We start from the raw sequence: 72089 nt of genomic DNA on the forward strand, positions 1-72089 counted from the left end.
TAGAAGAAATGCAGCACACAGAACTGTGTGTTCTGTGATAATTACGTGATAGTTACGTGGCCGATGTGACTCCTGTGAGAAGAACGTTTTTCCATTTTGGTAGCAGTTTAAGCCGGTCTTTGGAACTCTTTTTGAAAAACATAATTTTATTTGCAAATAGCTGTCTGAACTACAGTCTGCATGCTCTGTAACTTACCGTTGTATTCTGTGGTCTCTCTGGCATCACCAGCTCCTCCCTTTTTCTCCTCCCCTAAAATTTAGGAGCAGAAGAGTGTTAGAAAGTTTTTCAGTCTAGCCTCAAGCAGCTGCAGAAGCTCTGAAGGAACTGCCTGTAAATATCAAGATACAATCTATTTCCATCAATGCAACAAGTCAATATGCCTTCTCACTCAGATCCTGAAAAGGAATTATTTACTAACCAAGTCTATCTCTATAAAAGCTTCAGAACAGGATCAGGAGTGACACATTTTCACTCTCTAAAAATTAATAATCTTAGTTTGCAAAGGGAATACAGACTGTACTTAAAATACTGAATTTCTTCAGACGTTAGACTGGGTAAGACAAAACTGTTCATGTAAAGATTTGTATATATATACAGGTATAATCTATTCATATTTCTACAATTATTTTATTTTAATAACTTGTTTCTGTCTGAATAAACTATTGATCATAGTTCTTCGATGCTATATAATTATGTAATTTTACTGGTTGCATGATAGTATACTAATTAAGAAGCATTTATACAGAAATTATGCATTCATTTGGAAAAAAGGAGGTTTGAGGAACTCGTGTTGGTTTTATGTTTGTTAAAACTTAAGTCTGTAATGGCATGTTTAAAAAGTTTCATGGTTTTCTTACTGAACTGTCATACAATCATAGCAAAAAACTATACATCTAGCATATGCTGCATATGTTTTTGATAAGCAATATAATATGATGGTAATGATGGACAATTTCAGCAGCAAAGAGAGGAATAACAATTCATATAACTTAGAAAAATAAAAGAATATGTAGTATATCTTTTGGGGGACAATTATCTGAAGGAACAGATGTGCTTCTGATGTGCATTTGAGAGTTATACAGTGGAAAAAGATTCAAGCACATTGTTTATTATTTAATGAATTTTGTGTCTCATCAGCAACATCTTTAGACATGAGGGCAGCTGAAGATACTTACAAATGTGTTACTGACTGATGACCTCTTTTTCTCTTTGTGGTGCCTGTATAATCCTGCAGTCTTTCACCTGATAAAAATGAAAGAAGTAGATAATATCTGCAAGTCCAGCTATTACTTGAAATCTGCAGTCCACCTGTACTTCATGGTAGCTTCTGTTACATTTCCTCTTCCAAAAACATGAAGTTTATATTCACATGCAAAACTGTCCTTCCTTTATAGCAGTTCTTTTTGTTTTGTTTTCTGTAGTTTAAAATAACAACGACAAAAAAATATAAAAGGAGTTAGATTTTTATTTAAGGCTGAGTGAAAAAGTTAGATTACATTTTTTAGCTTCATAGCAGTATAGAATGTAAAAAGGACTTCAAGGGCTTCATGCAGTGCATAAGACACCCTCTTAATGCAGGATGAGTTTTATCAAGTATAAGCAGATTTATAATCAATACAGGCAATGGCAAGATTTTTCTTTTATTTCTCATAGAAGCATATGTGTTTCGTGGCTGGTCTGTGTGTGCCATGACACACACAGTGCTGCACATGTTTGGTTTTTTTTTTTTTTTTCAGAATCTATCGCATACAGAAATATTCACAGCACTGCTGAGCAGTTACGAGGTGATAGGTCTCCTTGTATTTGCAAGTGTCTTTGTTGCTATAAAGTGGAACAAGACATGTAAGAAAAGGATGAAGAAGCTTCTGGGTGTATGATTTTCAATATGAAATATAAAGAAGGATGGGATGCCCACAAGACGACTGAAAAACATGCCCTCAGAAAGCTGTCACTGAGAGCAGACAAAAACTTCATAGGGTCTTGTCTGCTACAAGAACAGATACACTTTGAAGTTTCAGAGATTGTGTGAGCATTTAGGGACCTCTCAGACACCGTGGGTAGCTTTGATCTTGCTAGCTTCTTCACCAGATAGATGTTTAGCTTCACTTGTGTTCAAAATAAGGAAAGGTTTCATGAACAAAAATATGCAGGGACACTATATCTCCTATGATCAGGTGAGAAGGTTTTTTGTTCTTAATTCTTCAAGAACTCCTTGTTTTCAAATAACAAAAATTACAATTTGACAGGCTTTTTTTTTTGTTCTTTACTTTATCAATGAGTTGTAGGGTTAAGGTACTGAAAATTTATAATCTATTTAAAGTGCATTTTTTATACATCCATCCTATGTTAAATACTGAAGAATAAACAAACAACGCACATATTGCTTTCTAGAACTGCATTGCTGATACTCTGATTGCACTACGTGGAGGCCAAAAAAGTAAAAGTGGTGAAGTTATGTTGGAGAATGAGCAGATTGTTTCCACTATCAATGACATATTTGGGGGAGGTATGCTTATATTTCAGAAAGATATGTTTTTCTTTACTACTGTGTCAGTTATTGCAGTCTTCAGTTTCTTCCCCTATTCTTCCTGCTCTCACTATTAGAAAGCATGAGAAAGCATAGTGGGATTACTTTAATGCTTTAGTACGTTCCAGTATCCAGTTTCTAGTAGAGAAAAAATATCAACTTTGGGTCGGGGGGCAATCCCGTACACAAATACAGGCTGGGTGGAGGGTGGATTGAAAACAGTCCTGAGGAGGACTTCGAGGTGTTGGTTGATGAGAAGCTCAACATGAGCCAGTGATGAGTTCTCACAGCCCAGAATGCCAACTGTATCCTGGGCTGCATCAAACAAAGCGTGGCCAGCAGGTTGAGGGAGGTGATTCTGCCCCTCTACTCCTCTCTTGTGAGACACCACCAGGAATATTGCATCCAGCCCCGGAGCCCCCAACATAAGATAGACATGGATCTGTTGGAATGGGTCCAGAGGAGGGCCACAAAGATGATCTGAGGGCTGGAGCACCTCTTCTATGAAGACAGGCTGACAGAGCTGGGGTTGTTCAGCTTGGAGAAGAGAAGGCTCCAGGGAGACCTTACAGTGGCCTTCCAGTACCTAAAGGGGGCCTACAAGAAAGATGGGGAGGGACTCTTTATCAGGGAGTGTAGCAATAGGACAAGAGGTAATGCTTTTAAATTGAAAGAGGGTAGATTTAGATTAGCTATTAGGAAGAATTTTTCACTCTAAGGGTGGTGAGGCACTGGAACAGGTTGCCCAGAAATGTTGAGCAACCTGGTCTAGTGGGAGGTGTCCCTGCCCATGGCAGGGGGGGTGGAACCCGATAATCTTCAAGGTCTCTTCCAACTCTAACCATTCTATGAATCTATGAAAAAGGACAAGAAGTTGTGATAATATATCCTAACGAGAACTATCCTTTTACAGCTAGCAATAATGAAATACATATTTTTTTTAAATACTTCCTTACCTTTAAAAATAAGTCAAAACTCATTTTAAGTGTTTAGGTGGAAAAGGCAGACAAAACAGTGAATGGGTTGAGGGAATAGCAATTTTGGGACTATGGAGAGATCGTAGAACAGAAAAAACTTTCAAGTCAAGAATATTCATCCTTCTAAGGACATTGATTCTTTTACTGTCCACATTTAAAAGTCTGCTTAATCAGAAGCTTTCTTTTCCAAAACCCAAATATCTTCTAGTTTTATATTTTTGTTAAGCCTGTGTACTTGCTGAAGCCTCTCCAAAGCTGAAAGTTGTTAGCTTTTCAACATATGGAATGCATCTTTTCTCTTGTTAATAAAGCAATATTTACCTTTAGCAGATTCAGAGGAATATACAATATTAAGTATGAAATTCTCCCTTCTTTGTCTACATTTGGCTGTGCAAATGCGGTATAATAGCCACAGCTGCAAAAATTAACATGTTTAATCTGCAGGCTGGAACAAGCGTGTAGTTCTGAATATTTGGGTCTGATTATACAGCTCAGAAAAGATGTTTAGATTTGGGCTAAACAGAGCTTTCACATATTAAGCCTGCTGACACAAACCAAGGTGACAGTAACACAGATTCTATTCCTGGAGTCTGTACACATTTTCCTGCAAAACAGTGCTTACTAATTCAAAAAGCTTACTAGTTCAAATTTCAATTTTATTGTGCAAACAGGGAAAGCAAAAGGCACACTGGGAAACAGGGTATATCTGGAACCACAGAGAGCTGGATGGTCCTGAGCTAGAAGAAATAACACCACAGAACAAAAGAGAATATGTTTCATAATAAATGGATCCGTATTCCTTTTTAATTACCCCATATTATTTTAGCTCTTGTTTTAGATCTCACAGAATCACAGAATCACAGAATTATCAGAGTTGGAAGGGACCTCTAGAGATCATCTAGTCCAACTCTCCTGCTAAAGCAGGATTGCCTAGAGCACATTACTCAGGACTGCATCCAGGCGGGTCTTGAAAATCTCCAGGGAAGGGGACTCCACAACCTCCCTGGGCAGCCTGTGCCAGTGCTCTGTCACCCTCACCGTAAAGAAGTTTTTCCGTGTATTTGAACAGAACTTCCTATGTTCTAACTTGTGCTCATTGCCCCTCGTCCTGTCACTTGGAACCAATGAAAAGAGCCTGGCTCCATCCTTCTTCAACCCACCCTTTAGATACTTGTATGCCATAATAAGGTCTCCCCTCAGCCTTCTCTTCTCCAGGCTAAAGAGTCCCAGCTCTCTCAGCCTTTCCTCATAAGGGAGGTGCTCCAAGCCCTTAATCATCTTAGTTGCCCTTCGCTGGACTCGCTCCAGCAGTTCCCTGTCCCTCTTGAACTGGGGAGCCCAAAACTGGACACAGTATTCCAGTTGTGGCCTCACCAGTGCCGAGTAGAGGGGGAGAATGACCTCCCTCGACCTACTGGCCACACTCTTCCCTATGCAGCCCAGGATTCCATTGGCCTTTTTGGTGACAAGGGCACATTGCTGGGCCATGGATAATTTACTGTCTACGCAGCAGGTACAAATCTCAGCAGGTACAAATTTTATGAAAGTATGCATTAGGATCCAAAACAAGTTCTCTCAAAGTCTGTTTGGTCAGTATTCACTCTGGAACCATTTACACACAGAACGTGGGCAAAAAGCCCTGTATAGTACACAATGCATGAAATGCACTAACCTCCTTACAGTCCTACTAATGACATATGATTGGAGCTCCCACTCACAGCAATAAGAAGTTCAGCTGAAGTTTAGAACACAGCACATGCAATCTGAAAATCACACATAATTGGAAAGCTTTTGAAAGGCTGACAGAGGGGTCGATTGGGTCCCTGCATCCCTATTACCCTGTTGTATCTCAAAACTCCTCCGTTCACTATCCAATAACTGTCATATTCAATCAAAATTAAATATATTCTAGGATACATTAATTCACTATTTGGTTGACATGGGGAAAGGGAAAGATTCAAGCACCACTTAGGAGGTCTGGATCCTTCTTACATTGATATCAGTGGCATAATTTTCATCTATACTAATGACAGTGTATTTGCTCATGCTAATGGTTGTTTCTGTGAGATTTTCTCTTAATTTGCAGCTCAAGAAAGTTCAGGAAGGGCAGAAAGGACTGTGAATTTCCATTAATTTAACCATTAAAGATTTAACCCTAACCCTGCACTGTTCTGCATGTGATTTTAACCTATCTACATTTAAAAGAGAACTATTTTTAATGGAAATTGTGAATTTAAAGACTTATAATCTGTTGTGCATTTCAGCTTTTGAAAGACTTTTGAAAGTAGAAGGCAATTAAATTATGGCAATCCACACAAAATTCCTGGCAAAATTTGCCATGAAAATGGACTGCGGTGTTACCGTGTTTTATTATTAGCAACTGCTCAGTTAAAGATTGTGAGCAGTTTGACTGTTTGGTAAGTTAGCAATATTATGTGTCATGGTATTGATAGCTTAGGATGTAAAGAAACAGTGAAATAAAAATATTGAGCCCATTTTAGTGTTAATTAATGGAAACTGCAGAATCTATTGTAATGGCAGTATAATTCATGCCTGAACATCTGATACGAGCTTTGTTTTAATCTTTTCTTGACTTTTCAATATATTTCTCATTACTAATTCATGAAATTACAATGATTACAAAATGTAAAGGAGACATTATAGTAGCTTTTAGTATTATACAGAAAGATAAAATTAAGAAATTTAGTTACTATAGTCTTACCATCATATTTTTTAAAATATAAGCTGCCAGTTTTTCATATAATATGAATGTTTATTTTCAAACTAAAGAACTCATGCAATTGCAGTCCTTTAAGATCAAGTATAATTTTACATCACAAGGAATATTAAAAATAGCATCTTCTTTCATTTATGTTCTCATAAATCAAACACAATTACTTTCAATAGGTCCCTGTGTAATATAGAATACATTTTAAAAATAAACCTCCATCTTAACATATATCCTATGTCACTGTTTCTGTGTTCTCCAGTACATTATTTATTATAGCCATTAAAATAATATTTTAAAGCAAAAATAAAAAAAGATTGAATCTTTTCTTTAAGAACTAATTCCATAACTTTTTTCAATAGAAATAGTTTGTTGTCTTTCACTGAAAGATGATGTTTAATGCCATTTTAATTAATCATCAAAATCATAAATACGCTTATATCTGGTGTGGCATATAAAGTGATTACACAAGAGTTCTTCTCTCTTTTTGCATCATAATGAATTCAGCCAAATTATTTGCATGTAAAACATCTAAACAGATTTTGCATGTAAGTAATTTCTTAATTTTTCTTTTAGCGTTTTTAAAATGCCACCAACTGCTTAACTATGTTGTTAATCATTAGAATTTCAAGTGCAATTTTAATGCAAGGGCAATATAGGAACCCATATCAAATACCCACTGTACGACATATACTTTTCAGATAAGTAGAACACTGTATCCCTTATTAAGAGCATGCTTTCAATCTAAAAATCTACCTACAACTTAAATATAAAAGTTACTTATTTTAGTTATATCAATAAATTCAAATCTGGAGTATTAAAATTACCACATAAAGTAATTTAAAAGGAGAAATTTCTCCTCTTCCTCTTCCTTTTCCTCTTCCACATTGCACAGCTAATATAAATGTCTATCAAATTTTAGATATTTTTATTTTTCTGTATGTGTTGATCCTTGTTTACACTCACGAAACTGATTTCTGTCTCATGAGAACAAAGACAGGCACTATGGCAATTAAATATTTTTTACAGCACAGTTGTAATGACACATCTAAGATAAAATATGCTTAACTGTATAGGTTTTGATACAGGTAAAACTCTATTGCTCTTGTGTTTAATCTAATTTTCTTTCCCAAACCCCAGAAAATTATACAGCAGAAAATTGGTAAATGGTCTGAAAACTTGCCTATATAAGAATGTTTTATGCATAGATGAGATAAGATCTCTTTAATTTGAGAACTTCACTTGGAACTAAGATTTAAAGATGCAGAGAAACAGTCCTTCTGAAGCATGCACCTTATTTATCTTACAATGGAAAAAAGTTTTAAAAAACTCCAGAGGAAGAGTTAGTCCACCTAAATGGGCTTTTGTGTCTGTGTGGATCCTACATGCGGTTAGAAAAATCTGATTCCTTTTTTTTGTATTTATTCTGTAAGTAGATATAAAGAGAATAATTAGCATGAGTAAGGGAGTTAGACTATGGTCCAGCATTCCAGCTGGACCAGAATAAAGAATCCAATCGATTCCAACACCCACCTGAAATTCCAGACACAAACTGGAATTGCAAAGTGCAACATAGGTTTAGTCTTGTTTCTGTATAGTTTAAATGAAACTGTACGTTCTAAAATTGTACACTCAGTGCCAAAGGTAGAAAACATCATAGTACAGACTTTTTATGCAAGGAAACATTCAGATTTCTTGTGGTGCTTTATCATTTTTCATATACTCTGAATTTTAGACAGGGAAAGATTATGTTTCTTGAGGCAGCTTCTGTGCTACAATTCTGCACTAGTTGTGCCAGGTGTTTTCTAGCTGCAGTGCATATGTCGTATGTATGAACATGTTTATATCTCTTTCAGCAGCATTAATCCTCACTTCTGCAATCCAGATGAAAACATTGGGTGGAGGCAGCTAACCAGGTTTGAAGACAGGTCTTCAATGCCTCACACAGAACTTTTTCATTTATGAAGTGCTTGGGCATTCATTGTATGTGACTTTCACTGTTCTTCACTCATAAGTGATTAGCCAAAGTTATTCAGATCTTGACTATGTTAAAAGAATGAAATTAGCAAAAGTTTACTTTCTACTTCTTAGAAACAAACTTCTATTAAGATAAAAAGCAAGTGCCTCATCACCTAGATTTACCTATCATTCACAGCTCCTGTTTTAAAGAAAATCCTCTGGATTTTCTTGGAAGTCACGTTGAAGGAAAAAATTATTCAGGGTGTAATATACATATGTTCTAAAAGTGAAAGTACTTTCAAGAGTGTAAAACTCTACTTTTTTTCCTGACCTAGCAGACTGGTATTAGATGCTATCACAGGGTTAGAAAATTGGACAGGCAAACACCCCACCTTATTGTGTTTATTTTTAGAACATTATGGATGAACACAGTCTGTTCAACCCTGGAAGATTTGTCTGTGACAACTGTTCAATAAACAAGGACGTAACTGAAAAAATGATGATTTTTGGACCTGGCAAAAGCAGATGCTTGGGATACAGCTTTGCTCATGACAAAATCTTCATCTTAACAATGTTGCTACATCAACTGATTATCACCAGTTCACAAGGTCAGAATTTATGTCTCCCCAAATTTTGGAATAGCAATGAAACCTACACAGTTTAAAATGTCAGTCTCACTGAGAACATAAATTTCAGTATATTTTGGGCCATTTTTTCATACAGACACACGTATCTTTTCAAATCTCTGACTCTGTGAGAAAAGAGAGGCTTTTAACCTTTTTATCAAATGACCTTTTTTTTTTCCTAAGCAAAACTGCTATAGTTGCACTTCTAGTTTGGTTTTATAATTTAAGGACAATTTGTTAAATGTAATGCCATAGAGAATGCTGTATTTTGTCCTAACATTTTTCCAGTTTACTTTTACACATGCATAGGAGCTCACTTTCTGCAGCATAAATTGTAGCTCATAAACAGGAAATTAAAAATAATTTGAATTCTAAACTTTGTTTTTAAATGATAGCACAAATTATTGTCAAGCCTTCCTTTTAGAACTTGCCTGTGGCCTGTCCATGGCCTTTGGTAAAAGAACAGCATGTAAACATAAGAAAAATGGGGAACAAAATACATATCCTTCATACGATGCTGTGGATGTGGTCAAATGGTTACATATTACTGTTAAGTACCAACAGATAGAGAAAATAAAGAGCTTCATTTGATGAAGCTGTGTGAAGGAGAGGCAATCAAAGATACTTAAAAGGACAGAGAACTAGTAAACGTTAGCAAAGAATACAATTCTTAGAAAAGAAGCCACTTTTTTTCTGAAGAAACATAATCATTCCTATGGCTAAGTAAATACATTCATGCTCATATTTGTGCATTGTTTCATTTATCAAGCAGAAACACCTGCTGAAGCGTGAATCATTTTCTTTGTGTACTGAGAGATGAACCGAATAATACCGTCCGAGTAATACTGTCTAAAAAAATATTACAATATAAATTCAAAATCTATAAAACGACTTTAGTTTAAATTCATTATTAGCAGATATGTATGACATTTCAGAGTAACCCCTGTAAAAAATGAATAAGAATAGTGTACTTTGCACTCACTATCCTTAATAAGATGTTTTACAAAGGCTAAGTATGGCTTTCAGAATTTTCATCTTAATTGATATTGCATCTTCTAGTTTACAAGACAGCAATGATGTACCCAATAACGTGGTAATCTTTGCCTTTCTTTGTCCCCAAACTATTTGTCAGCATAAAAAGACTTCATCATGTTGTCTGACCAATAACAAACATGCTTGTAAGGGTTTCTTTTCCCCTTCTTCTGAGAATAGTTCCCCATGATCATAACTCATAAGCAGCAGTATTTAGGGAAAGACAACAGTCGTCCCGTCTCAGCACTAGTTAAAAGGAACTGTATTCGTCCCCCTAGCCTCCTACAAATGCTGGGTGTGATCAGTGAACCAAATCCACCACAAACTCTGCAATAAAAAGGGCTTGTCACAGCAAGAGGCCCCTAATTTCTCTGGCATTGCAAGCACATTATAAAACCAGGGTATGCTGTCTCTTGGAGCACCCAAGCAAGCAGTTTCACAAAGAATGCTCTGTTTATCATGTGGGGGACTTGTTTGCCTTGCAGCGCATGCCGTTAATGTCCTCACATGCTTACGGGACCAGAGAACGTGTTTAATTGCCTCTAGCCAACTTCAATTTATCGAGTTAAGTGTTGTGGGTTTCAATGAGTTAAAGATGATTCATAGCGCCAAAGCTGCAGAAGTGGTGTTTGCCAGAGGGGTACTGAAATGGAGGAACAAAGGAGTAAAATGGCTGGTGGAAATGAAATGGAGTCAACAGTGAGAACTCGGTAAGTCAGGAGAAGGCAAAGAGCAGAGACACTGAAATAATGAGATTGAGACAGAGGAGGTAATGATGGGAGCAGAGGACTCCAACGAGCTCAGTTTGCACTCATTGCACAGGTGAAGGCTGGGAGGACACACCTCTGGTACTGCCCTTGAACGTACCAAAAAAATTACCACAAGTGCAAGCATGTAGTAACGTCTTGGGAAGCAGTAATCCTTCCGGCACTGAAGCCACAGAGACCTTTTAGATTGCCCCATCATCTAGACGCTCTGTTTGCTTGGGGATGGAGGTCGTACTCCAGTCTCAGCCCCTGGCCGCACTGTCTACACCTCTGTCATACTCTGCCACCAGCGGAGAGGGACCTGGCACAGGCAAACCTCAGCTCTGCCCCAAAAGCAGTGGGATTGCAGCCGGCTGCCCTGTTTGCTAAACCTGAGCCGGACGCCGGGGCTGCTGCTGAAATAGACGGAGTCTGCATCATCCAGACCATCACTGCTCGCAGGCACAAAGTGAGGCAAAAATTCCCACTCACTTCAGGATTATATTGGTAACAAAGAAAATAAAATGCATGCAGCATTTGGAGAAAATAACCTGTCTGATAATAATTTTCAGTTATGCTCCTGCATCTACAGCTACTAAGAGTAGGTAAAGAAAGAGTAGCGCATGCATATCATGTTATACAACACTGCTGATGACCATAGCTTGGGAAATGATTCCTTTTACTGTGACTTGGATTTGATGGGAGGCAATAGATTTGGCTGTGCTGAATGAAACAAGTGGGCTATGATGCCCCACTTAATAGCAATTTGGGCTTTCAATATTTATTTCATATCATAACTGAGTCACAATTTAATAATTTATCTCTTTTTCTACCCTCAAAGTACATAGTTACTAATGTATTCAGCTTAGATTGTCCCACAAGGAGCAGGAAAGGTGTAGTATAGAAAGGAAAAAGTTTTAATGTGAGCAGAAATAAAGAAGATTAAGACTAGGCTGTGTGAAGAATATATTAGTAAGAACAACTAGCACTGTTACTATTCTTTCTTATGATGTGGAATTTATGTTATATGATTAAATGAAAGAAAACACAACTAAATAAATTCGAAATATTTGTTGTAACATGATTAATTAATTCAGAAAAAAAACCCTATCAAATTAACAAGTTCAATAAAAGAAGAGAAAAAAAAGAGTTGAAACATCAATTACCAAAATAGTGCTGTACATTACTGATAGAAGGATACAAATATATAAAATATATTAAGGGACATATTTCAGAAAACTAGCCAATGAAGTAAAAATCATCATTACTAGACACAAATGAAAAAAAAAATGACATTTAAAATAAGTGGAGAAATGAAAAAAAGAGAAAGAGAGCAAAGTCAAATGTAGAAAAAGAGAAAAAAAGTAGGTAGTGCAAAGTGGAGAAATATTTTCTGCCATACTCTGAATGTAAAGTTCTACAAGGGGTGCCAGTCCCCTGAGAGACTAAATCTATAGCAGACTTCAAACCTAATTATTCCTGTTAACAGTAAAATACTCTGCAGTCTATCCAAGAAGAGAAATTTAAAACTTCAGTTGTAATTTGACAGGATGAAAAAAACTTATTTATTAAAAATAGGCAACTTCATTAAGTCAATCAACTTTTTACAAGAACAAGAAAACATCATATTTGTGGGATGTGTCAACATGTGGGATGTGTCAAGCCTTAGCTGAGGAATTGCAAAGCAAGGACAACTTTCTCCTAAATTACTAGACAAATTGAACAGAATAAAACGTGGGCCCAGGCCATTCGTTAAAAACATGCATTGTCTAAAATTATGGTCATTAAAATATTTAAGTAGATAAATAAGAAAACCAAGCTCATAACCACACAAATTAGATTATGTGGTAATTTTCTATGCTCTTAAAGAAGAATTTAAGCACCAACAACAAGAAGAAAAACATCTCTCTGCAACTGACATTATCTGATTTCTGTTCATTAACATGGAACCCAAATAAATAAACAGAGAGAGAGCAGCTATCAACAAAGTCTGTGCTACCAAAAGATACTGCTGTATAGCTAACTGACTGCATTTGATAGGAAAAGATCACTGTTACCAGTGGTCTTGAATTCCACCGGGAATGTAAGAGAAAATGCACTCCAGAGTCCATCTGTAGTTTCCTTAGACAGTGACCAGCACTTCTGAGGGCACATTTGTTTCATAGGGACCAGGGAGCAGAGAGCTCTTCCCGTGCAGCCAGGCACGCCTCCAGCCTTACTCTAGGCTGTCAACATCAGCAGAACCATGGAATCACAGAACAGCCCAGGTTGAAAGATCACCTGGTCCAACCTTTCATGACATTATCTAGCACTCTGTCTCATCACATCTTGAAAACCTCCAGCCATGGGGAGGTTGTTCCAGTGAGTAATTGTTCTTATTGAAAAAAAATATCTTTCTTATGTTGAGAAGAAACAGTGCAACTTGTACCTGTTGCCCTCCATGTGGCTCCTTTCGAAGAGACCCTCCGTCCTTTTGTAGCTTCCCTTTACGTTCTGGAATACTGTGATTAGAGCAAGCCCCCTTGCTCTTCTCCAGCAAGAGGACACCTAATTCCTTCAGTCTTTCCTCCTAGGGCAGTTTCTCCAGACCTTTGATCATCTTCGTGGCCCTCCTTTGACCATCACCGGTCGCTCTTGAACTGTGGGGCCCAGAACCGGACATGGTACTCCAGGTGCAGCCTGGCAAGTGCTGAGTGAGACGATCGTGTCTCTGTCTCTGCTAATAACACCCCTGTGGATGCAGATCAGGATGCAATTTGCCTTGATTGCTGCAGCAGCTCTCTGCTGACTCCCATTCAGCCTGTTGTCCACCAGGAACCCCAAGTCCCTTTCAGCAATGCTGCTCCCCAGCCACACAGATCCTAGCCTGTATTGGGCTCTTCGGTTATGTCATCCCAAGGTGCAGGACTTACACTTTATTAAACTTCATACAGTTCTTGCTAGCCCACTCTTCCACCCTGTCAAGATCTCTCTGTAAGATGGCTCTCCCTTCTGACGTGTTCAGCTTGCCACCCAGTTTAGTCTCATCAGCAAACTTGGTGATGCTTTCAGCCCCATCATCCAGACCATTTATGAAGGTGTTGAACACCGTGGGGCTCAGTATTGATTCCTGAGGGACTCTGCTTGTGACAGGCTGCCAACCTGAGTAAAAATGCTAGTTCTTTTAAACAGAAATCTCTTCAGAATTGTTCCTCTCATTCAATCACTGCCTCAAAAAATATGGACTCAAGGTCATGAATTAAAATTGCCCCAATTCTTCCTTTCCTTTGTCACTTGTATTACTCTTGTCATATTCTGTATAGGTGAGGTATACAGAATATGACTTGCGTGAGGAGAACACTGAAGACCATACCCTAAGTTTAACAAATCCACCTTCTCTGGCTTCATTTTCACATTAATGATATTAATTACACATCATCCTGCATTTCCTTTGTTCTTAGAGTGTGTTAGAGGGATTACATTAGCTGAGTGCTACTGTTAGTTTGCTTTCTGATTCTTTCACATAGTCATGGCCTTCAAGCAACAACAACAACAAAAAAGTAAAATGTAACATATTTTATTGCCAAGTATATTAGACACCGAAAGTAAACTTCCATTTAGAGGCTGCCTTCTCTGGGAAGAAGGAAGCTACTGTTATTTGTTTGTATGACATTTATTTTTGTTTCTATGTGATGAACAAGGTGGCATTACCCCTAGTCTGTCTCACTGCAGAAAAGGTGCAAGACTTTCACATGAACTGCAAGCCAAAAGCTGGAGAAGATGAGAGGAAGCCAGGACTGAAGTGGAGGTCGCATTTCTTTTCTTGTACCAAGGTAAGGCCAAGTAGAGCCAGACCTGAGGAAAACCTCTTTCATTAAAATCATCCAAGTGAAGGCATGTGTTTCCACTAATGGTGGTGACAGTTTCAGTTGAGGTGATTTGTAGCTTAGGTACAGTGAGATACATTTCTCTGGGAGATGAACATTTCTGCTGTCAGGCAAAGGCATGTTTTCTGTGGAAGACAAGAAGGGACAAAAACTCTATCAGATATTTGCCTTCAACATTTTAAAAATCATAAAGGAAAGCCTTCACTACCTGGAAAACCTCTGTCTGAATTTTAGCAGGCAAAAATTGTTGGCTTTTTCAGAACGATGCAATTTCACAACACTTATATTACTACTCATGTCACAGATAATCTTTTTTTCCTCCTCTCCTTTTGCAAAAGGTGTGAGCACAGTGAAAAGCAGATTTTATCTAGCGTAAGATAAAAAAAATTTCTCTCTAAATTAAAACTTTCATCCCCCATATATTCTGTCAATCCAGCTGACTTTGCATCATGCTGCCACTGTCTTGCATTGCTACCGTGAAGCCCCTCCATATTTTTTTATTATTTTGATATCTTTTCCATCAGACTATATGTGGAATAACATTAAAACACATAAGAAAAGATGAAACTCCAAAACTATACGTCTGAAACAAACAATAGTCAGAGAGCTGTAAAACTATAACTGGATTAGAAGTAGAATCTTAATGTTTCCTCTAAAGCAAATTATTCTTTTATGTTGATTTTAATGAATGCTTTTTACACCTGCTCAAATGAGACTAGTAGAAATGAATTTATCTGATGGGATTGAGATTTCCCTGTTAGCTAAAAGTTAATTTAGTGGCGGATCTCACATGAGGGAGAAAGCACCCGAGACTGAAAATGTGATAGCTGCAGATATATGAAAAACATGAAAGAATTGAGCACTGCACATGGGAGCACTGCTTTTGTCCTATATATAGCCTGCCTTATGCTGAAGAGATTCACATCCGCAAAGCATCTCTGTGTTGTAATGATACAGAGTACCTCAAATTTCTGCTGGAACAATGATATCAAAAAAAGATATATAAAGTAATATCGGGGTTTTATCACTGTCTAAGAGAATGAGGAAGCCATTACCAAGGCGGACGAGCTAATCATCCCAGGAAGTGATGCATTTCAGGTCGGGTGTCCTGGAGAGCTAAGGAGCAGCCCCTGAACACACTCCAGATCAGAAACATTGTGCCTCTCAGGTTAGAACAGGGCAGAGAGACGCTGATAAGATATGAACTTAATGTTTCATTTCTTTCAGCTTTTTTTCCTAGTAAGAGAGCTAAATTACAAATGCTATGGTAATGAAGCTCATGGGTTCTTTGTACATAACTAGTTAATAAATAATGTAACCAAAAAGTGAATTTGACTATTACCTGTAAATGTTAATTACAGACTTTCAATTTCGTAACTAAGCTGATGTGAAATGCAAATATGTTTGGGAACTGATGCTTTTCTGTTTCAGAACTTTTTTCTCCATACAACTACTGACATCATCCAAAACATCAACAATAAGTAGCATTTTTTTTGCTAATAATCTTCCCTTCTGAAAAAGACAGATATTTTGGGGTTTTTTTGACATATTCTTCTGCTTACTCCTTGCAGAGTCAGCAATGATCAGTACAGTCTTGTCTCCAGATCTCCCACTTATATCTTATCTTTTGGTTACACCTCTTCCTGCCTCCTCACTGGCAAATAAGAGACGCACACACTGGAAATACACAAGTTTTGACTTCATGACTTTCAAACTAGAAATGTTCAAAGGCATGAAAACCCCAGTCAGGTCCATTTTATTCTGTGAAAATTCAAAAGGTAATAAACTCCTAACATCTGTTTGTGTTTCTGCAAATCTGCCCTGAATTAGAAAGTCTGGGTTCCTGAACAAGGAAAGAACACTTTTCTCAGGAAATCTGCTGAAGTGAACCTGGAAAAATTGTGTGTGGCTGCTTCTCATTTTAATGAGTAGTTTGTAGCTTCATATCACAAAATCTTCATGAAACAAACAATTAAACAAATGTTCAGGCAGATTAAATTGCCTATGCCTTTACATTTCAGGTGTGATGAAATGGCAGAACCGTTTTGTTTCTGTTAGTGAAAAGCATTGGAGAAAATGATTGACAGAGAGACACTTAGTTTTGATTTGTGACATAACGGTGAATACAGCTGTTGTTACTCAGGATTCGATGGCTTTATTGTCTAGTTATGAAACACAAATGAGATCAATCCCTAGACCACTGATCTTAGAGTTTTTCTGAAGGGTATTGTCATTGCTTTTGCAGAACCATACCGAGATTGATTCCTTTCTTACAAAATTTAGCACAACTCAGGGCATATCTTTAAGAAAATATCAATTGCACTTGCAAGAATTTTTAGCAGGAACGTCTAAGGTATTTGCAGCCATAGATCCCATATATTTCAGATTGCAGTCAAGTCTGTTACTTACGATACTTACGATATCATGCAAAATATTTTTGGATTAAAATCTACTCCTTTTTTTTTGTTTAATTTTGAAACCATTTCAGAGACTTTTCTAATCCTCTAAGTATAAACAATACAAAAAAAAGAACCAATAGAAAAGCTCCAGGCTTATTAAATTCTAATAAAATAAGTGTCAGTAAGGACATCTTTTGAACTGGTGGCTTTTAATAAAGTAATTATAAGATTTTAATTGGTATTTGTGGGAAACTTCTGAGTATTTCAGAATAGGGAGTTGTAAAATATCACAGGCCTGCATCTTTTTTCTTATATGCCACTGTTTGCAGTTCAACCCCATTGTCTTCCCTGGTAGATATTAGGCAATCCACATATCTAAATTCTGAGAATTTTATCTTACATTTTACTGCTGATTTTTTTCAGGTGGGGTGTGGTTTTTTTTTTTTTTGTTTCTTTCTACAGGATCACTTTTTATTGCAGCAGCTGTAGTGCATCTTTACCAGACACACAAATACAGTTTCAATAAGAAATTGATATTATAATTTTTTACTCAAAAAAAAAATTCACAATTTTGTGAACTAGATTAGATTAAATATTTCCATTTCATTGTTTTCAGGTCAAAAGATTAGACGTGCTAAATAAGAGTTGTGTTATATAGAAATTTTCCTAAAGAGTACTTGACTTCTACAGCAAAGATTCTTCCCTGGTGAGAGAAAAGCATTTTTAAAGGAAGCTTCTGAAAAGTGTAACTTTTCTAAATAATTATTATTTGTTCTTTTTGTATACTGGCCTTTAATTTGATTACTTTTTTTTTTAATCTTTTTGTTTGTTTTTTTGTTTCCATGTACCAGAGGAATAGTAAAATAAAATTATCAGTGATTTATGATGCTGCTGTGATGTATCATGAGTATCGTCTAGAAGGGTAAACAGGAGAAAATTTGCATATGATAGAAACCGTCAGAATTCTTTGGAAATATACTGGCCTTTTTTTCCCCTTCATTTTTATCAGCTGAGGACGATATAAGTACCCTTTTTCAGCTTTAGTACTTAAGTCACAATTTTGGTCTTGCTTAAACTAAAGTTCATTTTTGTGTGTGTGTGCAAAAATGCACTAAAATGCATTAGTCCCTGCCAAACCAGGAATAGTTTGGGAGCTGATAAGGGAGAAAGACTGGTTTTCTTTTCAGTTTAAAAATAAAATAAAAATAAATTAGTCTAAGATTTTAGGAACCAAAAATTACTGTATTCATTTTTCATTTCTTTCAATAAGATCTAGATATCTCTGCTCTCTGTCAGACACATTTTTACATTTTTAGCTTCATAAATACAATTAGATATCTGGCCCCAGGGGATGAGAAACAAATTTTCAATTCACTAATCTCCTTTATTATATCCTTTACTTGAACGATTCTTATCAAAATCAAATCGACTTTTGTTTATTATTATTTTTTTCACTTATGGTATATTGGTTGATTTAATTAAGTTTAAAGTATGTAACAGCTGCTATTTTAAGTGCCATTTTGTGAATCATTTTAATTAAATTTAATTCCCAGCCTCAATGTTGACATGAACAGTAAGTAAAAATCAATTGCCTAGTAAAGAGATTAATCCTTTTCTATCTGTTGCAGAATTAAAAAAAAACAAACAAACAACTATAAAAGCTAGCAACTTGAACAATTGCGTATGAAGCCATGAGATTGCTTCAGTAAACTGGCATAGACATGAGATTAAGTGAAGCAAGGAGCTAAATTATAAGCATTAGAATCAGACATTCAGAAAGGTTACAAAACACATAACAAAAATGGTGTTAAACTTTCTTCACAGATACAATCTTTTTGCATGAAGACTTTGTTTAAATAGTTAACAAAGCTAACCAATAAAGTTAATAAAGAAGTTATTTCTTCTTGGACAGTTTAGTTTATTTTACATTACTGCATGTAAAATATTCAGTTACTTTACACTACAGTTCAAAAATCTCCTTTGACTTATAACTGAGCTCTGGCTTGTTACATGACTTCCATACTTCAAAACTGATTTAAAACTGCCCTTCACCGTCTCACCACCAAAATATATCAAAATTCTAACTGTGTCAGAAAATCAGTCAGTGGTCTGTGTGTACATCCTGCATGTAGCTCGCAAACAGTTTTTACAAATGTTTAGGTTTTTTCTCTGCCTGTGGTGGACTGGCACTGGTCCGGTCCTATCTAATGCTTGGACTGATCGTCAGTGGTGCCGCAACCTGGAGTGGTATGTTGATCACTAAACAATCACAATCACCCTCTTCTTTACCCACTCCAGTTGTTTTCCTCTTGAGCATCATCACCATAATGCATCTACATCTAATGACATCTATGTCCTTGTGTCTTTTCTCCTGCATTCCCTTCCAATGGTCTGAAGAAAAGTGGACTAACAGCTCAATTGAAACAGGCCATAAATACATTAATGGCACTTGGGAACAGACATTGTGTTCCCAGCAGTATATATTTATAATACACTTATCAATTTGTTTGCATAGAAGCACTGTCATAAAGGTATACTTCATCTGTAGTGAGTGTTCTTTTTGGATAGGTAATTCAAACATAGAAGCAGCACATAATGAACAGACATGCAGTTAAAAGAAAATTAAAGGTTATGGATGTTACCTTCTGAATGCCAGGTCAGTGCTGGAATAAAACTTGTTTACAACTTAGCACGTAGGCAGTAACATCAGGGACTTGACTCAGTTAACTACTGCAAACAAGGCACTTAAGCCTCAGGTACCTATGCTTGGCAGCTGAAAAAAAAAGCCAATCCTGAGAGTGGTCACTTGGTACCTAAATTTCCAGTATGCGTTTTCTTGCAGGAACTTAATATTACTGTCTTCAACAATCATTTGGTAAAGACAAGAAGTGGTTGTCTTCAACAACAACAACCATCATCTTCACTTTCATTTGTTCTCTGATTGATTAGAACTATGATTTCAAAGTTTATATTTTTAAGGTTTTCTTCATATCTATGATTTCTTCAATTTCATTTTTTATTGAAAAAAAAAGAGGACAAAGTTAAAACACTTACTATAGTACAAGAACTAGGACTTTAAAACAATCACTGAATAGTATTTTGAAGTGGGACAGAGTGAAGTTAATATTGGAGTCTTGTGCTTTATGGAAGGAAATTACCTTTTGGAGCCACCTCTCTGCATATATATTGCTTTTAGAGATATGTTAAATGCCCCGTTTTAGACAGCAAAAGCTTAGTGAGAAGCATCCCATGCACTTGCAAGCAGATCTATACCTGTTTGACTCAAAGACTTCTTTGTTCAGTCACAGACATTTTCAGGTTATCATAATGCTGGGGTTTTGTTTGCTTGGGTTTTTTGTTGTGGTGTTTGTTTTTTTAAGATGTCTTAAAAATATTTCTTAAAAGGGACAAAATTTCTTAAAAGGGGTGTGCATTAACTTGGGATCATGGTTGTTGTGTTATGTCTGCCTAGGGGAGACAATGACTTCAGGCAATTTTGGTGCTATTCACTTTGAGATCCAACAACAGCAATATGAAAATGCATTCTCACTGAATGGCTGTGCCGCTATTCAGCAAGACCTGGACAGGCTGGATAGTTGGGCAGAAAGGAACATAATGAAATTCAACAAGGGCAAGTGTAGGGTCCTGCACCTGGGGAGGAACAGCCGCATGCAGCAGTACAGGTTAGGGGTTGATTTGCTGGAAAGCAGCTCTGCAGAGAGGGACTTGTGAGTGCTGGTGGACAAGTTGACTGTGAGCCAGCAGTGTGCCTTTGTGGCCAAGAAGACTAAGGGCATCCTGGTGTACACTAAAAAGAGCATCACCAGCAGGTGGAGGGAAGTCATCCTCCCCCTCTACTCTGCCCTGGTGAGGCCACATCTGGAGTCCTGTGTCCAGTTTTGGGCTCCCCAGTTCAAGAAAGACAAGGAACTACTGGAGAGAGTCCAGCAGAGGGCTACAAAGATGATCAAGGGAATGGAGCATCTGTTTTACATGGAAAGACTGAGAGACTGGGTCTGTTTAGCCTGGGAAAGAGAAGACAGAGGGGATATCATCAATGCTTATAAATATCTAAAGGGTGGGTGTCAAGAGGAGAGGGCCAGACTCTTTTCAGTGGTGCCTGGTGACAGGACAAGAGGCAACGGGCACAAACTGGAATACAGAAAATTCTGGCTGAATATAAGAAAAAACTTCTTTACTTCGAGGATGACAGAGCACTTGAACAGGCTACCCAGAGAGGTTGTGAAGTCTCCTTCTCTGGAGATATTCAAAACCTGCAGGGAGGTTGGACTAGACAATCTCCAAAGGTGCCTTCCAACCCTGACCATTCTGTGATCATTGCACTCTGGTTTTCATTGCATCACTAAAGTATGTGTTTGGGTCACTTTCAGCAGAGAAAACTCAATTCAAACAGTTATTTCTTTCAGTTATTTACTCTGATGTAAATGCAGATGAGACAGTATTTCATTTGTAACTAAACAGGATACCTGTGCATCCCAAATTATTAGATATATGAACTCATTAAGGTACCTTTACTTGTAACAGGCATCCAGGGCCACCAAGATGCATAAAAAGATTTGCGTATAAACAGTAAAATGGATATACAGGTGTAAAAATAGAACACAGGAATCCTTTCATACACATAAAGGTGCGACCATATAATTCACTAGCTAGCAAAGCTATGTTATTTTTTAATTTAATGTGCTTAGGGGATACAAGTATACAACTGCAGACATCTGTATGTAATTCCCATTGAGATTTATTTTTTGGAAAAAGTGCACATACAGACATCACAGGATATTGAGGCGCTGGAGTGTGTGCAAAGAAGGGCAATGAAACTGGTGAGGGGTCTGGAGCACATCTTGTGAGGAGTGGCTGGGGGAACTGGCATTGTTTAGCCTGGAGAAAAGGCTGAGGGGAGACCTTATCGCTCTCTACAGCTACCTGAAAGGAGGTTGCAGAGAGGTGGGAGTTGACCTGTGCTGTCAAGTAACAGGTGATAGAACAAGAGGAAATGGCTTCAAGTTGTGCCAAGGGAAGTTTAGATTGGATATTAGGAAGAATTTCTTTACTGAAAGGGTCATCAGGCATTGCAACCCATTACCCAGGGCAGTGGTGGAGTCCCCATCCCTGGAGGTATTTAAGGGTCATAGAATCATAGAATCATAGAATCAGTGAGGTTGGAAGGGACCTTTAAGATCATCAAGTCCAACCATTAACCTACCCTGATAAAAACACCACCACTCCTAAACCATGTCCCTAAGCACCTCATCTACCCTTTTCTTAAACACCTCCAGGGATGGTGAATCCACCACCTCTCTGGGCAGTTTATTCCAATGTTTAATAACCCTTTCAGTGAAAAAATGCTTCCTAATATCCAATCTAAACCTGCCCTGACATAACTTGAACCCGTTTCCTCTTGTCCTATCACTTGTCGCCAGGGAGAAGAGGTCAGCTCCCATCTCTCTAAAACCTCCTTTCTGGTAGTTGTAGAGGGTGATAAGGTCTCCCCTCAGCCTCCTCTTCTCCAGGCTAAACAACCCCAGATCCCTCAGTCGTTCCTCATAAGGTTTGTCCTCCAGACCCTTCACCAGCTTTGTAGCCCTTCTCTGGACAAGCTCCAACACCTCAATGTCCTTCTTGTAGTGAGGGGCCCAAAACTGAACACAGTACTCGAGGTGAGGCCTCACCAGTGCCGAGTACAGGGGGATGATTACTTCCCTAGTCCGGCTCACCACACTATTCCTGATGCAGGCCAGGATGGTGTTGGCCTTCTTGGCTGCCTGGGCACACTGCTGGCTCATGCTCAGCCGGCTGTCCACCAACACCCCCAGGTCCTTTTCTGCCAGGCAGCTTTCGAGGCACTCCACCCCCAGTCTGTAGCACTGCATGGGGTTGTTGTGACCCAAGTGCAGGACCCGACACTTGGCCTTGTTGAACCTCATACCATTGGCCTCAGCTCATCTGTCCAGCCTGTCCAGATCCCTCTGCAGAGCCTTCCTACCCTCAAGCAGATCAACACGCCCCCCTAGTTTAGTGTCGTCTGCGAACTTACTGAGGTCGTGTAGATATAGTGCTCAGGGACATGATTTAGTGGTGGGCTTGTCAGTGTTAGGTTAATGATTGGACTAGATGATCTTACAGGTCTTTTCCAATCTAGGAGAGTCTGTGATTCTGTGACATAACCCAGAGCAAATCTCAAATCCCTTAAGAATAGTTAGGAAAAGGAGGGCATTTTTAATACCTTCTATAAAACCATGTGGGATGGTACAATCTAACATATTACCTTGATTTCCATTTTAAACTTCTGCATGAGTTCCTCTGGATGGCGGCTTTGTCTCCTCAGAACATGTTGCAGGGTCTTCTGGAGAGTTCCAATAATTATATGGTTATATATAATAAACACAGAACCCAGGAAATCTTGTAAACTAGAAACAGTTATCCTCTCAAACAGAAGTTTGCAACTGCCACCTTTTCCTTGCCCAAACCACCAAACAAGGGGTTTATGTTGCAGAATCATCGAAAAAGCAAGCCAAATAATTGAAAAATGTTTTTGACTAGTCCTCTCAGAAGAGTACAATGTGTTAAATTCATGCAATGGATACTTTCAAGTTTTCTTCAAAAGAGGTTACTCCCTTCTGAAATCTGCATGTGCTGTTGCATTCAGTGCATGGCTGCCAAATTTGTGGGGATTCTGGCTGTGTCTACCTTGCACATCCACTGAGATATTTAGACACAATATACAAGAGACACCTGATTTTCAAAATGATAAAGATACCAAAGAAAAGACAAACAGTGGGGTATAAATGTGGAAACCATGTGTTTGTAACCCATGACCCAGTATTAAAATTCATCTAGTAATTCACTAAAATGCACATAACTGAAGTTATTTCACGGCATACCTTATGGCATGGCAGCAGCAGCATGCATCTAAGCGCCTTTAACTGCTGTACTGTGTTTTGCTATATTCAAAAGTGAGGTGGCTGAGGATAATTAGGCTTCTCTGAATTGACAAGAGGATTTCTCACCTGTCAAGGCTACACAAAGACAATCCCTTTTAATCCAACCGGGGATTTCCCCTGTCTGGATACAATCAAACACAATTTTCTCTGTTTCAACATATTCTAATTCAGACTTTGCTTTCCCAAGATTTCTGAAAAGCTTTGTTAAGAGCTGCGTCCTGCCAGTCAAAAAAAAAAAAAAAAAAAGAGTTCATAAGGAACTGGTTACTTAAGCTGCACAAAAGATGCAATTACCGACAATCTGAGAAGGAAACATCTTGTAAAAAAGTAGGAAGAAAAATATGTTGATGTTGTAGCACAGACTTGCCAAATAAGGCTATTTCAGCATATTCTAAAATATACTGGATAACACTTATATAAGCCAGTTAAGCCGAAATGCTTTCCTGCTTTTTGTAGCTGGTGTTTTTATGTTCCCAATTTCTTTCTTAATATAGATGTAGACTCTACTTTGATTATTTTCCCCCATGACTATACACGGAAATTTTAATAGCATTCTTTAAAATATGTTTTGTCTCTGTGAAAACAGCCACTTATTTTTCTGTATTATTTCTTCTTTGCTTTATTAGCTATCCAATATACCTTTTGTCATCCATAGGTTCATTTCCATAAAATATTTCATGGGATAGAATGTCAGCTTGAGCATTATTAAAGGCTTCTTTCCAATCAGTCCGTTCATCCCCATTCTTCCTGATAAGCTGACTAATGTACTGTTGTGCCCCAGGGACATCATAATATATGGTGTGAACCTACAAAAGATCAAAAATGACATCATATTTCCCTCATATTTTCTCACTGCTAAAGCTGTCCCTCATGAATCCCATACTCTGAAGGCAGAGGGGAAGGTCTAGAGAGAGGAAGATTTTCCCTCAGTTGAGGAGGACTGTGTCAGAGACCACTTGGCCAAGCTGGACATTCACAAGTCCATGGGCCCTGATGGCATGCATCTGCGAGTGCTGAGAGCGCTGGCGGATGTTATTGCTAGACCACTCTCCATCGTCTTTGAACGGTCATGGAGAACAGGAGAGTTGCCTGAGGACTGGAGGAAGGCTGACATCACTCCAATCTTCAAAAAAGGCAAGAACAGGAAGTTATTGGAAGTGGTCAACATGGATTTACCAAGGGTAAATCGTGCTTGACCAATCTGATAGCTTTCTATGATGTTATAAGTGGTTGGCTGGATGAGGGGAGAGTAGTAGATGTCATCTACCTTGACTGTAGCAAGGCTTTTGACACTGTCTCCCATGACATCCTCATTAGGAAGCTGAGGAAGTATGGGCTAGATGAGGTGACAGTGAGGTGGGTTGAGAGTTGGCTGCGGGACAGAACTCAGAGGGTTGTGATCAGCGGCACAGAGTCTAGTTGGAGGCCTGTAACCAGTGGTGTCCCCCAGGGGTCAATACTCGGTCCAATTTTGTTTAATATATTCATTAATGACCTGGATGAGGGGACAGAGTGTATCCTCATCAAGTTTGCTGATGATACCAAACTGGGTGGGGTGGCTGACACCCCAGAGGGCCGTGCTGCCATCCAGCGTGACCTGGACAGGCTGGAGAGCTGGGCAGAGAAGAACCTAATGAGGGTCAACAAAAGCAAGTGCAAGGTTCTGCACCTGGGGAGGAAGAATGCTAGGCACCAGTGTAGGTTAGGGGTGGACCTGCTGGGAAATAGCTCTGAGGAGAAGGATCTGGGGGTTGTGGTAGACAGTAAATTATCCATGAGCCAGCAATGTGCCCTTGTTACCAAAAAGGCCAATGGAATCCTGGGCTGCATAGGGAAGAGTGTGGCCAGTAGGTCGCGGGAGGTCATTCTCCCCCTCTAGTCTGCACTGGTGAGGCCACAACTGAATACTGTGTCCAGTTTTGGGCTCCCCAGTTCAAGAGGGACAGGGAATTGCTGGAGCGAGTCCAGCGAAGGGCAACTAAGATGATTAATGGATTGGAGCATCTGCCTTATGAGGAAAGGCTGAGAGAGCTGGGACTCTTTAGCCTGGAGAAGAGAAGGCTGAGGGGAGACCTTATTATGGTGTACAAGTATCTAAAGGGTGGGTTGAAGGAGGATGGAGCCAGGCTCTTTTCAATGGTTCCCGGTGACAGGACGAGGGGTAATGGGCACAAGTTAGAACATAGGAAGTTCTGTTCAAATACACGGAAACTTCTTTACGGTGAGGGTGACAGAGCACTGGCACAGGCTGCCCAGGGAGGTTGTGGAGTCCCCTTCCCTGGAGATTTTCAAGACCTGCCTGGATGCAGTCCTGAGTAATGTGCTCTAGGCAATGCTGCTTTAGCAGGGGAGTTGGACTAGATGATCTCTAGAGGTCCCTTCCAACTCTGATAATTCTGTGATTCTGTGACTCCCCAAAAGCTGGCACATCTGTTTGTTCATGTAGTTCACATAATGACTGGAAGGACAGAAAAACATGTTTTTCCACAATGCCATCCTCATGCTTCACTAATTTATCTTTTAAAATAATGCCAGTTAAGGAATGTGCAAGTCGGTCTAATCAGTTTTCTGTAAGCTGACTTTCAGTGGGTGTTTATGGTTCTTTAATTCCATGCGTTATTCTGAAAATCTCACCTGTAGCCTTTAAATCAATGTATACAAAGTAACTTTTCCAACTTTTTAAGACAATAACAGTAATAAACAAAATTGCACTTTTTTCTTTATCTAACTTTTCAGAAAAAAACTGTAAATAATTTTTAATCTTTGCAGTAACTGAGTTCTTACCTTCTTGACAAGAGTTTTCAAGAATATTAGCACTGAGATTTGAGGTTTCATTTCCTTGTTATATCTTCTTTCACTTTGTAAGAGCTCTGTGATTTCTCTTTCTCGTTTCTGTAAAGATTCCTGTATCTTTTGCAGCATGGTGTGTGCTTCCCAAAGATATCCCTTCTCCATTGACCATTCAGGCTTCTCTTCTTCGTTGGCTACCTGAGAAGCAGCAAAGATAACTCTCATACGCTAAGCCAGGATCTAGATTTTCATTCCTTTCATGTGAAATTGTGAAAATTTTAATGAACGAGGCAGAGCAAAAATGGAGAAAAGCAAAAAGAAATATTGACTAAAAAGGGCTACTTTGTTCCAATGTTCAGAATATAGTTTTTATAATCCAAAGAAGTAGATTTTGAAAAGATTTTTTTAGCAAAGTTTACACTATCTAATGTTATGGTATGGTAGGAACAATAGCACACTGTCATTTCAGAAGAATAAGGATTTATTTCATTACTGTGGTGTTTTAATCATTCATCACCAAGTTATCATTCTCAAGACACGTATATATTTGCACACAGTTTTTATTATCAGTCACTCCCATGGTTTACTTCAGCCTTTACTAAAGTCAGCCTGATTGCCTTTGAAATACCTGCAATAAACCTAAACCCAACCAGTTACATTTCCATTTGTGTGCTCACTTGTTCAGGTTTTAATTGTAAATCCACTGACACATCTGCTTTTTCTCCTTCTGTCTTTTCTGACTTTTCTTGAAGAATTTTTATCTGGAAGTTTATGAGGTCGTGCACTCTTTCCACACACAGACTGATGTTGTGAAGTTCCTGCAAAGCTGAATTGAAAACAATAAGAAAAACATGTATGCACCTAACATGCAGTTCCTAGAATATTGCCTAGGGGGTCATAATTTTAAGGGGGTCATACTTTCTTTTGTTTTACGTTTCTAGAGAGAAATTTTTAGAGAAATTTTCTAGAGAAAGCTACAAGGGCTGAAATAAACCTACTTAAAACCAATGCTGACTGTAATAAACCAGTTATGCTAAGGAGTTTGGAGTCATGACATATATTATTTGTAGCTTCAACATTCCTTTATTATTCCACCTGCACCACAGTATCGCAATTGGTTCAGCTGGTATGTGTAAACAGGAGAACAAACAAGAAAGAAAATAGACTCTGTGCTGAAATACAAAACTCACTCAGTGTGTGCTGGGTATAAAGATAATCTATGTTTTTACACAAATTTTCTAGAATCCAGACCTGCAAGACAAGAAAGAAAAGATAGCAAGAAATGCATGTTACCAGTTTTTATTATATTACCTTGGGGAGTATAATCAGTAACAGCCAATTAATGTTGTTGTCACTTGCAGGCACAGCCTACACAAATGGGCTGTTGTGCAGTAATTGGTTGTTACTAGAAAAGAAAATATAGAAATAAACCAGAGACTGCTCACACTCTAGGTTTTACACGAGAGCCTGCACCAAGATGTCCTATGCTTACATTTTCTTTAGCATTTGTTCACATTACCGGAATGAAAGAAGAGACAAAAATTATACAGATTCCTGAAACAGTTGAAGAACAAATGCTTTTGGAAGCAGAGTCCTAAGACATCCATGAATAAAAGGTTGTGCGTGCCAAATCTTGCCAGCATTATTTGGTCTAATAGAAGGTATTTGTTCTTCCTACAACTCTTAGCACACTGTATTGTCACAACTTCTTACTCTTTATTACAATATTCTTGCTACATTTCCTTGTCATATAATGATTAGGTCAAAGGATTTGTAAAGCCCATGATTTTTCACAGTTTATCAATAAGGAATAGGGTATGACTGTGGTAGAAACAGTTGAAAGTGTTTGGAAAGAGAAAACCTTTGTTTTAAATACTGGTGCTATGCAAAATTTAATCGAAAGGTGGTGCTACATCATTTGAAAAAAAAAAAAAAAAAACAACCACCAACCAAAAATCTTCCCTGAGACCTTCACTCTGAAATCCTACAGAAACCTGCATTCAGTTTCATAAATGCAAAAGAGAATGCGGCTCTAGATACCACCACAATGTTAGTTAAGATCTCCCTGAATACATGTCTTGGAGCAGTGAAAACTAGCAGTTTTAAAGCTATGTTGAAGATTTGCAAAATTACTTGCACGTATTACGTGGAATAGAACACTAAGAAGAAAAAATTCTCAGAACATACTGACAGATGCTGTCTATAAAAATCTAACAAATTTCTTTCTTTTTCACCTCTGCAGCCATTTCAGATCTTTATTAAACTGATGCATTATATGGAGAAATTTGGAAAACCTGAGTAATTTTAAGCACATCCCTTTTTCCTCGGTACTACCAAGTGAAGTAGTTTTGCTGCTAGGTCAACCAGTTGCATTTCAGTGCTGTAGCAGCTTAGATCAGGTGAGGTTTTTGGTGGTTTCTAATGCTAACTGCTAAATAAAAATAACCAGTGTGCTCTACTATGATTTAAAAATTCATAAAAGACACAAAATGTGAAAAGAGAGAGAGAAATGTCAATCCAATAATTTTTAGTGGAAAGAATACATATGACAAAGTATGACAAAAAAAGATACATCATCTTCATTGGTGTTTAAAGGCCAAAAAACTACCTGGGTGCTCTGAAAAAAAAGGAAGGCAGGTGCATAGCAGTTCAATCTTAGCTGATTTATACATACATATCTACAGGCAGACAGCGTGGTTTCATGTCCCTTAGGCTCCTGGCAGCACCACACACTTGGAATGGTAATGAGAACAGTGTCTAACTCCAAAAAGAAAACCCAAACTAGCTCCGTTTACCTTTTCCTCTTCCTGTTTCTCTGTTTGTTGCTTCATTTGGTGAAGGAGATCTTCCTTCTCTTGGATCAGTTGGCTGTTTTTTTCCCGCAGGCTCTGAAGGCAGTAGAATAAGGCAAAAGGGATTACAATTACTACACCAGTACTTCATTTTTCAAAAAGGCCTGTAAGAATTCATAACATTTGGACCAGGCTGCTAAGTCCTGGGGATCTTGCACAAAAATAACAAAAACGGACTGATTTACAATGACCGCATGTGACCAGAGATGGTCTGATTCTAAAGACCCTCCCTAAATGTGTGAACGTGCTGAACCTTTTCCTCGGGAGCAGAACAGAAGGAGGAACAGGATAAACCTTAATATCTGTTTCTCACCAGAACAGCATTACACACCCTATATATTCTGTGAATATTTTTACACGTTGGTGTTTTTTTTGTTTTGTTTTTGTTTTTTTGTTTGTTTGTTTTTGTTTTGTTTTGCTTTGTTTTTGCAAAAACAAAGCTATTTGCAAGTGTGTAAGCACAGACAGTATGGGAGAACCCCACACTGAGTTTTCATCAGGGCCATGAATATAGGCCAAGTTATGCAAACTGTTTTGGAAACACACTGTGTAAGGCTTTATTTGTCTCCAGAAGGAGACAGGAATAGTTTTGTATGAATTTCACAAACTGCATGTCTTCAATTGACTGTCCTTAAGAAGAAAACACTACTCATACAGCCTGTTCCTGCAACCTCTGGAAGTACCTGCCATTCCTACCCCCATGTAAAAATTGTTCTTCTTATTTACCTTAACTGTATCTTGCCAGTGTGTGTTGCTCTTGTTCATCAGCTCCCGGTAAGCTTCTAACTGGGATTTCAAACTCCTCATTTTCTCTCCATAACGTTTCTCTATAGCAGTTATAGTCTGCTCCTGTATTACAAAAGGTTATTGAGAAAATGACTAGTGAGCAAAAACATGAAAGCTAAGCACGATTAGGAGAACAGTTTCCACAGAAAGTAACGCTTGGTTCTCTTTCTTGAGTGCTTTTTGTTGTCTGCAAACATTTCTTATTCTTCGCAGGAGGTTTGCATTTCCACCCACTGCAGATTTTGAGCACAACTTACTGCTAAAGTAATTTATCCTTCTCTGTTTTTCTGCAGAAGTAAAAGCCAAAGTCTTTCAGAGAGCAGACCAGAATGAATTCACTCTAAGCATAGCTAAGCAATTTTACAGAAATTAAATTTTGCTCAGAAAATAAAAGCTTGGAAGTACAAGATGCAAGTAGCACAAAAGAATAACTCTCAGCAACAGGAAGCATCCAAATAAAGCAATAAAATTTTATGAGAAATACAAAAAAATCATAAACTTTAAAAAGCACAGATACTTCCAGTGATTCTAGGAATGATTTTTATTTCAGAGATTTTAATTAACAGCACATTACAGCAGCCAAAATGAAAGAGGTTCTGTGAAGATAGTTCATTACAGTCTCTGTGCTTGCGTCTGTGCCCAACAGGCAATTGTCTCTTACTATACATCTGTGTTTTTCCTGTTTCTCTCTTTCTCTTCCACTAGTGATCTACAGAGTCAATTGAAAGTGTAAAATGCGACTGCGCAAATGTTACGTTCCTACATAAGCACAGAAATGGATTTACACAGGTATTGCAATGCTTGTGCAGATGTGATAACCTGAGAAGAAGATAAAGTCCTATTCCCTACTAAAGGACACCAAGCCTTTGTAGGCGACATGCAGGGAAGTCTCAAAGGTTTCCTTGACAGCGTGAAGAGTTTGTTCACTTCTCCTTGGAGGTTCCAGAGGAATTTCTGAACCTCTTCTCTCTGCTTTCTCAGAATAAACTTTAACTGTATGGAAAACGTACATCTGCATAGGAACCAAGTGCCACTCTTGCTCTGGATTGGAAAAGGAGAATGATGTGACAAATAAACTGAAAGATGAAGCAGTGGCTGCAAGAAAAGTTTTCAGAAATGTGTAGTCAAAGATGATGAGGTTAATTTCATATTTTGGGAGAACTACTGGCTAACAAAGAAATGCTTCCACTAAGGAAAGCGAGGCACTGTGGGGTTACAGTCCCAGGACTGGCACCCCTGGATCCTCATTGTGACCTTGCTGGGGTTTACCGGTAGAGGGATTCTGCTACTCTGTAAACCATATCGACAAAGTATTGCAAGACTAAAGCACAGCTAAGTGCAAAGCAGATGAGAAAGTACCCAGAGGAAGAGGCCGTAGAACTTTCCACTTTGGCAATGAGGAAAGACAGTACAACTTGGCACAAACTTTAAGCATAAAATTTAGTAACCAATGAAGTTTAGAAAAATCTCTGAAACTGTGTGAGACAAAAGTAAACCGAGATTTCACAAAGTTGTAAGATCAAATACACTTAAAGATCCATTTACATTATTTCTGGAGACTCGGAATGGCTCCCTGAATGCAGATGTAAACATGAATGAAGTAGATTTTATCCCTCTGTGTCATTTTGACTAATGGTGTGACACAACAACAATGCTAATGCTCCATATTAATTACCTGGTTTTCTTTCATTATATTGTCTAGTTGTCTGATTATCTTCATGTGTTTGTTTTTCATTTGCTGCATGTCTTTTACAATCTGTAGAGGATGAAGGAAATTATCAACTTAGAGCACTAGCAACTCCAGTTATAATAAGCCATCAATTTTGAGGTACATCTCTCAAAATGACAGATACAGTACAGTGAAGAGTTTGTTCTTGAAAACAGATAAATAGCCAACAGGACTGCAGACCAAAGCTTTCAGGCTTCAACAACTAGAAAATATGTTATGCTCTTGAATAAAAATCTGTATGAGACTTGAAATGGCCTTTCTTTTCTAGTGTTAGCATTGCATCTCCACCTCTTCTTTTTCACTGTAGTGATCTGAATTGAATATGGCAGACATAGCCATTACAATTATTCTAAAGTTCTTGAAAAACAGCATTGTGAAGCTTATCACTGAGGAAAAAAAAGTAAAAAGAACAACAAAAATGTAGGCAGTAGAGAAGATTGCATTTTTTAACTTAAGAATTAGATAATACTACTTGATTATAGAATACACTCAAATTTATTTTTTGTTCCATTAAAATAATCTGAAAACCTGCAAAATTGATGTAACTCTAAAGTGTACTACAGGCATTTTTCATGACTAATAAAAACAGATGTGTACATAAAGGACTGGCAAAATGACCTTTTTCCTGTTTGAAAATGAGTCATTTAAGCTTAAAATTGCATCAGGATCCCTAGTGACTCCATTTTATTCATTTTGTTTCTAATCCAATTCATAATAGTCACAAAGGGAAAATTCCACTGTCTCCCATCCCAGTTTCTGCTGTCCACTTTTCTTTTGACATACTTGTCTGGTAGGTGCAATGTCAAATTACACAACACTGATACTTGTGCGTCTTAAATGATGCTAACAGATACTGCTGGAGGAATTACAGCAATAATGAACCTGATTATATGTAACTTATAAAAATCCAGAGCTTTTCCAGATATTTCCTTGGTTTCGGTTCTTCATTTAAGCTTAATGTGATGTAGATTCTGCTGACAGTGAGCAGCTCAGATGAAATAAGACTGAAAAAGAAAAATATCTCAGATTTTTTTTTTGTGGTGGCTGATGCAGTATTTTTAAATACTTATGGTTGTTAGCATTGATCTATGATGACAGATTAAATCTTTGTCAGTATTTACAAGCATCTAATGAGGGAGTGTAAAATTTCTACCATCTAGCACTGTCACAGTTCAAATGATATAAAAGTTGCAAAGCAGCAATGTGCTATTGAAATATACTGTCCTATTTACCCTCCATCAAAAACTATTGTAGAAGTAGAGGAATTTTAAAGAGATGCAATTAAAATGTTAAGACACAAGGAAAGCCTCTTCTCTAGGAGAAGACTGAAAAGATCCAGATGGGTTTATCCCTTTTATCACCCACAGAGCTGAGTCGTCTTAACTAGATTACTTTAGGTACTCAAACTTGTTTCTTACAATTACCTCAGGTGTCTGTAGTCTGTACCACAGAAGTCACCATAGAACTTTTTTGATGCATAATAAAGGAACAAGAGTACAAGAGCATATTTAATGGAATAAATAAACCAATAAACCAGGAAATATATACATACGCACAGACACATATGCACACAGATACTGCGTAATATAGAATAAACTGGCTAAGCAGGAAAAACCAGTTATGCTAGTTACTGGTACCAGAAATACTGCAATAGCAACAAAACCTCACTCTGCAAGTCAAAAGCCACTTCCAAAAATCAAGAAACATGATGAGAAATATATGGAAAGGAAGGGTTTTCTTTGTATATAGTTACAAGGCAGTTTTTTAATCTTCAGACAACTACCAGGAACAGGCAAATTTAAGCAACTTAATATCTGATCTTAACTTAAGGTAGCATTTCCATGTTTATGCTTGTATTTTTATGTCAGTATCCAAAATTTAAGTACAGGTTTCCAAACATGAAGACGAAACCTACTAAGCAGTAAGATTGTTTGAATTGAATTCTTATGATGAAAACCATTATTACCATTTATTTAGTATATCTTAGAAAAAGAGAAACACAATTCACTTGGTAATTTTTTGTATTGTAAATTATTCATTCACAACAGGGCTTTTTTTCCTGGGTGGAGGGGGTGTTGGTTGGTTGGTTGGGTTTGCCTTATTTTATTTTTACCTTGAGGATATATAATGTAGCTAACTTATATGGAATATATGGAACTTCTTCTTTGCTTGTACATTCCTCCAGCTCAGTTGCTTTGTGGTCAGCATCAGAACAAACTCCAGATGTGTTCAGATGATCTACTGCATAATAAAAATGACTTTATCAACCTGAAGCATAGAACTAAAATGCACAGCCACACCATGTGTACATATTACATTTTTAAATTTTTACTAGCAATGTCAAGTACAGTTTTAAAACATATCTTTTTTTCTGATAACAAAGAAAATGGACCTGTGGGAGAAGAATTTTAGCAACTCTGACTTGACAGCTTTGATCTATGGACACCATGACACATAGTTATGTGGTTCTGACAATTCTTGTCCATGACTACTATGATGTTAATTACTTATTTATATATTTATGTCATTAAAACTATAAATGAAAATTTAGGTAAAAAAAAAAAATCATGCAGAAATATGCTGCCTCTTAAGAAAACGCTTTTATTGCAGCTAAAAAGAAGGCACTTTTAAGCCTCCTTCAAAATTACCCTTTAGAAGTTGTTTGATAGACCCAGTTTATATCAGGGTATGATATAAAATTTTAAAATTTCTTATTATCCTCTTTTTTGTTGATTAAAAATATATCATTGCAGGGTTTTTTTTCAGTCACTTCTCTCTCACACAGTAGTTGACTTCCTATTGGAAAATTGTTTTGAGTATCATAATCCTTAACTAAGTTTTATAATTAACTAAGACCTGTATAAGGTCAAAGGGACTGATCTGATTACATAGAATGGTGACTTGTATAAATCCAAGCTACACAACCTCATTCAGAAATCCACACTACACAGCTTCATTCAAGCAGAGCTCACATAAAAGAAAAATAACAAACACCCTCCCCATTTGTATAATGTATCGTGTGTTCCAGCAAAAAAGAATAACATTTGCTATATAAATATACCTTTTCCTAAAGCTCTGTTTTCACTCCATCCAACCAGGGAATTCAAAAATGACCACTTGTTTATATTCATTCCAAGCTTGTACAGCCATGAGTTTCCCTCTTCATCTGTTAACAAAATTCAGGTGCTAAAATCAGGTGAAAATCATTGCAATTCTCTGAATTCTTTTGATTCACTAATTAATGCTGTTGGGATCAAAGGAGTTTTAAATGAGTAAAAGAGATACCAAAGAATGAGAGATTGGGAAGCTGGGGAAGGACTTTTTACTAGGCCATGTAGCAATAGGACAAGGGGGAATGGCTTTAAACTAAAAGAAGGCAGGTTCAGATTGAACATTAGGAAGAAGGTTTTCACTTTGAGGGTGGTAAGGCCCTAGAACAGGTTGCCCAGAGAGGTTGTTGAGGCCCCATCCCTGGAGGTGTTCAAGGCCAGGCTGGATGTGGCCTTGGGCAACCTGGTCTAGTGGGAGGTGTCCTTGCCTATGGCAGGGGGGCTGGAACTCGATGATCTTCAAGGTCCTTTCCAACCTAAACCATTCTCTGATTCTATGATTGAGAGAGCTACAAAGAGAGCTACATAGAATGATGTAATATATGTTTGAGACTTGAATGGTTCCACCTGATCCTGAAAACAAAGATCTATTAAATCCAAAGGCCGTACTCCAGACCTGTTTCTTATCTTCTGTCAAAGTCTTTTCAAAATCTAATTTTGAAAAATTACAAAACAAAATGGATTTTGTCCAATATTTTTGAAAATAAGTGTGTGTGTGTGTCTGTGTGTATACAGTGCCAGGGGTGGTTTGCATTATTAGATGAGATATATCTGATATATATCTGATATATATAAATATTTTATTTATTAATGAGCAGTCTGGATGCATGTGACACCCCTGCTGAGAGAAAACCAAGCCACAACACCCAACATGAGCAACTTCAAGTGTTCTGGTGTAAAAGAGAGAACAGTGTCTAAAAGAAATCTTCTGACTCTTTGAATTGGTTGAAACAATTATCATAAATTAGGAAATTTTGTCCACTGGGGAAATCCAAATGTATAGCTACCTTTCCTGAGATCCTGAAGCGATATTAATTTACTTCCATGGTGCAGTATTTTCTACAACCAAATATCTGTCTCTTCACAATTACTTTTATTGCACATATTGTAAGAGAATGTACTGTTTTAAAATATCGTCTATCCAGCTACTAGATGGACTCACCAGATCTTATTCCCACACAGCCATAAAAGTCTTGTTTTTCAAAAGCCAGCTTTGGTGATTTATAAAATTCATAACTAAGTAAATACGTGTTGAGATGATTACCCTTAACTCAAGTTATTCTTCTTTCTGAATTTATTATTTTCATCACTATACTTTAAATACATATATATATATATATCAGCTTTTGTTCTGTGAACTGTATCAGTGAAGGGCACGTGTTAAATTATATATAGAGTAGCAACTTCTTAAAGGAATTCTCACATGCACATCCTTTTGGTTTATCTTTGGCTTGCTTTCCACCACCTCGGAGACTACGTGAAGCCACAGTTATTCTTGAAAGAGCCTTCCGCTTCATATAATCCTACTTTTGGCAAAATTAACCAATAAAACATCAGTACCTGCAGGCCAAGACTGTAGGATCTGTCTTTCTGTTTAGGATAAAGATTAATCTTAAACCCTTAATGGAAAAGAGACATACAGATATTGCTTCCTACTGGAAAAAAACGCATTACTATATCGCCTGACAAAATAACTGCAAAGCTCCCCCTCAGTCTATAGCAGTCCGTTGGGAAGAAAGACATTTGAAACTCCCATAAGTTAATTCAAACGCTAAAAATCAGCCTATGTGTCTTCTCTTTACCTTAGCATTTCATAGACAATGTGACTCCCAAAACTAATGAATATACCTTTTCACACCACTCTTGTGACTTAACTCATGCCGAACTCAGTGGGTATGGCAGGCACGAGATATCTCTGAGAGTTCTTTCCCTTCCTTTTCAATGCCATCAGTCAGCCTGGCTCTCAAAATTAATTCAAACCACCACAGTACCTTGCAGTTTAATCCCTTTAGAATGTAAGCTTCCCCAAACCAAAGATCTCTCCTTTCTTACTTTACAATTAGTATCACAGCATGTGACACAGACCAGGCAGCCATATTCCTGTTTCTGAATAACTGCAACGGTATTTTTGACAGTTTTGAGAGAGCCTGGCAGGTTGCACACCTTGCATTAGAAGTAACAGATACAGAACACATAATAAATTTAGTCCTGTTCTTCTAGCTTTGGTTTTAGTGGGTATAAAGAAAATACATGAGATGCTCGAGGACCACTTTCATTATCTACACACTGAATCATGACAAGAACTCTTCCACTTAGCCCATGCTCATATTAATCCATATTAAAGCTATATCAGCCCTGATGATCCAATATGGACTATAAACTTGTGCGGTTCTGCTTCTGTGAGACTACGATGTGGTAATGGGGTACCAATCTGCCCTTTTGTGGAAAACAACTAAGTACTTGCTCATTCTGAACGCCTGAGGCACAAAGTACTGCTTACCCTGCTCAGGCGTGTCTTCAATTATAACACTTTTAATCCCACATGAAGGATGTTCTAGTATCTCCTCTGAATAATCAATAACACTGCCGGGTAGAGGAACAGATGAGTGAATGGCAGTCTGTGGTTTAGTTTCAGGATCAATTCTTACTGAATCTTCAGGGACTTGAAAGCCCGAAGGGATAACTGTTCGCACCCATGCTTCTGGAAAAACAAGTAAAGTAATTGTTAATAAAATACTAGGAGGAGGTATTCAGTTGAGAGGCTTGAGAACAGATATCATGAAACAAGACAGATTTATAAGATGACACTTTTTCCTTGCCAGCCACACAACTTCCATGGAGAAAGACACTGGTTTTCCAGTTCTTCATGGTGTATGGAACAGCTAGACATAAACTCCCATATGAAGAAGAAAATAAATACTTGTTTCTGAACTTAAAATAAAAGATATGCTTTTCAGGAAGTAATCAGAGCATACGCACAGGAATTAAAACCTAGGTGGCTAATAAGTTCAGGAACTGAACTCACGTTATTATAGAGTTTCCAGCTATCTAGCTATAGGTCTCACCATTGGTACTTGCTCACTGTTGGTCAACATTGCACTAAAAAGCCTAAAGCCTTTGAAAACTTGGCTTATGAACACTGGGAAGGCCTTAAAAGTTCACTTCCAGAAGTAACAGAGGTCATCAAAAATTATGATGTCAGCAAAGTAATTACTGAAAGTAACATGGATTGGTTGAAGTTATATATATCTAATGAAGCTGACAGAACATTTTCATATGGCAGATTGAGAAATGCAGTTTGAGCAGGGATTGTGCTCACCTGACCCTCTTCTCAGCTAGAATGGATGATAACATTCATGGCAAAGCTCAATGCTTTATTCTTTTGTAATGCTTTCTTCAAAGTATTCCTGAGTTCCTTTCCCACAGAAAAAAAAAAAAAAAAAAAAAAGATAAGAAATGTAATTACCTTCTTTCTTGCCTGGGTGCTTTTCTTTTCAGAGTGGAATCTATTGCAGGTGACTACAGAACACTGAAGCACAGCACACCAGAGCGGTTGTTAAAAGTGTCACTCGCTACTCCATCTTGCAAAGAGCTCTCAGATTGACATTTTTGGCTCATGCCTCAGTGTATGCTGTAATGACCGCAGCTCTCCATTTCACACAGAAGATGTAGCTTAAACTCAGATTCACCTGCATAGCCTGTATAGCTGGCTCCAATGCCAACAGACTTTTAATGTCATTTTTAATGCTTTATCAGGGTAAATAAATAGTTATTCCTCTTTTCATATGCCCTTCCTGTAATATATACTTTTTTATTTGTTATGCATAAGTGGTAGAAATGAAGAACTTTTTGAAATGTGAAAAAAGTTTATCACTGTTGACCAAAAATTCCTAGGGAGAAAACTTTTGTCTCTCAGGGCTTCATGACAAGATTTTAGCACTTCCTCTAGACAAACTAAACTCAGCAGTGAATTTCTTGCCACTCTGCTATTTTCTTTCCTTAATTAGAGAATCATATAGGAATTTCATCAATAAGGAAAGAGAAACAGCCTTTGCTGTATTCTGTTAGAGATTTTTTTTTTTTCTGGTGATTTTGGGCCACCAAAAACTCAAGCTAATTGTACAATGTTTCAAATTAATATATTTAATATCATTAATTGCACTATAACAAAGATCAAGCTGGTTTCACTAATCCTTCCCTCCCACCACCACCACAGTTTGGAACTTTTTTTTTTGTTTCCCCAATCAATTTGCTTAGTAACACCAGCCAAAAAAAAAAAAAACAGCACAAGAATATATTCCCATATAGATACCAGCTTCTGTTGTGGTTTAACCCCTGCCCCACCAGCAAGTAGGCTGGAGGGGCACAAGCAGTTGGGAAAGGACACAGCTGGGGCAGCTGACCCCAACTGACTTGCTGGTGGGGAAGTGTGAGAAACAGAGAGCTCCTTGGTGCTGTTTAAGCACTGCTTAGCAATAACAAAAACATTTCGTGTTATCAGCAGTGTTTTGTTCACAAATCTGTAACATCATACAGGCTGCTATAAAGAAAATTGACTCTCTCCCAGCCAAAACCAGTACAGCTTCCAAGAAGACAGAAACATAGGGGATATTAGGCTGGGAGTTGAGCAAAAACTTACTGAATCTGGAAGGATAACAATGCTTTTCATCCAAGTTAAATGTATTATCAAATAAGCATACAGAAAACAAACCTATGTAAGCTCTAGTGCTACCTGAGTAGGAAGGTTTGATGAAGGTTACACGCAAATACAGTATTGTTTGATGGTACTGGCTATGAGAGAGAAACTGAGAAGCACTCTCACATACAGAAGCACTGTCAGAAGCGTGAAGGAAGCACCAGAGAAATATTTATAAATATGTTTTTAAGCTAAAATTAAAGATGAAAGCAACTTTGAGTATAGCATTTACTGGCAAGAGGCTTGTATCTATATAGAGAAAGCTGTCACATTTGAATCTTTAACTAAATGAGATTACACCATAAAGTACCTTAATCTATCATCAGTTTCAGTTCTGTACCTCAAATAGCAGTCATTTAGAAGGAAAGGACTAAACCTAATAAGCTTTGATGATCTTTCATTCACGCAATCAGGATGCTACCTATTTTGACTGAGGCTGAAAGTCTGTCTTCCTTTGTAGCCAGGCTAACTGGTCTGCAATCTAATGGAGGTAATTCCCAGAACTGATCAGAACTGTCTAAATGAAAGCACTTTCACAATTCAAGAAGGTATCTAGTACAGTTCTTCCAGACTGAAAGATATTCATTAGATAAGTGTCTTCCCTTGTACTTGGAAAGATCTTCACCATATAAAATAAATACAAACCCATATGGTTTTACTGACGGTGGACTCTACCCTGATCTTTCCTTTGTAAGTAGCAGATTCCACCAAAGACTTCTGGAAAGAAAAAGAAATATCTATGCTTGATTTTGCAAAGCAGGACTCTTGATAGTGGATGCTTCTTATAAGCAGTGAGAAAATACCTGCTTCATCTGTATAGAAAGAGTGCAGACAGTAGTCAATAATACAATATTAGAAGTAGTTTGGAGTTTTATTTAACCTGCAGTCATTTCTTTACAGTATTTTAGACATAGCATAACTAGCTTTGGGGTTCGAAGCGGGGGACTGGATCTCTCTACAAAACTAAATTATACCATCCTTTCGTTCCCTGGGGTATTGTCTATTTATGCCTAGCAGGATTTAAGATGTAAAAGGAAAGATTTGTAAGTTGAGGAATGGAGGCAACCAGATTCCTTGGGGCACAACCTGAATAGATTTTTTTTCTATTAAAAAGTTTTAATGGAACCTCCCATGTCAGGGGGGTTGGACTAGATGACCTTCAAACATCTCTTCCAACCCAAACCATTCTACGGTTTTATGATTAATTATCATGTTAGCCTCACTCCCAAAAGTGGATCTCAATGTTACTTCTTTTCAGCTTTTACTCCCCGATCAGGCTGTTTCTATGTCCAAGACTATTTTTGAAATTTAGAAAGGTATCATTTTTACATAAAAGTTTGAATTTTCATGTAAAATTTTAGTTCCTCTGTCAACACAGGAAGTTTCTTCATGTCTTCTGTCCATGGAAATTTAGCACACAACACTCTTGTCACTCATTCTCTCAAGTGTTAGCTGGTCGTTGCCCTGTGTGTACATAAAAATGCTAAAAGTTTAATGAGAAACACAAAATGTTCTCACATTCATAATCATCACACTGACGTGTAAACACGCACCTTGTGCAGTCTGCACGGAAGGCACGATCAATCACCCTCAATGCAGATCATCAGCGTGTAATCAGCTATCTCAGGAAGGTAAGTGAATACCTGTCTGTGGCTACATCTCCACTAGGATGGGGACCTAGACAGCAGGCTCTGCTGAGAACCTGCTTGGTTGGGATGAAATCTAAATTTGTACTTTAAAACTGATGCCCTGGAAGCACAGAGGGATTTTATTTTTAAATTAAAAATCACAATTTAAAATAGGAGCAGTCAGTCTCCTGGTTTATAGCACGCTTGATTTATAGCTATGCTGATATTTTATGCTTAAGAATTAACAATGCACTTCAGATGCAGTTGTAGCTGAAAGTGGCTGATCCCCTATCCTGATACTTCTGTGCTGTTTCATGCCAACTCCAATAAAATTTACTGCTCTAACATCTAGAGGTATGCAGCTTCAATTCTGAGGTCTGTCCTGTAGCTTTATCTCATCTCACACGTTTCACCATTTAGCTACATTTTTGCTATAGTGACTTCTATTTTATGCCTTGTACCAGCATATACTGCTTTATGACAGGGGTGTATTTTCTTTTTATAGAAATGGCCAACAGCAATTCTGAAAGATGGACATAAAGAGAAGTATCTTCATAATACTGCTTCAAAAAGGCAAACAAGATGGAAGAGGACCATTTATCTTGGGGAATGCAACTCCGAAGTCTCATAGCTTTTATCTTTTGTTTTCCCAGAGCCAGAGAAGTTTCCACCCCCCCCCCCCCAAAAAAAAAGACATCAAAGCATGCCAGCATGGAAAAACATGATCCTATTATATCATTATTAAAATATTATTATTCTATTGCCTTCTAAGGACACATTTTCCTCATGCTGTAAAAATATTTGCATATTAGAATCTGCATTTTTAAGTGATCAAAACAAAGCAAAACATAAAAAATGTCACTGCACTGCGCCCTCAATTTCCTCTTTCCTCATAACAAATGCCTCCTGAAAACAGATGATAGAAAAGACAAAGCAGATGTGCCATGTTATGTGTTGTTACATAAAAAGAATGTTTCAGAGGATCTCAGAGCAAAGGCAACTGGTCTGGCACTTGTTTTCTTTGCAGTCATGAAATGTGCCTTATGTTTTGCATCCTTAGTAGTAACTTAGTTGAAAGGTATAAATGCTGCTATTGTAGTTACAGGAATATTCTACCAAAAGGAAAAGATAATTTATGACAAGCAAGCAGTGCCTGATTACTCTTGTTAGAGTAAAGGAACTGTATTTTAAATACAGAATTACTGGCAACAGTACAGTTTTGCTACAGAATTTGAATTTCATATTGACTCATAATCAGCTTTTTTTTTTTTTTTTTTGCCAAGAGCAACCATCCAGCAGTACTCAGCTATTGGAAAAAATATACCTTCCTTATAAGACCAAAATCTTCAAGATAATATTCACTAATATTCTGTAGAGGAGTCCTTCATGTGTTGTGTCTCTTCCAGCAACCACTTCCTTTTGTGAGACAGAAAAGAAAAAGATGGAAAAAAGATGGAAAACTTTTTTGACTGTAATGGGAACGTTTTCAATCCAATCACTGCCCTAAGGCAGTGTAATATAAATTTAGAGTTATTTGATATGACTGTATCTGTTTGCTTGCAGCTGTAGTCTGAGGAAAAACAGAAAGGGCTATGTGAAGGGCACAACTTCTGTCCAGAAAACACTGATAATCTGTTAAGACTAATTATTTAATAAATTTAGGGTTTTTTTCCCTGTACAATACATATCAAAACTAAGAATTTAGTATAAGTTGGTTAATATGGTTTTATTTGTCCACATTAGCATAATCTCAAGATATACTGTTACCTTTTGGGAAAATCACCATCAACAGCAACTTATTTATGAGCGCACCTTTGTATCATCTGTTTTACTTCTCAGGAAATTCTTTCATTTCTAGTCAGCCTATGAAAATTCTCATTCTCTGCAGGTACTGTACTTCCATTGGGTATCGAATTGTGCAATATATTTACAGAGTTCAAGAAAACCAGAGGTGGATGGTAATCTAATCTTTACATCTACCTCCAGGTTTATCTGTGAGTTTACAGAATGGAAAAGGTGTAGGATGAGATGACCGTTTCTGAAATAATTACAGGCACATCAGAGCAACCCCCTCAAAGTGCTGCTGTGCTCAGGATCTCTACAGCAATGGACATTTCACAGGATCAGACCTTGTTAAATAGGAGCTTCATGCCCTGAAATGCTGCATGAAAATTTGACCACTGAAACAAGCTTTGATTTAAAAGCATAAAGGCTTTGAGGTTAGATAATGTATATAAATCTAGGGATGTCTGCAGTTTCCTTGAGGTAAGAGTAGCTGTGATTTGAGGCAACATGCACCCCGGTAGTCCTCATGTAGTTACAATTTTTGTATTTTTAATGATCACAAGCAGTACACAAAAAGCACTGGCAAGTCAAACATCATGTAGTGTGGTTGCACTATAACACAAACATCGGAGCAGCAGTCATGAGAACCTGCCTCAGGCCAATGCATGACTTGCACTATTGCACCTAGCTTCAGAACATTTCATAGACAGACCTATGCTGCATTGTAGTAAGGAAATTGGCTCATGAATAAACAGCACAGCATGGAAAGTTTTAGCATGAGGAGAAATGCAGAAAGGGGTGCCATGAGGTTGAGCCTTCCTATGTGTGCACTAATCCACTGAAGCATAACCTGATACTCGACTTCCTAATCTCCAGTAGAACAAGAACATAACTGCTTGCCTTAAATTTTTGCGTAATGCACATTTTGGAGTAGATCTCTCTTTGGTGCTGATAACAATTTCTGTTCTAGGTCCATTCTGAACTCTGTTATGTGTTTAATATCAGAGTACCCCACACAAGACTCTGATTTTGATAAACTGACAGTCTGTACATCTTCTGGTAAAAATTTTGTCAGAACAGTCAGTTCTAGTTTCACAGTTTTTTTTCCTGATTCCATTCTGGATCAGATATCAGAAGTAATCAGAATAACAAGAACCACTGTTTCAACAGCCTAGTTTGATTGTATCTAAACGACAGAGAAAAAACAACCCACAAGTATAAAAATATCTTTCTTTGGCCCCTGATTTTAGATCATTGGGAGGTTTTACTTAAATTTCCTAAATAATGAAAAGTCAATACCCCGAGTAACTTCAATACTCATTGACTTTGGTAGGAGGTTATTTAATGTAGTCGTCTTCTGGCATCCCACCTCTAAGATTCTTATGCAGCTGACATTGTTGAATCCTGCAAAGTTTATGGGCAATTATTTCTTGAGTTCTGAAATTTGCTAACCACAAACCAGGGAGGACTGAATTTTGAATCAGTTACTCCTACTGAATGCAGTATCAGTTCAAGACCTAAAAAAACCTTGTGTCTCCCTCTTCTCATCTTTGAAAGAGAAAAAGAAAAGTGATGTAAAGATTGTTTCTTTACTACTATGTAATCAAGTTCAGTTTCATGGAGTTAAAAAATGGCAAAGCCCCATGAAAGCATCTCTGTCCTAGTTTTTGAAACAGTAGTACGGCTGTTAACAGAGGTACGATACCTTTCTCTTTAAACTATTCTGAACCTTATGGATCAGGCACTTTTCTACGGCTGGAGTCACTGAATTATTAGGTCTCAGAGTAACCTCAGGGTAAGGTGGTGCCATGTGTTTAACAGGTGTGTTATTTACAGTTTTAAGGGTACTGCAATGTTATTACTGATGTTCACATAGGTGGCAGGTATATTCATGTTCTGTCCCAAAACTACCTAGGGACTCACCTAGGTTGGCTAGTTGCAGCAAGTTGAGCATTTAGTCACTGGAACAGATGGTCTGATGGTGTCATACAGTGTCATAATTTTCCACTCAAGCAGCACAGTGAGTGCTAACACACAATTGTCTGACTGTAATACGCAAAGGTTTAGCTGGCACATGAAAACAATTGGGACATGGACTATTGCAGTGTATGCTAAAGCCCTGGCCTGAAAGACAAGTTACCACATTAGTCTTCCAATCTCAAAGGTACTTGGTCTATCACAATGCTAACGTGCCAGTCACTGTCATTCTAAGGTCATGTCTGAAACTAGCTATTGGTATGACACAGCTAGAGTCTACTCTTCCAGATGCTCATTTCTCTTTCCCTTTCACCCACACATTGAAATATAAAAAGAGAATGGTTGAGAATTTGCTTGGACCCCTGGACTAAAGCTAGGACAGTATAGATTAGCTTTATAAAAAAGTTAGACTGGTATCAGTAATGTTCCAAAAGTCAGATATGTGCTGTTGGCTCAGCCACGCTACCTCCAGTCTAAGGCACAAAAGACCGCAAACCCTCAGCCCCGTGGCCTATAAAAGGTGTCCAGTCTGGTCTAAGATAGTGCTCCCAGCTCCACATGTGTTTTACCTGCAATTAGAGCAAACAGGCACTACAGTTTAGCAGCTGAAAGGAGGGATCCAGACCATCAGCCAAGCGGGACAGCTTGCCATCTTTTTTTCAGGCTGCACTTTGTAAGTTTGGTGGATAATTAATAAAACTCCACATCTCTGTTATAGTGGTGCTATATGCCTTTTAATAGTTTTCTAACCATTTGGTCTGTGCAAATGTTTGCAAATAAAAGAGGCTCACATTACCTGTTTTGCTTTGGCTTTTAGCAGCATGAGAAACAGAATTCTTCTTCTTCCAGAACCAGGATCGTGATGACAGGGGAATACTTTCTTCAAAAGAGGAACACTGGTCTATGTAAAAGTGGAAAAAAAAAAAAAAAAAACCTAACAAAAAAAGCCAACAACAAAAAGATAAAAACACAAAAAAGCAGGAACAGAAAAAAACCCACCAAATCATATATTCAGAAAAAGTAATTCTTATTCCAGTGGTTAGCGGAGCTCTTTGTTAAACAAATAAAACAAAACAAAAAAATATATTCAGTTAATATGCATAGCACATATAGCAATGCCCCTAAGACAATTTAGGAAAGATCATCAGGAATACTTATTTATCATATGTTATAGTAAAAAGGAGAAAGTCGCACTCCCTGATATTTAAAGTAGATTATTTAAAGAAAATCTCCATATAGATGGATTAAGATCAGTCATTTTACTCTGATAGAGTGCGTTCATGATCTGCATATGGTCAAGAAAAAATTAGTTTTGCAACCCCACGTAGAGCTTTTATATCTTTGGGCCCATTTTAATATGTCTCAGTATTCAGCCCATGGTGAGGGATGTTTTACATAGAGTATTGACAGCTACAGCATTAATTAATTTAATGCCATTCAGATGAAAAGAATAACTATATAAATTCTTAGGATATTAGGGATTAAGATTCATCTCACAGATGTGTATAGTTGCTCCTCTGGAGAATCCCTGCTCAGCAAATTCTAACGGATCTTGGTACTTTAATGCTAACTGCAGTATCAATGTTGTATGCTAAGTGTCATATAAGATACAGGGAAACAGCTAAAACAGCCCTGTGCTCTCAAAATCAGAGCGAGCTTTCCTTGGCTTCTGGTTACATTCAGAGGAAATCCAGACCAGCTCTGATAACGGGGCTCTGAGACTCTCTGTAAATCATCACACATTAAATTCATTCAAATTGCAAGTTTTGCAAGCATGTTACATGACTGCGAACTGCTGGAACACAAAGCACAGCATATTCTACTGAGAAGCGCTCCAGACACCAAAGAAGGGATGCTGTGAAGGGGTGGAGAAATCAGCCTGGTTTGTATGATACCTTTCCTTGACTCTGCAAATGCAATATTTAAATCAGTAATGCACACAGTTAAATTATTCATGCATCTTACTATATGAGTATGATAAATCCCTCACAGTTTAATTTCTCCACGCAATAAACAGACATTTCAAGGCTATGGCAGAAAAAGAAGATGATCAAGCAAGAATATCTTTGCATCTGTTTCTTGTTAATAGTATTTAACAGTCATTGTGTGTCTTATTCTATGATCCATTGTACGTCAAGGTATAGAACACTGCAATTTTCATCAAAATGGTGAAAAAGCAGAGCGACTTCTGGCGTTCACAGCAATTTATCAAAGCTCACCAGGGCAGGAATTTGTTGAAATCTGTGATTTGTGAGGAGCATTTGGGGCAAATTAACTTAGTGTTAAGTCTGGGCCCCACCCTTGTGTTGTGAGTAATACCTGTAATTTTATCAACTCTTTTTTAGGGAAGTAGCAGTATCTCACAAAAAAGGTTATCTGCAATGACAGAAGAATATATATAATATATAAAACAAATGCTCTTTTAATAAACTTGTATAGAACGGCTGTCTGAGAGTAAGCTTCTCTGTTGCTCCTTGTTACAGGACTGCTGTACCAATGCATACTCTCTGCTATCCAATATTATCCACAATGTAAGCGCATACACTAGGCTTTCTTATAATCATAGAATCGTAGAATGGTTTAGGTTGGAAGGGACCTTAAAGATCATCAAGTTCCACCCCCCCCTGCCATGGGCAGGGACACCTCCCACTAGACCAGGTTGCTCAAAGCCCCATCCAGCCCAGCCTTCCAGGGATGGGGCACCCTCAACTTCTCTGGGCAACCTGTTCCAGTGCCTCACCACCCTCAAAGTGAAAAATTTCTTCCTAATATTTAATCTAAATCTATCTTTCTCCAGCTTGAAGCCATTAACCCCTCAGCCTATCACTACATGTCCTTGTAAAAAGTCCTTCCCCACCTCTCCTGTAGGCCCTTTAGGTACTTTAGATATAAAAGGTACTTTAGGTATAAAAGCATCAACAGGATAAATGAAGCCTATCCTACCTTCTGTGCTCTGATGCAAGACAAGGAAGGGCAGTGAGAGAGAGGACTTTCTGGGTTGCTGGCAATGTCTTTAAAGTGTGGTTCAACAGAAGAGCCATAGTGAAAGAGAAGACCGCTTCTTTAGCTGGGGCAGATGTACAGACTGTTTCCCCCATTATTATGCAGAAAAGGAGGTATGAAGCTTGATGTGGATAAAGAATAACTGTTTACCCAATGACCCGTACAAATGGGCACTGATAATGAAGACCACATTACTTCTCTTTGTTGCTTACAAAAAAGTGGAAGTGGTAATTTTTATTGCTGCTGCTGATATTGCTCCTACGAGCAGTCAAGTAACAGAATGTAATTGCAATATTCAGCATAGCTGGGGGGCTGGAAGTGGGCTTTTTGGGCTCTCTTCTCTTGTTTGTGGATACAATAGCAGCTGCCTCTCCTATTTACCTACAGGCTGGATGGTATTAGTAGTATGGTCCTTCTTTCTCATCGAGCACTGCATCACACTGATATCAGCTTGTTCTATGATTCTTAAGCCTGCATTTACAGCAATGATTGCTGTTATATGAACTCAGCAATTGTATTGTTAATATGAATATTCATCCTCTAAGAAGGATATTTTTTATAACTCCAACCCATCCCCTGCAAGTAACTTAACAACGAACTCTGACAGTATTTTACAGATAAAGTTTTGTTTACATTGTCACAAGCTACAACTCAGATTTTTCCAGATATTTTACAGATAAAGCTTTGTTTACATTGTCACAAGCTACAACTCAGATTTTTCCAGATGAAAATGCATTATGCAAACCTTTCCTTCTTATGCATTCTGGTCAAACCACATTTTTTTCTCTAACATTCTCAGGTTACAGCGCCTTGAGCAACAGCCTTGCCCAATGGCATTGCTTAACAGAGTTGACAGCATTGTTTAACTTGTTCTTAACTTCTCTTGTGAGAGAAGGTTACACAGTTAGTCAGTTGTCTTCTCCTTTTAACATTAGAAGTTCTTAATTATCCTAATATAGTACATTGGCATGAAGAAGAACTCATACAGAAGTTATCAACTAATAAGTTGCTAATTTGGAACAAAGCTTTCATGTCAACAGTTAATATTATAGCTTGTTATCACAGTCAGCAAGGGTTATTCTTGCTGTATTTTGTCGATGTTATCATTATTTTCTTCTTGAAAACCAAAGTAAAGGCATGTATTTTGTACTATAAGCCACAGAGATACTGGAGCAAAGACAAGAATTTAGATTTAATTTTCATTGGAAAATGATGTGCGTTTCTATGTTTATTTATAGACACAGCTATTCCATTCGTATTGGTTAGACTTGATATTTCATGGTATTCCCAATATTTGCTCATTCATTAGTCAGCTCCTTGAGAATACAAATAGATCACAAGGCCCCACTAATGGAGGGCTATTCATCTCTAAATCAGCAATGGCAATCTTCCCTTAATTTTAATCTTTATTAATGCATTTAAATTTTAAGCATAATTCTTGGGAAGTATATTTGACAACTGAGAAAAAAATTACTTTTACTAATATGTGTGGGAGGGTTCAAATATGTTCGTTAACATTAGGTAAGAGAAGACTGTTTTCTCATGATTTATAGACAAGATCTGCAAGTTGCATAGAAAAAGCCACAAGTGTTCCTCATCTTTCCCTCACACGACTTTTCAGCAGCCTGCTCCCTAAGGTGGGGCAAGGCAAACGATCCTTCTTTTATTATAGGCTTTGCATAACTGTTCATCTATCTTTAATTACACACCCTTGAAAAGCACTCACAGAATCTGGCCTTCTGCTTTCACTTATCTCACCCCCTAAACGCATATGCAATACAAGTCTCAAACTAGAAATTACCATAGATGCTGAATATTTTAATTTTTGAGGCCCAATGTTAGTTACCTGCTAGCCCTCAAATATGGCCACCTCGGGGTGTGTATCAAAAAAAATCCTGAAGTTTGAACACTCACAATAGTATCTTGCAAGAGATATTCTATAAAACAAAACTTATTTTAAGAGTACAGCTGCAATTTAATGACAATTATGAGATGTCACAGTTAGGATACATGTTATATCTGTGGAAAATCTAGTAGGTAAACCACAAAATTTGGCAATATACATTTTTTATCCTTTTGTTGTGTCATTATGTTCTCTTCTTTGAGGCAGAGTCCTCTGATAAAATTATTTGCCTTGCAAATGATTTTTTTTTTCAGCAAATAGGAGTTAAGATTTCAGGGAAGAAATAAGCAGCAGGGGCAGGAGAATTTGAGCAAAGGTCTAAGCTCTCAAAAACTATTGCTAAATAATATACATCATAGAAAAGAAAGTATGACTAACTACTTAACCCAATTTTTATCACTTATCTAAGATCTCATTAAATGTCCTTTTTGTTAGCATGTTTTTTGCTTGGCGTCCAACTGAAACTCCTTCCCCTTAAATTTAAATTCTTTGCTTCTTGTACTACAACCAAATCGAAGACTTTTGAAGACTTCTGAACTTGTTCTTCTGAGAAAGAACTTAAAGTTTCTTACATTATTAGAACACCAAACCCACTTTCCAGTCTTTCACCAGAAACCACTTTCATTAGCCCTTTGATCATTCCCTCGTACAATCTTTCTTGTTCTTTTTCTAATATATTTCTTGAAACAACATGCCAAAATGGAGCACATATGGCCACTTACCATGGCTGAAATAATATTCAATGACTTGTTGAGCTGTGGAAACTCAACTTTGTTTTTCTGAAAATTCACAAAATATTTGTAAAACCCAGAGTAGCTTTACTGAGAAGACCTTCATTTATCATGCTTTTCTAAACGTTTGTAAAGACACATACACAATCTTCCACCAGTCACTAGCATTTGAACATACATTTCCCCAGGTTAACAAGACAGCATTTGAAATATAATTAGCTCTATTCAAAACTATCCTCATTCACTTGTGGATGTTTTTGCCACATAAATAACTTAGCTCTTTTAGTACGTCTTTCATATCAGTGGTTTCTTTTTTTCCTTGACTTTCATGGAGAGCTGAGGAGCTTAAAAATAGATGGATATCCTCTTCACACTTTTCACTCAGATTGTTTAATATAATAGTGTCCTGGCTCCACCCTTCCCCTCTCAACAACTGTGTGCCATAATATAACAAACATGAACAATTTTATTTTTTACTAAATAAACATTTTGTCCTAAAAAATTACCTTCATCCATTGTGATCGCTTTGTTTCTCACGGCCAGTGTTTCCACAGAGGTGAGAGTTAACTTCTGGTATTTTCTGACAGCCTCCCACACTGTGTACATAAATATTTAATCTTAAAAATGTAAGAGCTTCACTGGGCAACAAGATACCTGCAGAAAGTGAAATAGGAGATACGTATCAGTTTTCTCCTCACTGTTTCCTGTGGCACTGTTTTGCCAGGAGACCAAAACTTAGTAGATGAAACCCAAAGCTGTAGAAGACTTAACTATGACTGAAAAAAATACGGGCACAGATACTCAGAAAATTAGAAGGGTTTCAATAGAATGTTTTACAAATGTCCATGCTTCCTCGTTTCAGCTGAGAGAATGTGAAATATGATACTCTTGCTACATTTCCAGTAGTGGTGAAACTGGTAAAGATATAAGGGGTGTTTTATGCAATTTCAACCCTAATTTCACATAAACAGAGTTATTAAATGCTTCCAGATGAGACTGTTATTACATTAGAGCAAAGTTAGCCCTGCTTTGGAGGATTGCTTCATGGAAGCGTATTGCCATCTCCCTTCTCTGCTAATTAAAGGTAAAAGAATGCCTTTCTTGCCGATACCATTATGCTGAGACTGGTCATGAGACAAGCAGGTCGTTTGGAACTGTAGGTCAAATATGCTGTTCTCTTGGAATAACTCCAGGCGCACAATTTGCGATATATTCCTATATTAATATGAACAATACAGAAGCAGGAACTGGGAGAAGCAAGTACTACTCAGCAGTTGCAAAAGCAAATACAGAATAAACTGTTTTCAGGCTGGTGTGATCCAGCTTAGGCAGGTGAGACTAGTGGCTCAGGGTTTCCACCTCACTGCTATTGTTCTGCTCCCCACCCCTATGTCAAAAAGGATTAAAATCAGGAGCTTGCCTTTAGTTTGTAGTCCAAAAGGACAGATTTTGGTATCACTAACTCAACAAGCAGTTTCACTGTGGGTTTACGGGAGGCAGCTTCATTGGGAATCTTCTTCCAAGTATTCCACAACTAATTAATTCATAGGACTAGTTTTGCTAGTGTTCTATTTTAAGTATGTTATAGCTTCACTGGATTGTGAAGAACATAACACGATAAAAGGCTTCTCTGAAAGAGTTCCTTATATAAAATGAACTTTTTTGAGATTTTTCTTTTTATGAAAACAAAAATATAAAGGTGCGCTTTTTTTTTTTTTTCTCTTTTGCCTCTTGCGATAGAGGGGAAAAAGAAGAAAGAATGGAAAAGGAGAAAAAACAAGAGAAAAGCAACCATCTAAACAATTGAGGGTGTTTGGTTTTAAGAAACTGCAATCTTATAAAAATGAAAACATTTTTAAAAGATCATGTTTCCAAAAATTTTTTACAGCAATAGAATGATGTATGATATAGAATTAGCACTACATCTACTGCTAAAAAAAGGAAACTAGCAAAGCAGAAGAAGTCTTGGCTCCAAGTTATATTTAACTATGGTACTTTAGATTTCTACTTCCATTTTTTAATACTAACTGTAATGTTTCTTGCTTTACTTAACCTTTAAGGGGTGTGTAGTAACCCCAGTCCTGAAGTAGAACCTGATTGTGCTAGCTGTTAAACAAATTGTCCCGTTTTAAGGTAAAACAGAAACAATTTTATTCAGCAACTTTGCTTCTTATCTGGGCCTCTTCTAACTACTGAAATTAACTGCATATTGTGCAGACAGTGTTCACTCTCTCAGAGTGATAAGACCAATGTTTATAGCTGATGCCCAGGCGTGGGATGCAGAGAGGCTCTTCCTTATACTTATTGCTGTAACCCCCAAGGCCAACCAACTTTGTTATTTGCCCCGTTGGAGGGTCGGAAGCGGAAAAGCATAGTGGGGTCCCACCTGGAGGGAGGAGCGGACAGGACAGGTGACCCCAAACTGACCAACGGGGTATTCCATCCCATCTGCCTCATGCTCAGTATAAAAGCTGAGGGATCAAAGGGTCAGCGCTCTTTCTTCAATGGCCGGTGTCTGAGGAGGACTCTGTCTGGTCATCAGCCTTTCATCCTCTTCCTGAATGCAGATCCGGAATCCAGTTCCTGTCTGTCACTGAGTCCAGCCTGGGACTGCCCCAGTGCCAGACAGTGTTGTGATTGTCATCGTGGGAACTTGATACGGTTTTGTATATATTTAATTATTTCCTTTAATTTTATTATTAATAGTTCATTCAAATAGTTGAGTTCCTTCTAAACTCGTAAGTTTATTTTTCCCTCCTCTGCCTCTCTCTTTGAAGATGGGTAGAGGGGAGCATCTGTTCGTCCCATCTGGGTTCCCCCAGGTCCCCAGTAGCCAATATGGCCTAAACCACGACAGAAACACAATAAACCAGATTGGCAGTGCCACAGATATCTCAAGATCACTCCTTTCAGTACTTTTCTTCTGGCTGGTGTTCTTGCTAATCTTATATTAGGAAGAAGCTTTACTTGACAAACTTCTTCACATTTTTACTTAAAAACCCTTCAGGAAATCCCTTTAGTAACCAGTTACACTATATGTCTTTTTCTTAAATCACCGTCATCTTGGGACTCACTATTCTATTTCTGCCTCTGCCATTCTTGCCTCTGGTATTTTGTTATCAATAATATTTCATGCATGATTATGAGAAGGTCAATTTCTAGGGCTAGGAATCTCATGTTCCTCTTTGTATATTTCCAATCACTTTGATTCTCTGGAAAACCTTGTAGCAGCTCCAGGGATAAATAATTTATTGTAGTAGAGAATTGTGACACATTTGAAATATCACATCTGCACCTTTCCCCTTAGAGGAAACTCAGACGCAAATCAAGCTCTGAGTTATGTACCTTTAAGCAGTTTTATAATGGGACAAATTACAACAAATACAAACATGCCTTGAAGTTTCTTCACTTTGAAATAGAAACAAGCCCAAACCCTTTAAAATTTCTCATGAATAACTATGGTTTGCACCATGTCATCCATTGTACTCTATATAGTATTTCTTCCCAAGCAGCAACAGCCTTCAAGCAATGCAGTCTAGAGTAAAAGTGAAACACAAAACAAGGACTTTTCTGCATTTTTGGCTGGAAACACGACAAGCAATTGCTGTCCAATTATCTGAATACAGTAGTCTGTAACAAATCTCCTGGATGCACATTCTTTTGCTGAAAGTCAACAATGAGCTTAAATTGAAGAGAAAACACATACAATGGAGGAGGCCAGAAAAAGCACATCTTCAAATGGAATATTGCAGTTCAGATTGTTCTCTATCTGTACCTTGTTTTTGTGAAGGTTTGAGGGAAACACACATGAAGACCTTCATTTTGTCTGAGATTAAACCATCCTAATGTTCCATAGAATTAAATCAGTTTTGCAGTCACTGACTAATTGTGAATTAGTTCTGCCTGTTCTGCACAGAAATGTCACTCCTAATTTTGGCAGGTAAGCTACTCAGTGAAATATTAATACCCACGCTGTCTTGGACAACTTTTCCTAACCACAACAATCCCCCATTTAATAATCAGAACAGTTAGGGTCAGGTATTACAAGAGAAAATGGAATGTCTAATTTCCTCATTTTTGTTCTGACTGTTCTTATCACACCCTGAATGTAGACAATGAGCAAAATACAATTTATTATTGTTCATTTATTATGCCATTCCTGTTTCTGTGTGGTAGTGGGAGACAAGGGTTATGCTATTCCCAACAGGTCTCAGCTTGACTGAAGTGATTCTGAAGCTTCAGAATATGATACTCGCTCCTCACTGTAGATGAGGAGTAAGATATGCTTTATTGTTTTAACCTGGATGATTACTGTCTATAGAACCACTCATTGGTATTTATTTCAACAGACAAACCCAACCAAAGCAGTACAGTTTGCTAAGGAGATATTTGGAAACATTTAATACATTAATACTACTTTAAAGGAAAAAGGGAACCTAGAAATGGCAGTAGATGTAAAGCTACTTTGTAGAATCAGATCCATTTCAGAATGCCAAATAAGCTTTAAATCCCCATATAGCTAAATTTAACCTACATATTGCAACACTACAGGTGGTTCATCTGCTCATTAGCTTTTTTCTAGTTAGTGTTGTCTCTTACTTATTTGAAGTTATGACAATGTAATTTTGCAGCACGGTTCAGTCTCTTTTGAGATACAAAAGACTGCTCATACTGCTTTTTGGTCTCACTGGAAGACACTGCCTAGTTCCACTCCTCCTAGGATCAGTTGTGACATGCCACCAGCTCTCCTGTTTGGTTTTTACATTTGTTTTCAGAAGACTTTTCTCCATTAAGGGCACTGAGCTTTCCACAGCAGTCATATAGTTGATTGCCTAAAGTAAAGATCTGTCATTTGTATTCCCTTCTCTTGAATGCCGCTTCTATTATTATATACACCTTCTGATTAGCAATATACACTGTATAGGACAGTAAAAAGCTTACGTGTTCCTGCTTCTTTGTCTTGTCCCCTTAGTACTTTCCACTGCATGTGCACCGAGTTATACCATCCCCAGTGATTTACTATTTTTGTCACAGCTTCATCATCGTACAGGTCTGTTTTGCTTTACTGAGATTTGGACAAGGATTTGTGTAACCAGAGTTTCCAAAGCTTTTTTCCTAGAGGCTTCCTAGAAGGTCCAGGTTTTCCTCATATAAATTACTTTGGCACACAACCATAGAGGAGTCAGGGCTTATGCCTGGAAGGCAATCTGACAAGTTGAAAAAGCTTCTGGAAGTGTTTCTCAATCTGCATCCCTAAAAGGAATTCCTGGTTCCATTAAATTGAGTGACAAAACTTGAGCTCATTTAAGCTGAATGGGACTTCTAGTTCTTAAAATGATGGCATCTTGACACGACTTCACACACAGCTATCCCTGTTTCTAGTACTGCACAGGCTATTTTGATTTCTTTATGTAGGGTATCTTCTTGATAGCCAAACTTTGGTTTAGCATGAGACTCAGAAAGTCCCTTTACACTTCTATAAATCTGTGGAGCTACAGAAAGGTATTTACTGCAACTAAGTGAATAATTAAGTATTAGAGCTAATTATGGAAGCAGGTGCATGGTTGATTAAAGCACGGAATTCCTGTTGCCAGAGGATCAATGCCAATTCAGCATTTCACGAGGCACTCATAAATTATTGGCTAATACATGATGAAAGAGAGAGGTGAGTGATAAATATTTTGTGTGGTGCAAAACCAAATACAATTAATCCCTCTTAGGAAATTCCTCAAAAATATTTTGAATCAGTATCAAAACACAAATTCATGTTGTCCAATCTTTTCCCTGTTTGCAAGCTTGCAAAAAGGTCCACAGCTGAAACATGACCTGAATGGGAAATAGCACATTAATGAAAATAAATCCTTTAACAGAGAAGCCATGAGAGATTTTACACAGTTTTGATTACTTGCCTTATGAGTATCCTTTTTTCTTTAAGCCTGACACTAAAAAAGATGTTGTGTGTCTAGATTTGCAGCTCTTAGATTTAAAGCTCTATGCCACCCAGCTCACAGCATAGGATCACAGGGATATATATCCATGATCACAATGCAACCCTAGATGGACCTAACTAGAATCATGCAGATTAGGTGCAAATGAATAGATAGTATAGGTGTTTTCACTGAAATTGAAATCTAATCTGTTGTAATGTCAAAGGAAGAGATGAAGGTCTGAGGAGGCACTATACTTCAATATGCAGAAAAGATATTTTTCTGAATAATGTAACTGAGACTTGCTTCCTAAAACAGGAATTTGTACAGAAATTGGTAAATATGTGTTAGTGGAAGAAGTAATGAGTTTTCTCTGAATGTCTTGTCTCAAGTATTACCGCCTTCTGTAGGACTGCTGTAACTCATGCAGTGGTGACATTACATGCTTTTAGATCTATATCATCTATATCACTGTGTCTATTACTTGATAACTGAGTACAGCTGGTTACCCTGCAGGCCCTGGCTGTCTAAGGAAATGAAGTAATGTGTTTCTCCCCAGTTTTGCAGAATATGGATAAAAGTTACTGAAGATAAATGAAGTCACAAGGTGCAAAATATGAGAGAGGAAGATTCTAGATGGCTCTGACTTGCTATCAACTGGATGTCATCAAAATGGATGGCTGCCCTGGTGTGAAATAGGCAGAGTTCTGTTTTATGACTTATTGTCTGACTTAGTACACTCAGGAGCTCCTCCAGGATAATACTATTTCTTAACAATGCAATTTGTTAGCATCAATTTCCACTTAATGTTTATCTGAAAGGTAATCTGAAGGTCACTTGCAAAATGGGACTTTTTCGTTGGGTGTGGGTAGAATGGTCCTCTCCCAAATACCCCCGAATTTAAGCCTTCTTTAAGGCATCCCAGGTAGAACAAACACAGCAGGGGAGGCACCAGCCTCTGAAAGAGATATAAGGAGCCCTGATCTTTCTCCCAGCCTCCAACAAAATTCCTGACTCATTTTGCTATCATCTTGTGCAGGGTGAATTGCTTGAGGAAACTCCATCCACCCACTGGAGCTGATATCACCAGCCTCAAGAGAAATACTTGGGAAAGCCAAATCTGGCAGTTTACCAAAAGCGATTATTTTTCTTTTCTACTTTTACTGAACATTTCCGTTTCTCTCAGCAGCAACTGTATACCATACTACATTGACTATTGTATCAAACTAGTGATAGTAGCAGTATCTGAGAGATGTCACATTGAGCAGAAAAGTAAAGAAAACCATTTCTTTTTGTCGCATTTATACTATGACAGTAGCTGTATGCTTTGCCACTTCTGAATAAACATGAGGTCAACAATAAACAATACACAAACTGTTACAACTTTGTGAAACAAATGATGGAGTTACAATTAAAATCTTAACAATAAACACTAAAGGTCTCTCCAATTAAATTGCATTTTTTAAGTGTAAGCGTTTTGTACAATAAAGCTCTGTAGCTCAGATGGTGACTCACTCCAGATTCAGGAAGATGATGAGTCAACATCTCCCCACCCATTAAGAAGGAGAAAAAGCAAATGCAAACAGCTCCTGCAATTGGTTCTAGCACAATGCCTTCATGTCAGATCACTCTCAAAGTAGAAACACAGGCCTGAAAGACAATATAATTAAAAAAAAAAAAAAAAAGAGGTAGAAAACTACTATGATGAAATGGAATAATAGTCCAATTATTGAGAAAGCGTATTAGAAAAAATAGTCGACGTGTACAGAGTCTTAGTAAATACTTGTAACACACTGATTCCTACCCTTACAGGCCTGCAGTAAATGCTGCTCTGCTATTTTCTTTACTGAGAAAATGCGAAAAAAACTTATAAAGATGCTCTGAGCCTGTGTCACCCAGCTTTCTAGGTTATTTCAGTACTTCAAAAGACTCAGCTAGGTGCACCAGGCATACACACAGATTTCCAGCTTTTCAGTATAAATGGATTGTAATTAGCCATGCTAATTAACAGGCAAGGGAAACAGTCCCAGAAAAAGGGTGTAAACAGAGGTTTTTGCCAACATCTGACACCAGTTAAATAAGACTGGTAGTGTCCTACTGACATGGAGAAAGTCAGGGGGCCAAAAGTAATCTGAACTTCACACGTCATAACTGAATAAACAAAACCAAATTAAACCTGCCAGCATGTTCACAATATCGCTGTCAGCTGGTAGGCCCTTTCAATTATTTGCTTCAATTATTTAGCTTACTGAAAATATCTGAAATACTTTTGTCAAATAACATGTGAAATATACAGGAAGAAAGGAAAGAACAACATGCAGGGGAAAATTACTGTTGGAGAGTCGGGGAAGATGGGGACTCCCAGGGCGTCAGGACTTGGGGGGTGGGGGTATTCGCATGGTTGTTGGCAAGGCAGGGTCTGGCAGACCCTCTGGCCTCACCATCCCAGCCAGAAGAACAGCTGAGTGGCACTGTGGGCAGCCCCAGGCATCGGGCATCTCCCTGGGGTTGGAGATGGAGATGGGGATGGGATGGGACAGGACAGGACATCAGCCTGCAGGTTGGGCTGGGCCCAGGTCCCACAGCCAGTCCCAGCCCGGCTCAAGGCAGCGGGGTAGTGGCTCAGGTGAGGACCAAGCGCTGGGGCCGCAGCTGAAGGCAGGTCCCAGGGCTGGGGTGGCCTGGCCAGTGCCTCTCACAACACTGCTTGGTGGTCTTCCCTTGGCCCGGTGGGATGGGGACCCCGTTGGCTGTGCTGATCCTTAGCTGACCCCCAGCACCTGCAACCAAACCCTGTTGGGGGGACACATTTAGAGCCCCAACAGTTTCTACAGAGCTATTTTGAACAGAGGAAGATGTAAGCAATGCTGTATGCAATGATATGCTACATTTAAGGAGTTTGCGAGTGTTTCCTCTAATGCTACCTATCAGTTTTTTCCCCTTCCCCCTCATTTTACAAATTGCAACTCTTGGGTTTCAAGGGCTGACTGCATTTCATGTATGTTCATGTGAAGCTTATCAGCCATACTTCCTCATTCGGGAGGTACCAGTGTGTAGCAGCAGGTCCAGGTCAGCAGAAAGCAGGACAACAGCCAGCTGGGAGGCCAATCTGCTACTTGCAAATGCTTCTGGTTCAGGAAGTGATATTTCTTCACTGATCATCATGTTCCGGGCCAATCTGAGATGTTAGTGATATGAAGCGTGGTGCTGTGCCGGACGTGCTCTGGAAAATGTGTTTGGCCGGCTTGGTGAGGAAGTGCTTGCAGCAAAATGCTTCTAGCAGGCTGGCGAAATCCCTCATCTTGTGCAAACCACTCTCGCTTTGAACTTCAGAGTTTTAATCTGAATGTTTCAACCTCTTTCTAATTATATAGGTGCCAGTTATTGCCCTGCTATTAAGCCCACTAGTTTCCGTGTGGTTCCTTTCCAAAAAAACACAAACCAAGATATAGGGTATAATATTAAGTTTTAGACATGTCTTATTCCAGGACCATTTCTGCCACAGGCTCATGTGCAGAAGAAGTAGAGCTAATAGCCGCCAGAGCTCAGTGAAGTGTGGAAGCTGTGTTCACTCTTCTTCACTCCTTTTTCTCTCAGTTTCACTGATCAATCTTAATATGTTCACTTTGAAGTAGTATCAGACATGTCAAAATGTGAAGGGAGTAACTCAAGTTTAGTTTTTTAACATTTTAACCTTACAATGTTGAAAGATTTATGGTAATTTACTAGTGAGGGGGATGTGGCCACGGCAGGGGAGGAGAGCTACCACAGCATGCTCATTCGTCGCCTTTTCCCTTCTGAAATCTGCCCCTGCATTCTCCTGCACATAGTTTTGCAATGACTTTTTTTTTGTGTGTGGTTCTCTGTTTTGGACAGCACCCAGATTTAGCTGCTGCAAAGAGCAGCCGGTTGCTGGGGCTGTGCAAACACGCTGGTTGCTAGGTGGGGTCTCTCGTGCAGCCCTATAAAAGCATCACCAGCCCTCTGCTCTCTTAAGCCTGACTGTGCTGTCCTGAAAAGTAGTATTTGCGAGGAAGAAGGTAGGTATTTATAGTTCTTTGCTGCTCTCTGTAGACCTTACAAACTTTTAAGAATCGTACACTGTATTTGTCAAGTGACCTGGTACAATTTTCAGTGGGTTGGATTTGCTGGCGTGGGAAAAGATGGGTGTGGGCAGGACGAATTCTTTCAGTTTTGAAATGTTTCAGGTACAGGGAAGGGCTTGGACAATTACTGCTTTTACTTAATGAATATAAGGAATTGAAAAAAAAAAAAATGCTTAAAAGATTAAAACCAGATTGTTTCCTATGCTTTCTCTTTGCCTTTGTAGTAGGCTGCTGTTGAAAGCTGCAGTAAAACTGGAGTTGCTGGAAAACTAACGTGCTTTGTATGGAAACTTAAAATAAGAAACAGCTGTTGTTACTTCAGTTTGTTGCTCTGGGACTGTAAAGAGTTCTTTGGTCATGAAAGTGATGAAAATGAGGCAAAGCAGCCTTTTAGAAACATAAGAGCAAAACCCTGGTTTTGTGACTAAGAACTTGGGCAAAGCCAGATAAGTAAGGGCTGTATCATCTGGGGTTTGTTCTGCTAAAACTTTCCACTGAATTTTCCAAGGGTAAGATTGTCTTTCTCTCTGATGTTTTCATTCATATTCAGTAGACTTTCTCACTGTAAAATAAATTATTGTGTTAGATCTACTGCCTGTTTTTCTGATAGGGTGTAATGACCTTAATTTACAGCAAGATACTGCTAACTAGCATTGGAGAGTAACCAGAGATGATATATCTGATACAGTTCATGGTACGGTTAAATATGCATGGAGAAATGCTGTCCTTTGACACAGACTGTAGTGTAAAAGTCTAATTTGTGTCTTCAAATATTTTCAATAAATATTGAGTATTTTCTCAAATGTCTAATTCAAGGGTGCTTTTTCTGGTGACTAGGAGCCAGACAGAAAGCAACATTTCAGGAATTCACGTTCAGTCTGGATCTCTGGTTTTTCATTCCAGTTGCAATGTTGATCATCCCAATTGGGAATGATAAAATGCATAAACCCCACAATATTTTTCAAACTGAGGAATTTTAAGTTCTTCATCCTCTTTCCTTTTAAATGGGACATCGACAGATTCCAGTCATGGAAGTGGGACACATGGCCTGGACAATATTTTATTAAACAGAATAAATCTCAAATGGGTATTTGGTATGGAGTAACCAGAAAGAAGTGTCACACTTGCCTGCCACTCTGTTGGTGCCTTTATTTTTTCATCTCCTTGTTCATAGATTTTGTCCTTAGCTCAAAAGTAAAGGAAAATATATGGCAGAAAGCCATCAGTTCTTCCATTCCTTTTCATACTAAATTAAAATAATATTTTGACTGAATTTATCGCTACTGGATCTAGGTATTCTTTACATGAGCTGTTTGTATTTTAGAGCAGCATGAGTCAAAGCATTGGGAAAGACCTCTACTCTGTTGGGGGGCTGGCTGTCTTCCTAGATTCCAATCTTCTTTTTTCTTACTAACCATAGTTTCTTATAAAGCAGGCAAACAGTTTTATATGCAAGGTGGTTTCTCAACTTTCTGAGCCAATTCAAGCTCAGTTAGGTCTTGAGCCCCTCTCAAAAGCCATTGCCTACTTTGACTTCTACTAAAGTTACTTTATTTGTCTACTAGGTGGAAATAGATGGATCTGCATGCCAAAGTGCCTTTATTTTAAAAGGAGGAAAAAAAATACTGAGTTTTGAAGGCACAGAATTCTTTTACTGTATCTCTAATTTAAATTAGGGTACACATCAAGGTCTAGAGGCTTAATAAACCAAATTTAGTGTAGGCTAGCAGCCTTCTGCTCTGCTCATCCCCAAGAGCAGCGAAGCCTCTAGAGCTGGGTGTGAGGGGTGGGGGTGGGGACAGATGGAGCAGAAGCGATGGAGAGGTTAGCAGTTCTCACTGGAGTCAGCTCTACCACCTTTATTCCTGAGAAGTGTTAATCTATCACCCAAAATGCAGTTTTGGTCCCACCTCTTCTTAGATCTGGTGCTATGAGACTGAATCTTGTTTCTTAAACGATTCTACACCACTCCGTGAATCTATTAGTCGACAGACCTATCTGTACTTGTCACTGTTGGTGACTCAGTGCACCGAGTGTGGAGGCTTTAAAATGTTTCCATCCTGCTGCGTATGGCCTTTATGCGGGCTGTTATAAAATGCAGCAGAACTTTAGACACTGTAGCACTTAATCTGGCCTCATATACTTCTTCTGTCAGTGTAATAAGAGTATGCGAGTCACTGTAACAGCTTGGTAAAATAACATTTTTAATAGCAACATAAGTATGCTTTTCCGATCCTCAGTAAACGACACATGCATAAAAGTTGATCCTTAAAACTAACGTAATATTCTGATGATTATTTACCCAGGTGAGACCTACTTGAAGTAACATATAAATAAAGATTCGGGGTCAGTTTCAGATTTTCTAGCAGCACTGGCAGAGCTGAATTTTGTGCCCGCAGGGCTGGGGGAAGGGCACAAAAGCACGGGTTTTCTGAGGCATCGGGAGTGCCGGTGGCTCCTGCCTTGGAGAGGGAATGGAAGGGTGGGGCTGGGCTGGAGGAGGGCAGTGGAAGGCGGCTGCCGCTTTGTTGGCAGCTGAACGTGGAAGTGAGTTTTAAAGTTTTGCTGTGAGAGAAAGAAGCAGCTGGGCTGCGGATACACTGCTTGGGCCTCCGTGCGTGTCGCTTTGAATGGCTACTCTTTGTCCTTCAGTGAGACACAGGGCATAAGTAAGGCAAGCGTGTTTGCAGCACGTGCTACATAATTTTTTATACTCGTGTATGTGATCAACTATATATGATCTGTACCCCAAGACTATGAATAGCATCTTGTTTCTTCACACGAGATTCAAAGGCACTCCAGGTTACCCAGTAACATTATCTTTAGTTTATTTTTTATATGTATGCCTTAAGTCTTTCCTAGACTTTGCTATGGAAGTGTGTTTTGAAAAAATAGATAATCTGTTTTGAGCACACCAAAAATACTTTATTTGGTAAAACATTAATTTCTGCTCTTTGTTCCCTCAGTGTTTCTATTAGCAAACAGAGTATTCCTCACACCAAAGTCGTTATGAACCAACCTATTTATTATTTTTGGGTGCTCAATGTCAAATCACATCGCCATTGGTCTTTTTTCCCATTCTGCAAGGTATCTTATGGAAAAGCTAGACTGATTTTCATTTTGAGTGGTAAAAAGCAAAAATTACTTTGTTCCCCTTCTTAAATGAGTAGTGCTCTATTATTTTGTAGAAATTGGATGAAATGTGTAAGAAATAAGGAACAGTGTAGGTGAAACTGTCCAATTTTACTCATCTTCCTTAGGAAGGGGCAAGATGAAGAAATTACATGAGAAGATATTTAACAAGGGAATATCTTTTGTCTTAACATAACATGCAAGAGCTCCAACCCCAGTAAATGATCAGGCAAGAATACTTGTTTACCACTGAATTTGAACAGAATCAAATATTTCATAAGCTAAATGGGCATAGCTGATACCTTAACCAAGGAAGAAAGACAGACTTTATTTTCTTTCTGGTAACTTCCCTTTGTAAATCAATGCTAATGCTTAGGTATTGCCATAGTAAATAAGCAAATAGGCCAACTAGTTTACTCTTCTATTTCTAATCTAAAACTTCTGAAAGGAGCTAAGGGTGTAGGGGTGAACAAGCAATTGCGGAGCATTGTCTCACCTGCCAAACATGAACAAAAGTTACCTGCTTCCAATAGCGCAGGCCAATTACTGCTTGGGAATCTAGCCCCTGCGTTGTCATAGTTCGAGAGAAGGGATTTTGAGAGAGGGAAGCCTTGAGTTGCACTGGTGCTGAAAATGATGAAAAATGGTTTGTAACTGGATGAAAACCAGTTTGTAACTTGATGCATCTCTTCCCAGAAACTCTGTCAACATGGCTATGGTATCAGAATTTCTGAAACAGGCATGGTTCATGGAAAATCAGGAGCAGGAATGTATTGTAAGTATTTATCACCTTTTGAGAGCATCATGCTTATTTTTAAGGACTTTTAGAAGTGATTTAAAGGCATAGGCCACAAACATCTCTCCTATACTCAAAGGGAAGAAAAACAATGGCAAAACTCCAGCTGATTGGAAGTGGAACCCAGTTTTATTGCATCACATAATTTAATATAACCTAATAACCTGGTAAGTCTGGTATCAGATGAAAAATTACTCTTATTTGCACATGTCAGTCTAGTTATCAATTCCTGGGCAGGACTAGTTACTGTAATAAAATTGTAATTCGCAGGGGCCAATAACTGATTTACTCAAGTCCTCCTCTTTAAAGTAGTAATCTGATGCACATGTGTGTGAATGTGTATGAACATGTTCAGATGACGTACATGAGGAAAACAGGGACTTTTAGGCTGAGGTGCAGGAAGTCATGAGTTGGAGGCCAGGAATGTAAAGGAGGAACTAAAGTGACTAGTAAATGCCTTAGTTTTCATATCATGTGTTGTGCTTACGGTGGAAAGAGTCACAGTATGTAATAAAACATCTCAGATGATCAGTACTGATACTGATTAGAAGGGAGGTTTATGTTGGTGAGAAGAGTTACTGCACTAGGATGACATGAAGAGTCTTTGTGATAACAAAGTTGATTAAGATACTGAAACAACTGTCGGCAAAGGTAAAGTGACACACTGTGAAGTCACAGGAGATCCTGGAAGAGCTTTCATCTTGAAGAAAATTGAATATAAGGGGGAAATTTCAATAAATAAAGTTTTCTGCTTTAGACCTGCGTGGATTTTATGACTTTGCACAACATTTTGTGCATAAAGCTTTGGCTCCACCTTCCCTTTCCCCTTGCACTCCCAGGTTCCTGAGTCATTCTGGTTGTGTTGGTTACAGACAGATTTATTGCTAGTAGATGTTTGTCATGGAAACCAGCATACAAAGACTAACCTGGCGTGCCTGGGAAACAGGCAGCAAACCAGTCCCATTCCTCTGTTGGCTTATCACACAAGTCACAGTGATTTTTTCAAAAGCATGGAAGACATTGCTTTAAGTATGGAGTCCTGCTCTCATAAAATTCCTAGTGATAGAATTCTGTAGGGAATTACATATTTAATTATCAGATGTTAGAAATGTACAAAATTCAGTACAGAGATGTTGTATGTAAAAAATGTATCTGTAAGACCTTGAAATTTTTCATGTACTACTTAATTTTACCTGCAAAGGATTTAGGAAAAATTAAAATAGCAAGCTGTTGAAACAGGACGAAGAGTATAGGTGATTCTGAAAAAGTTTATCTAAACTACTGTTTTGTTTTGTTTTGTTTTGTTTTTAATAAAAAATCGCACCATATATCATAGCAAGGAGAATTCTATATAAATATTTCATCCAAGAATACTGGGGCATTTTATAGCTTCTTTAAAATATGGTAACGAGTATGGCATCAGTTAAATAGTACTGCTGGGTTCTAGGTCCTACCAGTAACGTGATTTGTCATGTTGCTGGCTTAGGGCAAGGCACGTAATCTGTCACATAGTGGAATTCCTCATCCCTAGGTATTCACAGAGCACTTTAGACATTGACTAGGGAGTGTCTGTCTAGGAGTGGCTTCACCAAAGGCAGACAGTGGATGATGCCTGTGAAGAGAGTGTGGCTTACATCTCAAGTTTCAAAGAATTTGAATAACAGTTCTCCACTTCCTTGTAGGATTAGACTTGAACTCTTCTCTTCTCCAAGATCCTGCATGCAAGAAGTGCTTGTAGCCCTAGATATGAGTCAGCTGGGAAGTCACTTAATGTGATGCACAGTCAATTTGCATAAGATGAGCAAGGAAATTAGTAGCACTTTACTGGCAGTGCCTGTAGGATTTAATTGTGGTTTTAGAGCCTTTAGAATTTGGACATAATTGCCTAATGTGACAGTTAGAAGTATTTTCCTGTGGAATCCAATTTACTCTGAGAATAGTTCTTTGGGTGCATAAAACATTATATGAAGTATTTCCTGTTTAATATAAGAGATGTGAAAGGAATAGATCCAATGCATGTCCATCACTGAGTCCATTTAGTTCTCTGTAGTTACAAAACTGTGTATGTTCCTTGATAGTCCTGTAATAGACAATCCCAAATACACGGTTTATTTACATATCTAAAATTGCTTCTTTACAAAGATATTATTTGCAATGAGCAATTTTTTTTTTTCTTTCCCCTCTGCAGAAAAGTTCAAAAGGTGGTTCTGGAGTAAAGTCATACCCTACCTTTGATCCATCAGCTGATGTTGTTGCTTTGGACAAAGCTATTACTGTAAAGGGTAAGAGGAGTAAATATTTAACCTGCTACATTAGGACTCTTCCTTAGGAAATTTGGAGTATAGCACTGAATAAAATATCAGAATGAGAGGCAATGGCAAGCAGGAGAGGTGCCTCTGCTTTTAAAAGTTTGGCAATACATTAAATTATGTCACTTGGTAAAGAATCTCAACTCTGATATCCCAATGTTGGATTACAATTTCAGACCTTAATATTACATTAAAGTTATTGAATATGTTGAAGGAAGAGTTGTAAAAATTTAATTTCTAAAAGAATTTAAAGAATCAAAAAATATTATAACTACCATACTAATGCTTTTTAATTTGATTTCCATAAAATCCCTGCAAGAGGCAGGGAATATGCTGACAATGTAGTGCATGCTTCTATTGCGCTTCTCTCTTTTAATGAAATTCACATTTGGCATTTTGCCTGTAGTTTGAAACCTCTTTCAATTTGACTTGCTGAGATTAAATGAGTATGCCATCTAATTCTTTTTTTTTATTTTATTTTTCGTTATTCTGTAGTATAAGTTCTGCACTCAGTACACTTTAAGACTTCCTATATGAAATTGTAGAAACATAAGTTTCTGTGCTTCATGGGAATCTATTTGTTTGGTTTCTTCACCACATCTCTAATTGTAAATCAGTAGATTATTACATTTTTTCCTTTGGTTAAAGTTCAGTGTGTCAAGAAATCAAAATATGACATAGAGCAAATAATAAACTGTAAAAATTATTATTTGCCTAAATGATGCACTAGCGTCATCTATAATATTTCCAATATATTAGACATGTTGTTCTTTGGTGACTTATAGGTGTGGATGAAGCCACCATCATTGACATCTTGACTAAAAGAACAAATGCCCAGCGTCAGCAGATCAAAGCTGCCTATCAGCAGGCTAAAGGAAAGGTAAAGTATATTCAAGCCAAGCTCAAATTTACACCCAGAATATCAATGTTGTTCTTGGCTCAGATAGTACATACAGCTTTAGCTTTGTCGAACAAAAAGTTACAGTTTCCTGCCTTCTGTAGTTTGTGAAAACCATGATGGAATGATAATACCCTGCAACTATATTGCCAATGCTTTGAATATGGTGGCCACTATTTTGAAGTAAAAAGAAAAGTTTTGAAGTTCTGACTTTCCAGGTCCCAGAGATCCTTTAAATCACTAAATCTCTGGGAATGCAGGGATTTCACTACCAGTGGGAGACAGTCTGCTGAGAGAAAGGGACAGGTGGAGGAGGGGACTTGGAGTCGTCTCTGAATATTTCAGTCCAGATAGAATACTAAATAGGGTAGGAAAACTGTAGGACCATAGTGCTGTTCCACAAGCATACCAACATTGGTATGGAAATGGATATACAGGGGGTAGTGTTGTTCTACATCTGAATGGTAAAACTGCTAGTCCCTGGAACTGGGAAACTTGAAAATACGGCATGTTTCTGGAAATGGTTTTAATTACTCTTGCTTTTCTCTATAAAAAAATTTCTCCAGTTGAACCTGTAACTCTAATTTGAAATTACAATTGCAAAGTTGGCATACCAGAGTTACTGAGCACTTTTCTCCTTGGAAAGTGATTCCTTTGACTATTTTGCTTTGAAACTCTTAAGTGGAACTTTTAACGACCAACTTAGAAAATAAGTCTAATATCTCATTTTAGCGTAGATTTCCTGTTTCTGTTCAGGAAACGTCACTTGTGATTTTCACAGCCCTCTCCCACTTCAGAAGAAGCTTCAGCCTTGCAATTGCATTTTTTAGGGACCCAAATTATAATGCAACTTCAAGGACACAGGGAGACTAATGCTGTTAGATTATTAGATACCCTGGTTCCTGGCATACCATCAAACCAGAGCAGAACTAACTATGGACATAGTGCTTACTGCTGAAATAATCTAGTTGGTTTAGGTATTCCTGACAAAGAAGGTTGACCTTCTCACTCTTACAGCCACAGCCTTGGCACATACTTTGTGGAGAACAGGGCTGTAACTTTTAATGTAATAAAACAAAGTACTCAGTGTTTCCAGATAGGAGGCAGAATGAATCAGATATACTTTTTTAAAAAAACTTAAATTTAGGTTAAATTAGAACATAGCCCAAATCTTGACTTCAGGACTTGCAGTTTTGTGTAGGACAATACTATGGTATGTCCACAGAGTTTCCACTGCAAGTTCTGTATCTTTTAAGCAATAAATGGATGATTTAAAATGTTATCCAGGTTAAGAAGCCCAGTCATAATTATAACAGCAATATAGTATTTCCTTCTCTTAAAAAACCAGCTGCCTATTCTGAGTCTTCTTCTGATGCTGTAAATGGGTGAGTATGGCTGAACTGCAGTGTGTGAAGGCGCTACTGAATACTTACTGAAAAACCCTGACACTTTGTTAACATAAAGGTGACAAATTAAAAATTTCAAGTAGGGCTTCATAATTCTTTCTAGTAGCTAAAGAAATGATGTAGACTAAGATTCATGAGAGATCAGACTTACTTTTTGGTCTGTAGCTGAAAAGCAGCTTTTTACCATTCACTAGCTTAGTGCGTTTCATACTCTTCCTGTCACAGAGTCTGGAAGAAGCCTTGAAAAAAGTTTTGAAAAGCAACCTGGAAGATGTTGTTGTGGCCCTGCTCAAAACTCCAGCTCAGTTTGATGCTGAAGAATTAAGAGCCTCTATGAAGGTAAGCCAAAATCTTCTGAGAAAAGCTTTCCCAAAGAGCATAAATAATTACCGGGGCCTGTACGTGACACTGGACTTAGATTTCAAAGCTTTGACATTTTAACCCAATTTTGTAAAATAAATATATACTGGTAACCCAGGTTCTGAGAACAGGACTCAGCAATCTCTGCTGCATTTCAGGGTTGGAGAAGATTAGCTGCAAATGGTATTCTTTTGTGAGAATGAACTCTTCCTGCATTCTGAAAACAGGTTGCTGATGTAGTGGTGGTAGAAAGCCATAGTGTTTACATACATGTTTACATAAGAGAAAACAAAAAGGGAAGGGGGTATTTTTCTTCATAAATTTTTCATTTCTATCTTTTATGTGCACAGGTTGGTCCCTTTCTTGTTTCCTTTGCATACCAGTGGTATCAGTATGATAAAAGGTTAATTCCAAAAGAGCTGAAATAACAGTATTGTATAGAAGCACAATGTTCTTCATTTTTCTTTCTTGTTCCACATGGGGCCTCCAAAGCCAAGTCCGTGATTTTAATCTTATTTCTGGTTTTCTAAATTTTAAGTTTGTAAACTTAAGTAACAAGTAACTTTTCTAAAAATTCAACCATTTTTATCAGGGGCTTGGAACTGATGAAGATACTTTAATTGAGATCCTGGTCTCAAGAAACAACAGTGAGATCAGAGAAGCCAGCAGATACTACAAAGAAGGTAATTCAGAGCAAGAAAGAAATTTTAACGTTATAAGTCTACAGCGAACACATTACAGTCATAACCCCACTTCCCAATATGAGAAGTTGAGATGACATTGTAGGACCCAAGTGAATCTTCGCATAAGGTTGGAAGAGTTGTAGGGAAGGGAGGTCACGCTGACTTTTTTCTGATTTACATGGATCCCAGGGAAGGAAAAGGTACATCATCACCACCAGAGCTGTAGATGTCTCGTGGAACGGGCGACGCATTTAGATGCTTTCTGAGATGCAAGCAAAATGCAGCTGCTTTTATTCTCTTACAGCTGAGCCTTGGCTGACCTCTTAAGATCTCACTTGGCTTGAAAAAAAAGCTTATTGAGTTAGCAAAACAGATAACATTAGCAGTATGACCAGTGAACTAAAGGAGAACAATCTCTGAAGAGGTAACTAAAATGTATTGTGTTATCTGTCATATATGTAGGGTTTACTGCAGTCAGTCAGTGTTGCCTGATTAAATCGTGTTTTCTGAGATTATAGGCTAAATTTTCCAAGAGATTTCCATTCAAATAGTCTCAGTTAGAAGCCTGAATTAATAGTTTGAGTTTTTGGAAGAGTTTTGTGATTGAGTTCACTGCTGATAAGAACAACCAGAACTAAGAATGAAAGACAAATGGCTCAGAAAAGGCTTCAAGCTTTTTCTTTTGTACTTCACAAGCAAGAGCCCAGAACAATGCCACCTGCAAGACCTTAGAAAAGGATTTTTTCAGCAGATTTTGAGTTTAGCCTCCAATTTCACACCATGTCTTAGGGATTAGAGGACGTGTTACAAATATACCCCTTCTCTCGAAGCTAAATGAGAGGAAGTAAAGTGCATTCCTAGTGGACCTATTTAAGTGTGAAATTAAGAAAAGGCTGAAAAAAACCAGAATCGTCGAATGGTTTGGGTTGGGAGGGACCTTTAAAGATCCTCTAGTCAACCTAGTTGATAACTTTAAAACAAAATACGAATCCTTTTTTTTTTAAATTTCAGTGCTAAAGAGAGATCTGACGCAAGACATTATCTCTGACACATCTGGAGACTTTCAGAAGGCCTTAGTTGCTTTAGCGAAGGTACGCTGTACTTAAGCATTTTGAGTGACATTACCCATAATAATTAATGTTGTCAAGACTATTTTAGAGAGAGACATACAATAAAGAAGGATTTGGGGAATATTTATTTCCTTGCATTATATACGTGTCTTAGACCATATGAAATTGTTTTAAACAGGCTATAATGAGATTTTATCTCAAACACATTTTAAAAAACAGTGATGTTTGTAATTGTTTATCAGTTATGCTTTTAAGACTTTTATGTGGTAACTGTCTGTAAGCCCTTCATAAAAGCAACAGGAATAACATCTTGTCAATTGACTGGAAATAGAAAAAGAAGAAATACAATTAGAGAAATCTTTTGGCTTGCTGTTAAGATATGTTTCTAATAATTATATAATGGGGTAGGGGCAGGGAGCTAACAAGTGGACAAAGTGTTTGGTGAATATATGTTTACAAGTAGATGAATTAAAATACTGGAGGTGCCCAATAAAAAGCCCTTTTTAGAATACATAAATAATTGAGTCCATGATTGTTGGGTACATGTATGAAGCTTGTACATGCACACGGGATTAATTTTTGATATATC

At 38.0% G+C, this 72089-nt stretch overlaps 2 protein-coding genes and 1 long non-coding RNA gene across 3 annotated transcripts in view; 1 reads left to right on the plus strand and 2 right to left on the minus strand.

Moving 5' to 3' along the window:
- Nucleotides 1-14218: 14218 nt before the first annotated feature.
- On the minus strand, nucleotides 14219-24483 carry LOC309683346. Its single transcript, XR_014270199.1, has 3 exons — nucleotides 24463-24483; nucleotides 23148-23225; nucleotides 14219-14587 (listed from the first exon to the last, which is right to left on the minus strand). It is a non-coding gene; the product is annotated as an uncharacterized lncRNA (long non-coding RNA).
- Nucleotides 24484-27266: 2783 nt separating this feature from the next.
- Nucleotides 27267-38502, minus strand: LOC309683653 (uncharacterized protein; the record flags this gene model as incomplete). The annotated part of the gene is made up of 9 exons (XM_082497977.1): nucleotides 38410-38502; nucleotides 37591-37791; nucleotides 35042-35146; nucleotides 34094-34221; nucleotides 31927-32007; nucleotides 30192-30314; nucleotides 29409-29501; nucleotides 27804-27864; nucleotides 27267-27439 (listed from the first exon to the last, which is right to left on the minus strand). The coding sequence occupies exons 3-9, from the start codon at nucleotides 35109-35111 to the stop codon at nucleotides 27267-27269; spliced, it is 729 nt and encodes a 242-aa protein (XP_082354103.1). The 5' UTR covers nucleotides 35112-35146; nucleotides 37591-37791; nucleotides 38410-38502.
- Nucleotides 38503-60690: 22188 nt separating this feature from the next.
- ANXA1 (annexin A1) overlaps nucleotides 60691-72089 on the plus strand; it is an 18008-nt gene continuing 6609 nt past the window's right edge. The window contains exons 1-7 of the mRNA XM_082497737.1: nucleotides 60691-60780; nucleotides 64675-64753; nucleotides 66963-67056; nucleotides 67869-67963; nucleotides 69613-69726; nucleotides 70340-70430; nucleotides 71442-71521. Of these exons, the coding sequence (XP_082353863.1) occupies nucleotides 64688-64753; nucleotides 66963-67056; nucleotides 67869-67963; nucleotides 69613-69726; nucleotides 70340-70430; nucleotides 71442-71521 (540 nt within the window). The 5' untranslated portion in view covers nucleotides 60691-60780; nucleotides 64675-64687. The remainder of the gene's footprint in view (nucleotides 60781-64674; nucleotides 64754-66962; nucleotides 67057-67868; nucleotides 67964-69612; nucleotides 69727-70339; nucleotides 70431-71441; nucleotides 71522-72089) is intronic.

Source organism: Vanellus vanellus, assembly GCF_965231255.1.
Source record: "Vanellus vanellus genome assembly, chromosome: Z".
Taxonomy (NCBI): domain Eukaryota; kingdom Metazoa; phylum Chordata; class Aves; order Charadriiformes; family Charadriidae; genus Vanellus; species Vanellus vanellus.